At 35.0% G+C, this 72,089-nt stretch overlaps 3 protein-coding genes across 4 annotated transcripts; 1 reads left to right on the top strand and 2 right to left on the bottom strand.

Annotated features, from left to right (window-relative positions):
• The first annotated feature begins 18,127 nt into the window (after window positions 1-18,127).
• LOC139861627 (diphthine--ammonia ligase-like) lies at window positions 18,128-23,285 on the top strand. Of its 2 annotated transcripts, none has more exons than XM_071850076.1 (13): window positions 18,128-18,387; window positions 18,587-18,723; window positions 18,861-18,932; window positions 19,096-19,175; window positions 19,795-20,020; window positions 20,132-20,164; window positions 20,274-20,356; window positions 20,460-20,532; window positions 20,636-20,969; window positions 21,073-21,404; window positions 21,498-21,835; window positions 22,435-22,789; window positions 22,871-23,285. In XM_071850076.1, the coding sequence occupies exons 2-13, from the start codon at window positions 18,646-18,648 to the stop codon at window positions 23,084-23,086; spliced, it is 2,220 nt and encodes a 739-aa protein (XP_071706177.1). In that variant the 5' UTR covers window positions 18,128-18,387; window positions 18,587-18,645; the 3' UTR covers window positions 23,087-23,285. The 2 variants fall into 2 exon arrangements, with proteins under 2 accessions (XP_071706177.1, XP_071706176.1); XM_071850075.1 differs by having other exon boundaries at window positions 18,571-18,723.
• Window positions 23,286-23,501: 216 nt separating this feature from the next.
• On the bottom strand, window positions 23,502-42,134 carry LOC139861535 (uncharacterized). Its single transcript, XM_071849961.1, has 8 exons — window positions 41,962-42,134; window positions 41,321-41,540; window positions 25,952-26,343; window positions 25,269-25,518; window positions 24,985-25,150; window positions 24,781-24,883; window positions 24,580-24,708; window positions 23,502-24,212 (listed from the first exon to the last, which is right to left on the bottom strand). Exons 2-8 carry the CDS (start codon window positions 41,514-41,516, stop codon window positions 23,718-23,720), a joined length of 1,731 nt encoding a protein of 576 aa, XP_071706062.1. The 5' UTR covers window positions 41,517-41,540; window positions 41,962-42,134; the 3' UTR covers window positions 23,502-23,717.
• A 12,813-nt stretch (window positions 42,135-54,947) lies between these two features.
• Window positions 54,948-57,653, bottom strand: LOC139863012 (uncharacterized). Its single transcript, XM_071851665.1, has 6 exons — window positions 57,190-57,653; window positions 56,484-56,618; window positions 56,279-56,360; window positions 56,053-56,147; window positions 55,710-55,877; window positions 54,948-55,137 (listed from the first exon to the last, which is right to left on the bottom strand). The coding sequence occupies exons 1-6, from the start codon at window positions 57,542-57,544 to the stop codon at window positions 54,971-54,973; spliced, it is 1,002 nt and encodes a 333-aa protein (XP_071707766.1). The 5' UTR covers window positions 57,545-57,653; the 3' UTR covers window positions 54,948-54,970.
• Between the last annotated feature and the right edge of the window lie 14,436 nt (window positions 57,654-72,089).

The raw sequence follows: 72,089 nt of genomic DNA, 5'->3' as shown, positions 1-72,089 counted from the left end.
TGATTTTAGCCATATAATTATGTGTTGTACATTGCACATAAATCTTACAGACACTGATGTCGAACGAGGTGTATATAAAATAGTTTATAATTTTAGCAGGAAATACTATTAAATACGATACAATTTTACACAAGATATTTATTTATTTATAGAATGGATATACTTAAACCTTGCTACAACACTTATAGGCAGTGTACCTAATCGTACAGTAGTGTAGTTTTTAGTAAGTCCGGTTCGTTCCACAGGGAAATCTTTAAACAAAGCTCAACGCTATATTAGTTTACTTTTATAAAAATACAAATATATATATATAAGTAATATTATTATTATAAAGGGGGTCTTTACCGTTTAATGACCGGTTTGTCGATTTTAAAACTTTAGTCGCAGTTAAAACCTAATGTAAAATATAAAATACAAGACTTAAATTAAAGCGTAAAGTAAATAACGATAATTAAATTGCGATAAAAGTACGATAAATAAAAGTGCGATAAAATAACAATAAATAAAAGTGCGATAATTAGAAGTGCAATTAAATATAAAATAAAGGAAATTAAATATGAAATAAAAGAATTATGCTTATTTAAACTTCCGTAATCATGATGTTTGACGTGTTGATTTTAGTTTTATGCCCATGGGTTAATTGTCCTTTGTCCTGGATTATTCAATATGTCCGTCTGGTTTTTGTCCATAACAGTCCATCAGTCATAAATATAAATTGCAAGTGTCCTTGTCAAATTATTATTATACCCGAAGATAAATATTCCAACTAATTGGGGATTCGAATTGTAACAAGGTTTTAATACTTTGTTTAATGAATACACCAGGTTATCGACTGCGTGTAAACCAAGGTTTTACTACTTTGTTAACAATTACACCAATTACCCTTGAATGTAATTTCACCCCTGTTTTAATTATTCTAGTGGCTATTAATCCATTCCCGTGTCCGGTTAAATGAACGATTATTCGTACAAATAAATACCCCGCCCATCGTGTCCGATCGAGTGTATATGGTAATTTATAGGGACGCCCAATTGTAAATCTTTATATTAACATTAACAAACTTTCATTTAGTTAAACAAATATAAAGCCCATTAATAGCCCATAGTCTAGTTTCCACAAGTGTCGTTCTTTTGTCCAAACCCCAATTATGGTACAAAGCCCAATTACCCAATTTTAGTAATTAGCCCAACATCATGATTACTTCGTTTTAAACAAGCATAATAATAACTTAGCTACGAGACATTAATATAAAAAGGTTGAACATAACTTACAATGATTAAAAATAGCGTAGCGTTACACGGACAGAATTTCGACTTACACCCTTACAACATTCGCTAACATACCCTTATTATTAGAATTATAATTAAAATTAAAATATAAATTATAAATATAAATATATATTACTCGTATATATTGAGAGAGATTGAGAAAAAAAGATGATAAATTCGATCAGAATTCGGTTGGCTTTATAGCCAGAAGTGAAATTTGGGGCTCCGCGACTCGCGGCAAAATGGCCTTAAAACTCCGCGAGTCGCGGAGAGGTATTTTCATTTCACACCCTTGGAGTTTCTGGCTGCCGACGGTTTTAATAATATATATATATAATATATATATAATTAATATAATTAATTATATATTATATTATATTTATATACATAGTTAACTTGTAATTTTTAGTCCGTTGCGTCGAGCGTTAAGAGTTGACTCTGGTCCCGGTTCCGGTTTTTCGAACGTCCTTGCGTACAATTTAATATCTTGTACTTTGCGTTTTGAATCTTGTACTCTTGTGATTTCGAGACGTTTCTTATCAATAATTGGAACCTTTTTGATTGTCTTTTGTTCTTTTGAGCTTTTTGGTCGTTTGCGTCTTCAAATCGTCGAATCTGTCTTTTGTCTTCACCTTTTATTATTTAAACGAATATCACTTGTAAATAGAACAATTGCAACTAAAAGCTTGTCTTTCTTGAGGAATAATGCTATGAAATATATGTTCGTTTTTAGCATTATCAAATATTCCCACACTTGAGCGTTGCTTGTCCTCAAGCAATATTGTCTTGAAATACTAGAATCACTTCTTTATTCTTCACACTTTGTACATCAGTGATTTCTATACGGCGGTATAAACAATGGTAGTAACGATATGGTTTACAGTCCCACATGACTATAAAAATTTAGATCCATTAAGGAAATTGGATCTTTATGAAAACATTTGATCTTTTGAAAATTAAATCTAGTTTTTTTACCCTAGATAAGTTTTCCGGAATAACCCTTTACCGGTGTTTGCAAAATATTTTTGTGGGTTTGGTGGGTTTCAGATTTGAAAATTTTAGCTCAAAACTTGCGGTTTTGTGTCACCCACTTGCTAACCTTGTATTTGGAAAGCAACACGTCCAGTTTACTTGTTCCGTATATTACCTTTCGGCAAACTACCGTCCGGTTGTAAAGGAAAGCGTTGAACAAGCAACTGTTTAAGGCAATGTCCCGTGACATGCTTTTGATTATGGTTTATAACGTGTCGGACGCAATTACTATCCTTGGTAGGAGCAATAGTAAAACTCACCCTTATAATTTTTCGGTCTGGCACAAGGTCCTGTCTTTGACCATGCTATGCAACCACCGTTCTTACGGTTGACACCCGATTTAGTTCAGGTGACCTAATGAATTCCAGGTGAATTCCTAGGATTTTACGTTCAATGGTAATGAACGTATTGAAAATAGGGTTTTCAGAAAACAAATCGGTTTGTATTTTTGATCAAAATATTTTCTCGTTCAAGCTCGAGTTTAGATATCATCGAATTCCATGAGTTTGAATTCTCAATCTTTAAGGTCAATCTCAAGGATTGAGTGATATCAGTCTTAAAAGCTGATTTTTAATCTTTAAGGAGATTATCCTTTCTGGGGATCTGATTCATTAGTCTTATCCAGCTAATTTGCATGGTGCCTCCCCATTGTACGAGATAAATCCTTCTCATGGTTAGGATAAATCTGACCACTTGGCGACCCTGTTTAATGCTGAGGTCCGTGGATTTCCTGCTGATTTTAGTGATGACTTTTCTAGATTTTTCGTCAACCTACAGCTGGTCTGAACGACAACTTCATGACCTAAATCAAGAAGTGCGTGTCTTTTTCGGAAGACTTTACTTCCTTTTAATGATGGAATTGATTCATCGTGTAGATCCATCTCTTCTTTTCTTTCATTGGGTAAAACAGTTTAGTTTAGTTCAAAGCAAAAGTATTTTCAGTTATTTGTTACAAATATATGTGGCATATGTTTAAAATAACTTGGTAAATTTTCCCACACTTGGCTTTTTATTTTTCTTTTTATCGTCCTCTATTCCATTTTAAATGAATTTTGACGTTTTAGTTTGTTTCTCAATTTATGTCCTTTTTGAGGTAACAATAATTTCGGTGTTAAAACCTAGTTTTATCGTTCATAAATATGTATAAACATGTTTTTGAATTCATTTAATTGAAAATTTTGAAAAATTTTACTAGAATTGGGTAGTCAGTATATAAGACCAGGGCTGTTCTTTATTATCAGAGAGCACTAGATTCTAATACAACTACTGCTTTACTAGTATTTTTAATGGTAACCAAGTGTATAAAGTAAAAAATTTTAAAATCCGAAAGAATTTAATCCCTTCCCACACTTAAGATCTTGCAATGCCCTCATTTGCAAGAAATCAGTAACAATTTAAATTATTGAGGGTGATTTGTGTGAAAATGATTAAATTTTTACCAAAGTTTCCAAATATATTGGCGTTTGTTTGCTGAATGATAAATGGTGCACATCATTTGTTCATTCCGTCTTGTTGTTATTTCACATATATTTTGCATCATTGTCGTCAAAATTACTTGCTTTTGCTGAACTTAATGCCAGTCTTTGAAAATGCGTTGTTTTACCCTGTTGTTTACATAAGATAAACTGCAAACATATATACATATTTTTGAAGTTTGGTATATTACCCCACATTCAAAAATTATTAAAATCTAAGAATAAAAGTTAGATAAATATAAAAATGGTTACAATATTAACAAAAAATATTAAACATATCAATAATTACAAATTACAAAATAAAAATAAAAATAAGTAAACTAAGGATGATATTGGTACCAATAGGGGTTCCACGCATAACCATAAGTGCTATAGAATGCCTCGGCAGGGTCATACGTAGGATATGGTGGCTGCATCTCTATCGACCAAGGAGGGAAGACGGGTTTCGGTGTAGGAATATAGTTTCTACCTATATGTTGGCAATGCGCTATGATCTGGTTCTGATGAACTTGCCAATCTTCAAATGCTCTCTGTCTAGCATTTTCGTATTCCTGAGAAGCTATAAACCTATGCATTTCTTGCCCCCCTCCTACATTACCTTGTTCCTGGTTTCTCTCTACCTGTGGATGTCTACCATTGTATCGTACTGCGGCGTTGTTTCGCCGCTTCAAAACTTTCGCACCATGGTACACATTTAAACCTATAGTGTCGCGGGGTTCCGGCTCTTCTACTAATAATCCCCCCCGACTTATATCCACACCGAGATATTCACCAATCAAAGTAATAAAAATACCACCCCCTATTATGCTATGTGGACGCATCCCTCGAACCATAGCTGATAAATAATAACCCACACAATATGGTATACTTACAGCGCTGTGTGGGTCTCGAATACACATATGGTAAAACAAATCTTGTTCATTTACCTTTTCTTTGTTTTTACCCCTTTGTGTAATCGAGTTAGCTAAAAACCTATGTATTACTCTTAATTCGGCTCTATCTATATCCAAATAAGAGTAGTTTCCCCCTTTAAAACGGTGATGGCTTGTCATTTGACTCCACACACCGTGTGTATCAAAATTTTCATCTATTTTCCTACCGTTTAGTATCAATCCTCTACAATCGGCAGACGCTAATTCCTCAGGCGTATATATACGTAAAGCCTGAGCCATGTCCAGTAAAGACATGTGGCGCATCGAACCGCCTAACAAAAATCTAATAAAAGAACGATCGGTTAAACTGGCTACCCGATCATTCAACTCTATACTACATAACAACTCTTCACACCATACTTTATATACAGGTCTGCGTATGGTGAATAAACATATCCAGTCATTAAAAGAAGAATTACCATACCTCTGTACCAGTAATTCCCTAATTGGCCCGGCCAATTCTACAGCTTCCAAGGGTCCCCATTCTATGACCCTCGGTACCTCAACAACCTTGGAATGAAGAGTATGCAAACCCCGTTGATATTTTGGATAATCTATCCAAAGTCTGTCAAATCGCAGGTTCGGGTGCAACTGTTCCAAGTGCATATCTGAAAAGGTCATGACTGGATGAGGTACATCCTGCTTGTAGTAGTTATCTACCTCCTGTTGTTCCAAGTTCTCAGCAGGAGCATGGCGGGCTTGGGATGAAGATTCACCCCTTTCATTCTGCAAAACACATCAAACACAAATTTTGTGCATCCAAATATGCATTAGTGTCAGCAAAATCATCAATCAAAATAATTACAATGACATTATTAATTTATATCAAACTTAAGCTTATTTTCACATTTTTATCAAATCTACACTTTTTCAAATAATCATATATGAAAATTTTCGCCAAGTTCATAAGCATTCAATTCAAATAACATGTCAAAATAATCATTACTAGCAAATAAACAAGTCTCAAATGGCATTATCTTTCAAAAATCAAGTTCATGAATTTTGGACTTGAAAAAGTCCACTTTAATTCTCAAAATCATGTTTAGGCTCAAAGTTTTGATCATTTAACTACCTAGACATGTTACACTACTCAATTTAGCAACAATTCATGACAAAAATCGGCCATAACCTGTTTATATCAAAAAGCCCCAAATTTGCTCAAGAACACAAACCCTAGATTCTAAAAATTTTGAAGTTTTTGGCTTCAAATCATGTTAACAAGCATCAATCTAGGTTATACATGCATAATATACTAACAATTTAACACTAATTACACTAAAAATTAACAAAATTCAAATTATGAAAATATGCTCAAGAACACACTAAAATTCGGATTTAAAGGTGATTTGGGGTGTAATTGTACCTGTTTTCTTGAGTAATTCTTAGATAAGATCCTCCTCAACATGATTGTAGTGAAAAATTTGAAGATTAACGGTGAAAAATCGAGTTTTTGGGATGATTTTCGTGGGTTTTCTCGGGTTTTTTCGAGCTGTATTTGGGTGTTTATGTGTGTGTGTGAGTTATCTGATCGAGCAGCTAGTTTTATTTTTTTTTCTGTAATTTTGTCCCTCCGCGAGTCGCGGAGGTTTGCACTTAAAACTCCGCGAGTCGCGGAGTTTACCTTTTTTTTTTTTTTTTTTTTTTTTTTTTTTTTTTTATAATCTTTAACTTCTTAAAACAATTAAGAAATTAATTTTAAAATTTTGTTTCCCTTGTTATTTAGGACGAGGTTGTTTCGGATCGATGTCCTAGTCCGTCCCTCGACAAAATTTTAAAATTTGTCTTTTTGTAGCGATTGTTTTAAAAGCTAAGATTTTTGGGTTTTTTTTTAATGTTTTTGGCATACTTTAAATCAATAAGATTAAAAATAATGATAATAAAAGTTCTCGTCCCTTACTCGGGTAAAGCAATTTCGGTTCAAAGACCTAGTCTTCAACTTACGACGAATTTTAAAAATCATATTTTTAACTTAATGAGATAAAGTAAATTTTTGTTTTTAAATTCACACAACATAAATATAAAATTCATAATTAATATTAAAAATTAAAAATTCACACCAAACTTAAAATTTGAAATGCATAAAATTAAAATTTCATATTTTAAAAATTAAAAATTCACACCAAACTTAATTTAAAAATTTATAAATTCATACCAAACTTATATTAATTTTTCAAATATTTACAATTTTAAAAATATTGTTTTTACAAAGTTTACAATATTAATTTAAGATTTAAATATTAATTTTAAAAACATGGTAAAAATAAAATTAAAAATCTTTTTGTCTTTTTATCCCACTTTAATCAATCAAATATTATCAAAAATATGCGCCCCTCTTTTCGGTAAAGTAATTTCGGTTCCAAGACCTAATTTAACTCATGACGAATTTTTGAAATATTTTGGTTTGATTGATTAAAGATATTTATACCTTAAGAATAAACGTTAAATTTCGCAGTGATGTAATAAATTTTTGAACGATATCAATAATTTCGGTCGCCAAACCTAATTTTATTTAATACCAATTTAATACTTTTTAGCGAACAAATTAGCGTTTATTATCAAAAGGTTAAAAATAAAAATAAAAATAAAAACTATACAGACATACCTGTGAAATAGATTTCTTAGTTATATGATCTATTATATTCATAAGATAGTCGGTTTAATTGGTCTTCCATGGCTGCATAGGCGTAACCTCGAGCATTCATTGTCTTTTCTTCTAAACATATGAACGGTCCTTCTCTGCATAAAGTAACAAATTCGGTATTTGAATAGGTTTGATTATTTGAACATTTACCTCCATGTGACCATTTTCCGCATTTGTGACATTTTTCTAGGTGTCGTGCTCTTCTTTTCGCTGCGGATTTTGATTTTCCTTTACCAAATTGTAACTTATTATCTTCGCATCTGGATCCTTTTCTAACTCCGTCCATTCTTTCTCTGATTACTGATACTATTTCACTCGGGAGTATGTCATTATTACGTTTAGTGATCAAAGCGTGTAGCATTAGACCATGGTTTAGTTCACAGGCAGTCTTCATTTCGTAAAAACCTAAAAAAAAATAAAAATTCAGAATGGGGGGAGAAGACTAGTTCTTTAGGGTCTGCTAGGGAAAGACCATACGTGTTCCATTTTCGAGAACTACACGAAAACAGACAATCTAACTTTAACAGAAATACATATTTTTCCTTTAAAGACTTGATTCTCCCCACACTTAGTTAGCTGTGGTGTCGAAATTGTGATTAACTTCGTTGTCGACTTCCATCGGACCATGTATGTAATGTTTAACTCTGTGACCATTAACTTTAAATTCAATCCCATTTGAATTTATCAATTCTATCGTTCCGTATGGGAAAACTCTTTTGACTATGAATGGTCCAGACCATCTTGATTTCAATTTTCCAGGAAATAGCTTGAATCGTGAATTGAAAAGAAGAACTCTATCTCCTTCTTTAAATTCTTTTGAACTTCTGATTCTTTTATCATGCCATTTCTTCGTTCTTTCTTTATAGATTAACGAATTTTCGTATGCTTCATGTCTTAATTCTTCTAATTCGTTTAGTTGACTTAATCGTAGACGTCCAGCTTCATGTAAATCAAGATTACATGTCTTCAAAGCCCAAAATGCTTTGTGTTCAATTTCTACTGGAAGATGACATGCTTTTCCATACACAAGTCTAAAAGGTGTGGTTCCAATTGGAGTTTTGTAGGCTGTTCTAAAAGCCCAGAGTGCATCCTCCAATTTAATGGACCATTCCTTCGAATTTGATCCTACGGTTTTCTCTAGAATACGTTTTAAAGCTCGGTTGGTATTTTCAACTTGTCCACTTGTTTGTGGATGATATGCGGTGGAGATTTTATGAGTTACTCCATATCTTTTAAGAACTTTCTCAAGTTGATTATTACAAAAATGAGTACCCCGATCACTTATTAAAGCTTTCGGTGTTCCAAACCTTGCAAAAAGACGTTTTAAAAAGTTTACTACAACTCGTGCATCGTTAGTTGGGAGAGCTTGTGCTTCCGCCCATTTAGATACATAATCAATGGCTACGAGTATATATAGATTATTATGAGATTTTGGAAATGGACCCATAAAGTCAATACCCCAAATGTCAAATACTTCACATACTTGGATGACATTTTGTGGCATTTCATCACGTTGACTTATTTTTCCGGCCCTTTGACATGCATCACAAGATTTGCAAAGAAGGTGCGCGTCTTTGTAAATTGTAGGCCAATAGAATCCAGCTTCATAAACTTTTCTTGCTGTTAGTTGAGGCCCATAATGCCCTCCTGTTGGTCCTGTGTGACAATGGTTTAATATTTTACTAGCTTCATCTCCAAATACACATCGGCGTATTATTCCATCGGGACAACTTTTGAACAGATGTGGATCTTCCCAGAAATAGTGTTTTATATCACTGAAGAATTTCTTTCGTCTTTGGTACGATAATCCTTTTTCAAGGAATCCACAAACTAAGTAGTTTGCATAGTCTGCAAACCATGGGATTTCTTTATAATCTATCTTCAATAGATATTCATCAGGAAAGTTGTCTTGTATGGCTGATTCATTCAAAACTTCTAATTCGGGATTTTCAAGACGAGAAAGATGATCAGCGGCGAGATTTTCTGCTCCTTTTTTATCTCGGATTTCAATATCAAACTCTTGTAAGAGTAAGATCCAACGGATTAATCTTGGTTTAGCATCTTGTTTTGAAAATAGGTATCTAAGAGCAGAATGGTCGGTATAGACCACCGTTTTTGCTAGAACGAGATATGATCGAAATTTGTCAAAAGCAAAGACAATAGCAAGGAGTTCTTTTTCAGTAGTTGTATAGTTCGTTTGTGCTCCTTGTAATGTCTTACTAGCATAATATATAGGTTGAAATCGTTTTTCAATCCTTTGTCCTAAAACGGCTCCCATTGCAAAATCACTTGCATCGCACATTAGTTCAAATGGTAGATTCCAATTTGGTGTTATCATGATCGGTGCATTAGTGAGTTTTTCTTTAAGAATATTAAAAGATTTGATACATTCATCTGAAAAGATAAATGGCGCATCCTTTTCTAGGAGTTTATTCATAGGAGTGGCAATTTTAGAAAAATCTTTTATGAAACGTCGGTAAAAACCGGCATGCCCTAGAAAACTCCTAACTCCTCTAACATTGGTGGGATGTGGAAGTTTAGCAATTACATCTACTTTAGCTCTATCCACTTCAATTCCTTCTTTTGAAATTTTATGTCCAAGAACGATGCCTTCTTTAACCATGAAATGGCATTTCTCCCAATTAAGTACTAGATTTGATTTTTCGCATCTAATTAGCATTCGTTCCAGATTAACTAGACATGATTTAAATGTATCACCGAAGACTGAAAAGTCATCCATGAATACTTCCATGCATTCTTCTATCATGTCGTGAAAAATCGCCATCATGCACCTTTGAAAGGTTGCAGGGGCGTTGCAAAGTCCAAATGGCATGCGTTTGTAAGCAAAAGTACCATAAGGGCACGTGAATGTGGTTTTCTCTTGGTCCTCGGGTGCTATTGGAATTTGAAAATATCCGGAAAATCCATCTAGAAAACAATAGTAACTATTTCCGGCTAATCTTTCCAACATTTGATCTATGAAAGGTAAGGGAAAGTGATCTTTTCTGGTGGCGTCATTTAATTTTCTATAATCAATACATACACGCCATCCTGTTACAGTCCTAGTAGGAATAAGCTCATTTTTCTCATTTGTGATGACAGTCATGCCACCCTTCTTCGGCACGCATTGAACTGGGCTTACCCATGGGCTATCAGAAATTGGGTAAATTAAACCTGCATCTAGCAGTTTAATAATCTCTTTCTTAACTACATCTTGCATATTAGGATTTAGTCTTCGTTGGCGTTGCACATACGTTTTATGACCTTCTTCCATAAGGATTTTATGTGTGCAATACGAAGGACTTATTCCTTTAATATCATGAATCTTCCATGCAATGGCTGGTTTATGAGCTTTCAACACAGAAATGAGTTGTGATTTCTCATTTTCAGTAAGAGAAGACGATATTATTACAGGTAATTCAGATTCACCATGTAAATAAGCGTATTCCAAATGGTTTGGAAGTGGCTTCAACTCTAATTTCGGAGGTTCTTCTATCGATGATTTATATCGATATCTGTCTTCTTCTTTTAGCATTTGAATTTCTTCTGTTGTTGGTTCATATCCATTAGCTATAAGTGTAGCTAACATTTCAGCTTCATCAATTGGTTCATTACCTTCTCCTAAAGAACATTCTCCTGTTCCTTGTAATTCTGGAAATTCTTCTAATAATTCTGCATGTGCATCTATAGTTTGAATATAATAACATGTATCATCTGCAGATTGTGGTTGTTGCATGGCTCTATCCACTGAAAAGGTAACACTCTCATCCTCTATACTTAGGGTCAGTTTCTTACCGAACACGTCTATCATTGCTTTAGCCGTGTTTAAGAATGGTCTTCCTAATATGAGAGGAACTTGAGAATCTTCTTCCATGTCCAAAACAACAAAGTCTACTGGAAATACTAAAGTACCAACTTTAACTAGCATGTTCTCCATTATCCCTCTAGGATATTTTATTGATCTATCGGCTAGTTGTATGCTTATTCTAGTTGGTTTTAATTCTCCAAGGTCTAGTTTAGCGTATAGTGAATACGGCATTAGATTTATACTAGCACCTAAATCTGCTAATGCTTCTATTGAACTAAGACTACCCAGAAAACATGGAATTGTGAAACTTCCTGGATCAGATAGTTTTTCTGGTATCTTATTCAACAGCACTGCTGAACAATTAGCATTCATAGTAACAGCCGAGAGTTCTTCCATTTTCTTTCTATTTGTGATTAGATCTTTCAAGAATTTAGCATATCTTGGCATTCCTGAAATCACGTCAATGAAAGGAAGATTTACATTTATCTGTTTAAACATATCCAAAAATTTGGATTGCTCGGCTTCAAGTTTTTCTTTCTTCATTTTACTCGGATAAGGAAGAGGTGGTTGGTATGGTTTAACATAAGGTTTATCCTTAACTGTGTTATCTTCATTAACCTTTTCAACTACCGGTTCTTTTTCCTTATCAGGTTGTGGTTCTTGTGGAGTAGGAATAGTTTCATCAGAAGTTACAGGTATTTCAGGTGGTTTAAGTGTTGTACCACTTCTTGTGGTAATAGCTTTAGCTGTTTCATTCCGGGGGTTAGCATTTGTATCACTAGGTAAACTTCCCGGTTTTCTTTCACCTATTAACCTTGCTAGGTTACTCACTTCTTGTTCCAGATTTTGAATAGAAGCTTGTTGATTTCTAAATGCTTGAGCATTTTGTTCATTGGTTTGTTTTTGAGATGTGAAAAACTGCGTTTGAGTTTCAACTAGCTTCGTCATCATTTCTTCTAAATTCGGCTTTTTATCATCGGTTTGTTGTGGTGGTTTGTTTTGAAAATTCGGTCTTTGCTGATTGTAAGTATTATTGGATACTTGTTGATTGCTAGGACCTTGTTGGTTGTTGTATGGAATATTTCGGTTATAATTCTGGTTTTGATTGTAAATCGGTCTTGGCGGTTGATAATTATTCTGATAATTATTTCCAGGCCTTTGGTTTATGTATGAAATATTCTCTCTTTGTTCCATTGTTAATTCAATACTGAGACAATCTTTTGTCAAATGTGGTCCTCCACACTGCTCACAACTAATTCGTATAGCATGAATATCTTTAGTCATCTTTTCCATTCGTCTCTCGAAAGCATCTATCTTTGCGGAAATGGAATCTAAGTCATGGCTAGAATCGGCTCTAGCTGCTTTAGATGATCTAATGATATCTTTTTCTTGGTGCCACTCATGTGAGTGGGAAGCAGTATTATCAATAATTTTGTAAGCATCAGTTTCGGTTTTCTTCATAATAGAACCACCAGCTGCTATATCTATATCTTTCCTTGTAGTGATGTCGCATCCTTGGTAAAATATTTGTACTATTTGACAGGTGTCTAAACCATGTTGCGGACATCCTCTTAATAACTTTCCATATCTTGTCCACGCCTCATATAGAGTTTCATTTGGCTTCTGTGTGAACGTAACAATTTCTGCTTGAAGTCTTACTGCTTTAGATGCAGGAAAAAATTGTTTAAGAAATTTGTCAATTAAAACATCCCATGTATCGATCGCTCCTTCAGGTAACGATTCCAACCAATCTTTGGCTTCTCCCTTTAAAGTCCAGGGAAATAACATGAGATATATCTGTTCATCCTCCACTTCTCGGATTTTAAATAGTGTGCAGATCCTATTAAAGGTACGTAGATGTTCATTTGGATCTTCCTTCGGCGCACCACTAAATTGGCATTGATTAGTCACCATGTGTAGAATTTGTCCTTTGATTTCATAATCTGGCGCATTAATGTCTGGATGAGTAATTGCGTGACCTTGGCCAGTGCGTTTAGCTCTCATTCGGTCTTCCATACTTAAAGGTTCCAGATTCTCCATAATTGAATTTGTTGACTCGGTATCACTAGATGCTTCAGATTTAATGGTTCGTTCCTCAACAATCTCTGTTTGAATGATTGGTGGTTCCGGAGGAAAGTTTAATGGTTCAGGATCTATGAACCGTTCCTGAATATTTTCTGGATTCTCAATTGTGAGGTTTGTTTCAAAAAATGGATTATCGGAAATTTGAACTGAAGTACTTGGTCGACTGGATGACGATTCTAAAGAAAAATCAACGGCGGTTATATTTGTTAAACGATGTCTTGATCGAGTTACAGGTGGTGAACGTACAAAAGGTGATGAACGTCTTGCTCGGTGCATTCACTGAATATCCTATTAGTTTTTAAAAGGAAAGAAAAATTATAATAAGTTATCCAATCAATAGACTTTTCTGATTTTGCCCACGTTTCGAATAGCCAAAAGATGCAGCAGAGGGGCAGGATTCGTTTGGTCTCAATATAATTGAGGACTGTTTGGCTCCAATAACCCGGTCCACGTACAAATCCAACTATTACTACGAACCAGAAAATTTTGATGTCTATCAATTTAACCACTTAAAATAAGTTTTCGTAATTTTTAGAAATTTAGATAAGAAGTAGAAAAAATTCTAAGTCCTAAAACTAGAATAGCGAGAAATAAGAAAGACAAAGAGTTCGTCGCAAAATGTCGAAAAAGAAATGGTTGAAAAATAAAAGGTGACGGAAAAATAAAAGAAACTTATAAAAACTTAAAAATACTTAACTAATTTAACCTTATTACTATAACTAACTTAAAATTATAATCGCAAATTGAAATTACTAATTGGAATGATAATTGATACATAGTAAAAGGTCTAAAAATATTAAAGCTTACAGGAAAAACTAAATCCCAAATGGAAATAACTTAAAAAGAAACTAAAACTTAAAAAGGCGTCGCAAAATTCTAAAGCACCTAAATCTTAGTCTAAAGAAAAAGCACTTAAGGAATTCTACGGCAAAGCCTAAAAATCTAGGAGTAAAAATAACTATAGCTAAAACTAAGTTTAAAATTAAATATGAGCTAAAAATATAAATATTACGCTACAACGATTAAAAAGGTACAAAATATAAAAATATACAAAAAGTTGTAAAAAGTACAATTTTTATAAAAAATATTATTTTTATATTATTCATTTAATAAAAACTACTAATTTTACAATTTTAATAAAACTAATTAAACAAAATACATAAATATAAAGTAAAAAGTAAAAATAAAACTAAAATTAATAATAATAATAATAATAATTAAGTTAAATAATAATAATAATAATTAAAACCCCGTAATCAATGCTTGATTAGGGTTTTGTCCGTGTGTCAGAAACCCTCCGCGAGTCGCGGCAATTAAAGAGGAAAACCCCGCGAGTCGCGGGGTTCAGAAAAACAGTTGACAGGTTTCACTTTTTTACGCGTTTTTCTTTATTTTTTTTTTTTTCTTATTTTCTTTTTTCTGTTTTTAGTTTAAATAAACGATTTTTAATAAAATTTATATTTTTATAAATTAAAATAAAGATAAAGAAACTTATAAAACTTAAATATTTAACAAAATCCTAAAAATACTTATATTTTTGTTTTTCTTTTTATATTTTTGAATAATTAAAACGTAATTTTTACAAAAACGACTTTTAATAAAAGTAGATAAAAATCTTTTTTTTTTCTATATTAGCGTTGCGCTTCCGGCTTTTAAGATAGCTCCCCGGCAGCGGCGCCAAAAATACTTGATGTCGAACGAGGTGTATATAAAATAGTTTATAATTTTAGCAGGAAATACTATTAAATACGATACAATTTTACACAAGATATTTATTTATTTATAGAATGGATATACTTAAACCTTGCTACAACACTTATAGGCAGTGTACCTAATCGTACAGTAGTGTAGTTTTTAGTAAGTCCGGTTCGTTCCACAGGGAAATCTTTAAACAAAGCTCAACGCTATATTAGTTTACTTTTATAAAAATACAAATATATATATATAAGTAATATTATTATTATAAAGGGGGTCTTTACCGTTTAATGACCGGTTTGTCGATTTTAAAACTTTAGTCGCAGTTAAAACCTAATGTAAAATATAAAATACAAGACTTAAATTAAAGCGTAAAGTAAATAACGATAATTAAATTGCGATAAAAGTACGATAAATAAAAGTGCGATAAAATAACAATAAATAAAAGTGCGATAATTAGAAGTGCAATTAAATATAAAATAAAGGAAATTAAATATGAAATAAAAGAATTATGCTTATTTAAACTTCCGTAATCATGATGTTTGACGTGTTGATTTTAGTTTTATGCCCATGGGTTAATTGTCCTTTGTCCTGGATTATTCAATATGTCCGTCTGGTTTTTGTCCATAACAGTCCATCAGTCATAAATATAAATTGCAAGTGTCCTTGTCAAATTATTATTATACCCGAAGATAAATATTCCAACTAATTGGGGATTCGAATTGTAACAAGGTTTTAATACTTTGTTTAATGAATACACCAGGTTATCGACTGCGTGTAAACCAAGGTTTTACTACTTTGTTAACAATTACACCAATTACCCTTGAATGTAATTTCACCCCTGTTTTAATTATTCTAGTGGCTATTAATCCATTCCCGTGTCCGGTTAAATGAACGATTATTCGTACAAATAAATACCCCGCCCATCGTGTCCGATCGAGTGTATATGGTAATTTATAGGGACGCCCAATTGTAAATCTTTATATTAACATTAACAAACTTTCATTTAGTTAAACAAATATAAAGCCCATTAATAGCCCATAGTCTAGTTTCCACAAGTGTCGTTCTTTTGTCCAAACCCCAATTATGGTACAAAGCCCAATTACCCAATTTTAGTAATTAGCCCAACATCATGATTACTTCGTTTTAAACAAGCATAATAATAACTTAGCTACGAGACATTAATATAAAAAGGTTGAACATAACTTACAATGATTAAAAATAGCGTAGCGTTACACGGACAGAATTTCGACTTACACCCTTACAACATTCGCTAACATACCCTTATTATTAGAATTATAATTAAAATTAAAATATAAATTATAAATATAAATATATATTACTCGTATATATTGAGAGAGATTGAGAAAAAAAGATGATAAATTCGATCAGAATTCGGTTGGCTTTATAGCCAGAAGTGAAATTTGGGGCTCCGCGACTCGCGGCAAAATGGCCTTAAAACTCCGCGAGTCGCGGAGAGGTATTTTCATTTCACACCCTTGGAGTTTCTGGCTGCCGACGGTTTTAATAATATATATATATAATATATATATAATTAATATAATTAATTATATATTATATTATATTTATATACATAGTTAACTTGTAATTTTTAGTCCGTTGCGTCGAGCGTTAAGAGTTGACTCTGGTCCCGGTTCCGGTTTTTCGAACGTCCTTGCGTACAATTTAATATCTTGTACTTTGCGTTTTGAATCTTGTACTCTTGTGATTTCGAGACGTTTCTTATCAATAATTGGAACCTTTTTGATTGTCTTTTGTTCTTTTGAGCTTTTTGGTCGTTTGCGTCTTCAAATCGTCGAATCTGTCTTTTGTCTTCACCTTTTATTATTTAAACGAATATCACTTGTAAATAGAACAATTGCAACTAAAAGCTTGTCTTTCTTGAGGAATAATGCTATGAAATATATGTTCGTTTTTAGCATTATCAGACACTCACTGGTACACAACACAACACCATGTAACTGTACAAACAATGATTCAATCAGATTTTGTTGTGGTTCAAAATTGGAAATGTGAACTTGGATATGGATACCAAATTTAGTTTTGTAATGATATTTGTTTCAGTAACTCGTTATTCCTTGAGCTTTATCCAAGATTATATTCAAGTTGTTTAATTCAAGAGCAATGTTACATTAATTTTGTAATTGACAGAGTCTTCTTTTAATTAATGGAATTGAGATCCTCACATTGCTCCTGCCCCAATTAGAATTACAAACGGCTGCATAATTGATTTTTGTCTAGAGCTTTCATGATGTTTAATATTTTGTTGCCAAAGTTGTTTGAATTTTATTGAATGTTTGTTTCGACAAGGGCCCGAATTGGGATGATATGAATTGGTCTAATCATGTAACACCCCAAATTCTATAGCAGCGTGCGCTCCGCGCACTCAAGGCGATAAACTTGGGGTATGTTTTGCCAATTCGAAGTTTTTAGGGGTTCAAATGCAAATTTCGTGAAATAAACCTAAGGAGGAAGTTTGCATATTTATTCCTAACTTATTTTCATTAAATGATAAAAGAAATAAATATATTGATTGTGGAATCAAGAAGAAACTTTAGGGTTTGCACGCGTAAGCATTTGGTCAGATCTCACTCATAGGAGATTCGATTGCGTTAATTAAAAAATATCAGACGTTCGTAATTCAAGGAGTATAATATTTTTTAAGATGGTGTGCGATCTGACGACTAAAATTGTAAAAGCCAATTGTTTCGTACGGAGTAATATTTTATGGGCATCAACCACACGCATGTGGCTATAAAAAGTGGGCTTTAGGCTAAGTTTGAACTGATGGTTGGAATGATGGTTTCAACATAATGGACTGAATTTATATAAGAGGTGGACTAACGATACACCATTAATACTTGTCCAACGAAGGTGTTATTATCGTGTCGAAGGTGAGGTACACTATCAGTTTGTTTATGGGCCGTGATATTTCGAGTCTTCATCTTTTTGATGAAGTTTCTCGAGTTTTTATAAAGTTTAGATTTTTTTGCGAAAGAAGAAAAACAACTTTACAATTAAGACCATTTTCCTTTACCGAGTTTTTTTTGAACGGTGATATCGACATCGGATGTTCTACACATGCGATAGCAGAAAACCAATTTACGACGAGTACCAATGGGAAAAAGAGGTCGTTTACCCAACCCGTAGTTTAAATCGCTGAACTAAAATCTCAAATTAGGGTTCCTCTAGACTTATTCTTTTGCTCTACTTGATTGATCCATTTTCTTATTCTTATTCTTATTCTTAGGGTTTTATCTTAGTGTTGTAAATAATCTGTTTGACTTCTCAATTGAATTCGTACTGTTTCTTCAATTTAACTAAAAGAATTCATAGAAGAGGTACACAACTAGCTTGGAGCGAGCGGGATGACGCAAGCATAAAGGAGCTGTCTTCGAATCTCTCTACTTACAAACAACAACTTCAAGAGGTAATTGATGCAAATTAATTTAATTATCTTTATTCGCATGTCTAAATCTAAATATCATATGGAATATGGATTTAGTTATTTAAATCTTTTGAAGTCAGTGCATCAAACTTTTCAATAAGAATACATATAAATCTATAACACTCCTCATATGGATTTCATTTTTTTTATTTTTTTAAATTGTAGGATTTTATGGTTGCAGGCAGCTGGTTAGCAAATCAAATTTATGTTAGTTTTTAATTGATTAAATTATTAGAAAAGATGAAGGTGGTAGGGTTAGTCAGTGGTGGCAAGGACAGTTGTTTTGCCATGATGAAGTGTCTTCAATATGGCCATGAGGTAAGACTGTTTTACCGAATTCTGTGTACGCGTATTATGTGTCTATTGATAACAGTTAATTAATGATTATGTTTATGTACTTATGCGAAATGAATTGCATCAAGTATATGTGATGTAAGATGATGTTTGTATTATAGGTTGTTGCATTGGCCAACTTATTGCCTGCTAATGATTCTGTGGATGAACTTGATAGCTACATGTATCAAACTGTAAGTATTTCTGTTGTATATTTGCAAATTGAAGTTCTTAAACTGTATGTCAGCATGAATATACAATTCGCATGAGAAATTTAGTTGCATAACAATCTTTTAAATTTAGTATTATGCGCTAAAAGCTTATTGCTTGGTGTTTGCATTGTTTGATATGTTGTAGGTTGGTCATCAGATCGTTGTCAGTTACGCAAATTGCATGGGAGTGCCTTTGTTTAGACGAAGAATACAAGGATCCACCAGGCAAGTTATTTAATTTGAACTTCTTAAGTAGAGATTTTTTGAAAATTTATTTATTATATATGACATTATGAAATATGGTTTTTTAACTGCACTTTATGTCTGGCAAGTGTTAGCATTTGGTGCGTTTGATAAAACCGAATGATTTAGTGTTGAATGGTTCATAATCCGAATTTTGAATGAAAATAATTTGTTTGTTAATCATGTTGAATAAACGATTTGAATTGAGTAAATTACCTTATTAATGCGTTACATTAATAAAAACTTCAATATACTTGTTGGTCAAGTGTTCTGGATATGATTTGAGAGGATATTACAGAAAATTTATTTGCTTAATGTTTAAGAGAGTGTTTCAAATGGTTCATCTATGAATTATATGAATTCTGAACCATTCACCATCATATGTCATTCGGAAGTCAGCAACAAACGTGCTGAATGCTGAATGGTTCATCATTCAGCACTGAACCATTCAATTAAGAGGCAAACAAACGCAACCCAATTCAGTCTGATTAGAGAAGTTTTAAACTTTCTCTCATATAAAAGTTACTTTTCTTATATATTGTGGATTCATTAATTTGACCAAGTGCTTGTAGTCACTTATTTTGTTATTCAATATATATAGGCGTCATGACCTGAGCTACAACACGACTATTGGTGATGAAGTAGAAGACATGTTTATCTTGTTAAAAGAAGTTAAAAAACAGTTACCTTCTATTAACGCAGTCTCATCTGGTGCAATTGCTTCTGACTATCAAAGATTACGAGTAGAAAATGTTTGTTCAAGACTAGGGCTTGTTTCTCTAGCGTATTTATGGAAACTAGATCAATCGTTACTCCTACAACAAATGGTATCCAAATGTTCTGTTGTATTGTAATTATTCAAGCATCTCTTTAAATGTTATTTGACTCTACTAAAACATTTCTTGTGTTCAAATCTTATCTTTTGTGGGCATAATTAGATTGAAAATGGGATTGTCGCTATCACGGTAAAGGTAATAATACTGTGATTTTTCACTCTGATTTTATTATTTTGTTAATTTATATTATTCTTTTTTTAGCGGTTTTAATAACACGAGGTCATTTGCCCTTAAATTATTTTAGGTTGCAGCGATTGGTTTAGATCCTTCAAAGCACTTGGGAAAAGAGATGTCGGAACTATGGCCACACCTTCTTAAGTTAAACGAGTATGTTATTCGCATAAATGAGATTTGTGTTTCCTTATATTATATATCAGTTTTTAAGTTTTTATAATTTTTTTTTATTAATATTAATTCTTTTTTTTGGCAGGTTATATGGAAGTAATGTATGCGGTGAAGGGGGAGAGTATGAGACATTGACTCTTGATTGTCCCCTCTTTAAAGTAAGTATTTCGTGTGAGTAGTGTTAATTTTTTCATGACTTTAAATATTTTATATGTATTAAATTGTTTTAATTTTTTGATGACTTCAAAATATTTATGCTAGTATGCTCGAATTGTTCTAGACGATTTTCAACTTGTACTTCATGATTCAAACTCAATAGCTCCTGTTGGGATTCTTCATCCTGTATCATTTCATTGTGAAGATAAACCAACTTCTCGAAACACAACCAACGGTTTTTATCATGAGAATTTGGGATCCGTAATTGAAGTACAAAACGAATCTCTGGAAATAGTCAAAGAAGACACGTGTCCGTCATCTGATCTTGTCTTCAATTTACCCGAACTCGAAAAGCTTAAACCTTGTATATCAAAAACTCAAAAAGATAACACCTTTACCCTATCTTGTTGGCTGCAGGACCCGAATCAAACTTCAGTAGGTGAGTTATAATTAAAAGTTACCCGGTTTACATGAAAGCCCTAAAATTTATAATATGTTATTACTTTTTTTAAGCCAATCTGTTTGTACTTCTATTGTGACAGATTTGCAGGAGGATATGAAGATAGTTTTACTGAAAATCGAATCGGAGCTTAACGAACATGGTTTTTCATGGGAGAATGTAGTTTACATTCATCTTTACATTTCAGATATGAATATTTTTGCTATTGCAAACGAAACGTACGTGAATTTCATAACTCAAGAGAAATGTCGGTTTGGTGTGCCGTCCCGTAGTACAATCGAACTTCCGTTATCACAAGTTGGTCTTGGGAAGGCTTACGTCGAAGTGCTCGTAGCAAATGATCAAAGTAAGAAAGTTCTTCATGTGCAGAGCATTTCTTCATGGGCCCCTAGTTGTATCGGACCATATAGTCAGGTAAAAAATTTGTTACATAATTAATAATAAATAAAACATCTATCGTTGAGAAATTGTAGTGTAGTCAACTAGTCAAATTTTACTATTTTGTAGGCAACGTTGCATAAAGAGATACTTTACATGGCGGGGCAGTTGGGGCTTGACCCTCCAACCATGTCGTTAATTATTGGGGGGCCCACTGCTGAGCTGGAACAAGCCTTGGTGAATAGTGAAGCTATTGCAAACTCGTTCAATTGTTCGATAAGTACATCTGCCATACTGTTTGTGATATATTGTTCAAAGTCTACCTCGATAGCGGAAAGAATCGGTATGCAAGAAAAGCAGAATATAATCCTTGATCAGATGAAGTTAGTCAACTTAGATAAGAAACGTCTTTCTGGAGTTTTAAATCCTCTTCTCTTGTTTGTGCTTGTCCCTGATCTGCCAAAAAGGTGCACTTTTTTCTGAACTTAAATTTCAAGAACTCAGATGTTGACCAAGTTTGATTTTGACCCTTTTGACCGATTTACTGAGTAACTGAGGTTTGACCGATTTTCCGAGTTTTGACCTTGACCAAGTTTGACAGAGTACTCGCTGAGAATTTCGAGTTCCGCAACACTGCTAAGTGTGTGTTTGGGTGAAACTTGCTGGAGCTGGTAGCCGAAGCTTATTTTTTAAGCTTGAAGCTAAAGCTTATTACTTTTCATAAGTGTGTGGTAAAATAGCTTGAGCTTATAGCTTAGACTAAAAAGGACAACATAATTTATATTAATTAATTATTGAAAGGGTAAAACCGACCCTCTGGCGGCCCCACACCGACCGGTCCCACGGCCAACGTGTGAGGAAAATTGCATAAAATAATTATTTAAAGGGTAGTTATGTAATTTAACATATCATATGCTAGGAGCTTATTTTTTAAGCTCTACTTTTCATAAGCAAAGCTTAAAAACCATAAGCTCTACTTTAATACTTTTTTAAGCTCCTATTTTGGGTCATCCAAACACACCCTAAATAATACTCCTTTATAGTTTATTGCGATTTTATTTTGTAGAGCTTTTGTTGAGGTGAAGCCAGTGCTATTTGTGGATGATGATGATGATACGGAAATTGTGGAAGATGCTAATGATCACGTTATGTCTGATCGAAAACATAGAACGAGTCCATTTGACTTATGTTTTCAATCTGAGAAATGGCACGATGAGTGTGTTCAGGAGTGTTTTGTTCATGGCAGAATATGTGCAGTCATTTTATCCATTACAACTGAAACAGCTAATAAGATCTGTTTTAATGCTGACAATCTTCCGAGTATCACTGTTGAGGAGAAAACGAAAAGAGTAGCAAAGTTTTGTGTATATCGTCTTGATAAAGTCCTTTCAGAAAACCACTTTTCTTGGGATGATTTAATGGTTAGTGTATTTTACTGTCACAACAACTTATATGTATGTTTCATTTTGTATAAATTTCTTATAACATGTCCTGATTTGCAGAATTTGAGAATTTACTATTCAACAAGTCATGACATCTCTCATGAAACATTGTCACTCATTTTCAAAAACGTATTCGATGAATTTTCTGAAACAACCAAAAAGGTGAAGACTTGCAATGAACCCATTTTCAACGTTGTGCCTGTAATTGGGTCGGGGAGTTCTGCTACTTGTATGGATGATTTTATCACCTGTGAGCTAGTTGCTAGAAGAACTTGACATACACCATTGATTTTCTTTTAGTTGTTTAGAAAGTGGATATTTATATTTCTTATGAGGCTATGTATGTGTATGGATTGCGAAAACTTATTATTGCGCTTGAGGTAATGTGTTTATTTTTACAATAGTAAACATATACTAATGAAATTAAAGGATCCCAAGGACCGATAAACTGCAGTTTTGTTTCAATCAATATTATTCGATCATGATAGTGTTTCATCTTCATGTATATAATAACAAGCTTGAGAAATGAAATCTGCGTTAATTTAACTTGAGTGATGTATGCAGCAGCTCAATGCAGTTATAATAACTTGAATTATCAGTTATTTGGTAAATGGGTCATTTATTCGAAACTATTTATGATTACAAATTAGTCCTTACAAATGGACGTGTTATAATGGAGGAGAAGCCATAATTAGCAAAAGTAATAGATAAATTAATAACTTTTGTGCATCTCAACAATTAATCTATGATGGAAACATTTTTAAAGCTATTGTAATGTAACAATACTTTTTATACATTATTATTTGTACACTAGACAAGAAGATATGCAAACACATAGTAACTCGTACTCTTCGTTGTCCAAACTATCTACACTTTCGGAACCATATTCGACATGCTTTTTTCATGTTTACCAAAACCGATCCTTATTAACGCTCAGGTAACCAGCCATTACCTTTCCACCCGTGTTCCTCATTCCGTCAATGAGAAAACACCACGTCGAACCCAAAGCTCCAATGAAGAAGTCAGCTTCGGTAGCCATTAAAAAGTTAACTAACGGATAGTTAGTGCTCGTTTCTCTACCAAGACTCGATTCATATACAGCCATCGTAATGTTTCCCACTTGTCGTCTCACATTCGAGTAGTAAAACTTCCAGTTTGAATATAACTTCGTTTTATCGATTACTTCTTGCATCTCGGTTGATAGCCAAACGCGATTCAAATTAGGGAAATGGTTTCTGATTCTGTTTGCAAGATTCATGTATTCTTTGAACTGAACAACCTTCATTTCACATGCTTTGTCACCCATTCTTACATGAACGCTTAACAACGGTCTTGGAGTCCATGGCTCGTGATTTGACCATACGTATTTTTCAATCGCGGAACCAGAAGCTTTTACGTTTTCCTGAAATACATTGTTACTTATATTTAATAATACTATTTGCATCATTTTCAAACTGTCAACTTAGAAAGCTAGGTGTTGTTTGTTTTTCATTGTGCAAACCTATTAGGTCTTACTGTAGACTGTTTGTTTTTCGGAAGACATATGATAAAATAATCAATAATGTCTTTATGGTCTGCAAGCGTGCAGACTTAGAAATATGCTAGACACAAAAACAAGCAGTCTTTGATGTTCATATTTAGACACATCTTCTCTACAAATGTGGTTTATGGATCTCAGACCATAACATCTTAAAAAACAAACAACGCCTTAGAATTTGAACGAAAAATTACATCACTTATAACAAAAACATGTAGCAAGTTAAACGAACCTCGACATATTGTGCACCACTCGTTGCATGGACTAACTCTGCAGCTTCCCATCCAAACGCGGAGTGCCGTGCTACGTTTAGCAAACCACATGTGTACTCTGTTTGGAACCTCATAAGGTAACGCAAAGCCTATTAATCGAAAATATTTCATAATTATTATACACATTTCAGCAAATTCTAAGTAAAAATCTCATGATCTACCTGTGCTCGCCACCATCTCCAGTCCATTCTCCGATGATAGCCAATTAATGTCCCGTTTATTTCCGTTGTTGGCTGTATGTAACTCCAAGGATTACCCCATACCCTGTAATAAACTTTACTGAATCAATGGTGATTTAGATGATAGAAACAACTGAAATTTTCCTTTTCGTATGTATAAATTCATCATTTCGTTAGAGCATTTACCGAGGGATTTTGCCAGTCCATATTTGCTTTGTTGTGTAGTTTTCTTTTACTGTAATAGTTCCATTTTCCAATGCTCGTTTATCGTTCATGAGTTCAAATGCTCGTTCCCTACACTCTTGTGATGTCTCGGGGAAAAAGTAGCATGACCAACTAGACCTTGATGTACCTAAAGTGAATATTAAATGGAAGTGTAAGTAGGTGAGTTGGGTAGCAAAATGGGCGGGTCAGACCTTATAAATGAAGAAATTGTGTACGAATTATGTGCTTTTTATAACTTTATGTACCTTTACATTCATCATGATCAGCCCGATTATAATAGTTTGTAACAAGTACACGTTTTTCGTTAATAGCAATCGCAAGAAGACCACACATCCCTGCAAACTGAGCTCCCATACCAAATCCAGGTATTCTCTCCCAATCTGCAACTAAAAACCGCACATTTGGATCGTTACAATTTACTGGATGCTGATGCACCCATATATCATGTTGTACTTTTCTTGTTAATGGATAATTGTCCTCATCCGACCCTTTAATCTGCAGAAACCGTTAATAGATACATCACATAAGTAACTTTACCATACAATAGTTAGTTCGTGCCACAAAAATTTTGTAAAAAGGAAAATATATAGTCAAAGATATAAGGTTTCCCCTGTTCGGTTTACCGGGGAGAGTAATCTGACCCTATACTCTATATACGCGGCCCAACCGGATTACTCGGTTGCCATTTTCAATCCATCCTGGTCACTACAAGATTTGAACCTGAGACCTCTTGTAAGGATATCAGGCCCTAACCATTTAACCACTGAGCTATCTTCTGATGGTTAATAAAATATATATATATACCAAATTAACCATCATACATACTAAAAGGGACAGGTAGCAATTCTTGCCCATATAAACTACAGACACCAAATGTAGCCTTATGCTCGTGCCAAAAGTTACAAAAATCGTTATTATAAACACGTACCCATGGAGGGTAAGCACCTTGAGAGATAACATGATGACTATTATACCCTTGTTTCTCGTCTTTGGTCGATAAAGGGTAGTTATTCAAGAAACCTTTCCACATTGTCCATGGTGGTAATTTCCCATCTTTTGTACGCTTATCAAGAAGCTGATTCGCTTCGTTTGTCAACTTACAGTTCTCTAAATGAGAAGGTGTATGCACCTTTGTATCGTCACTTTCTACATTTCGCGAGAACAAACCTTCACCTGTGCTTGACTTGTTTAACATTGTGCTCCAAGTCGTGTAAATGTCCTTGACCGGGTCGTTGACTTGGACCTCGATAATATTTTGTGATATCATCCTTTTTTCTACTACTTGCTCTTTAGATTCACAGTCCCTTCCTGCAAAAGCATCTAGAAAACAAACCCGCTAAAAAGGTTATGTTAATCATAATACATAAAGACTATTTTAGGTACAATTTCACAAAATACAACTAGAGTAGCACAAAGCAATTACCAAATCCCACGAACCAAACACCCCCTAAGCAGTGACGACTCTAGAATCAAAACTCAAAACTCAAAGTAGTCATATACAATGTAGTGGCACTTTGTAATTTTTTTCTAAAGAATGATTGTTTATTTTAGGGATGAGATCGGTTCCGGACGGTACCGAACCGTACCGGAACCGGTTAGTACCGGTACCGAAATTGGGTAAAATGGAGAACCGAAACCGTACCGAAATTTTAATACGGTACCGGTTTCGGTACCAGTACGGTACCGGGATTTTTCGGTTTTTTACCCACTTGGTACCGCAATTTTTTGACAAGGGTGTAGATAATACGAGTGACGTGGTATGATTCATTTGCATGTTTATTATTTACCTGTTTGGTAAAAATGATGAAAATGTAACACTTAATGTACTTGTATCAATTGCATTAGTGTGATTCTTTTGAAAGTTTGATGACGATCATGAGTCTGAAAGTTGATTATTTACGTGTTTGGTACCAAACAATGTAGATTTATTCGATTGGGAATGGATGATTTATTTGCATAATTAATTCATGCATATTAGCTTACATGGAGTATATATATATGTGTGTGTGTGTGTGTGTATATATATATATATATATATATATATATATATATATATATATATATAGTGGTAGGATCAAGAGGGAAGTAACCAATCGGGGGGAAGCGGGGGGAAGCAATTTTTTTTTTTTTTTTTTTTTTTACGTTTTTTGAAAAAACTTTGTTCACGAACATTATAGATGGGATGAAAATATGAACATTTAGTAGAGACACTTTGTGATAAATGTTTTTATTTTGGCGGGAAAACGCTCGAAGAAGTAATATATAACAATTATCGTGTTTTTCGAGCGTATGTTGAGGTTTTAGCTACTGGGGTTTAGATATTAGGGTTTAGATATTAGGGTTTATAGGGTTTAGATATTAGGGTTTAGAAATTTAGGGTTTAGAAATTTAGGGTTTAGATTTAGGATTTAGATTGAGTTTTTAACACGAACGGTTTAGAGTTTAGGATTTAGGGTTTGATGTTTTGGGTTTATATAAACCCAAAACACCAAACCCTAAACCCTAAACCCTAAACTCTAAATCGGGCTAAATTTTACTTCACAAAATATGAAGAAAAAAAAAAACGTTCATATTCTTCACGAACAATATTATCTTGAATGTTATTTTTGTAGATCGTTTTCCCGCCTAAATAATAACATTTATCACGAAGTGTCTCTTCTAAATGTTCATATTTTCGTGTGATCATGATGCCAGAAAAAAAGAATTCCAAAAAAACGAAATTTTTTTTTTCTTCCCCCCGCTTCCCCCCGATTGGTTACTATATATATATATATATATATATATATATATATATATATATATATATATATATATATATATATATTAGTTGTTGTAAAGTTTGAAAACAGTGAATATTTGGTTTGTTTATGTAAAAAGATTTCGAAATATGGAGGGTGACATAGTGTGTTTAGCAAAATGCAAATCAAGATTATAAAAAAAAACTAGAAAATAATGTCAATACTTACAAACATCACTATATGTAGCCACATTAGCATACTTCTTATCAAATTAAATGCATACATTTTAATTTATAAAAAAAAAAAATTCAGCTAAAATTCATGTAAACATATATAGGAGTTTATCGCGTGGATTAAAGACACCCGTATTGTTTATAATTCTAGTTAGATTAAAGGTCAAAGCTTAATTGGTAACTAGATATTTAAGGAGTATATAAGTTATATGAGATGGACCCTATTACAAAGAATAAAATCTGGAATGTTAAACTTCGGTGCCAAATACCGATTTCCCGAAAAAAATACCGGAACCGTACCGTACCGTACCGTACCGAAACCGAAAACCTCCGATTCCTGGAACCAAAACCGATACCGAATCCCTTTCGGTTCCGTTTTAGGTACTGGTATCGGTTCGGTACCAGTTCGATTTCGGTATTTCGGTTTATTTGCTCATGCCTAGTTTATTTCTTAAAACTATTAGTTTTAAAAACATATGAGGTCATATCTTTTAAATTTAGTGGTGTCTTATACTCCATCCGTCCCATAATAAGTGTCCTCTATTGACTTTTCAAAGTCAATTCTTTTCAACTTTGACCTTGAATATCTTTATTTGTGTTATACTAATAAAAAGTACATTTAAAACTCAATTCACTCATATAATTTTTATCAAATTTTATATTATACAAATAAATATATTTAAAGTCAAAGTTGCGAAATATTGACTTTGAAAAGTCAAAACTGTTGGTTTGTTTTTTGATAGAAAAATTGATATGGTTACTTTGTGAAGGATGCTATCCCACATCGGTGGTAGGAAAAAGTTGGAGGTGGGTGACTTGGTTATAAAAGGAGGGCTAAGTCTTCATTTCAACTTGCACCAATCAATACACTTTAAGGCCCCGTTTGGCTCGCGGAATTCCAAAAGAATTTGATGGAATTGGAATTGAATTCCTTAGACCACCCCGTTTGGTTGACATAATTTGGAAGGAATTATATTCCTTGGAATCTTGAGATTCCTTCATCTATGGAATGTTCATTCCTTCAAGATGTTGATGGATTTGAATTCCTTTCAACAATGAATTTTTCGGGTCGCGACTCTAGAGCGCATTTTAAGCGCTCATTTTCGAGGCACGTTTTCAGGGAGCTATTCGGCGCGCGGTTTCGGGGCGCGTTTTCAGGGAGCGTTTTCGACGGACATTTTTGGGTCGCGTTTTCGGTCCGCGTTTTCGGGTCGCGTTTTTATGCCGAGTTTCGTGGCGCGTTTCGAGTCGGGTTTTTGAGACGTTTTTTCGCGGATCCGGTCACTTTTTTGCTCCGCGTTTTCGTGTCGCGTTTTCAAAGCGTGTTTACGGGGCGCGTTTTCGGCTCAAGTTTTCGTGAAGAGTTTTCGCAGGGCGCTCGGAAAAGCGCGCTTTCGCAGGGGGCCCGAAAACGCGCGCTTTCGCTGGGCGCCGGGAAACGCGCGCTTTCGCTGGGCGCCGGGAAACGCGCGATTTCGCGGGCGCCCGGAAACGCGCGATTTTGCGGGCGCCCGGAAACGCGCGTTTTCGCGGGCGCCCGGAAACGCGCGTTTTCGGGGGCGCCCGGACGCGCGTTTTCGCGGCCGCCCGGAAACGCGCGTTTTCGGGGGCCGTCCGGAAACGCGCGCTTTCGCGGGCGTCCAGACACGCGCGTTTTCGCGGGCCGTCCGGACACGCGCGTTTTCGCAGCCGCCCGGAAACGCGCGTTTTCGAGCTCCTCAGGAAACGCGCGTTTTCGCAGCGCGCCCGAAAACGCGCGTTTCTGGATCCCTTGCTGAAACGCGCTTTTTCGCAGGGCGTCTAGAAATGCGGATTTTCGGATCCCCTGCAAAAACGCGCGTTTTCGCAGCGCGTCCGGAAAAACGCATTTTCGCAGCGCATACGAAACATGCGATCTCGCAGCGCGTCCGAAAACGCTCGATCTTGCAACCCGCCCGAAAACGCTTTTTTTCACAGCAGAAAATGCGCGTTTTCGACGCGTTCTCAAATCGCGAATCTATTTTTTTTTTTTTTTTTTTTTTTTTTGAAAAAGTGAGTCTGGAAATGAACACAAAATTTAGAAACGTAATTCTTTTTATAACTTTTTAATTATTTTATAAAATGAAATTCAATTCCATTCCATGTAAAATAGAACACATTTTTCACATTCCATGGAATTTATCAATTCGAATTCCTTCGGATTCCAATTCTTTTGACACATTCCATTCCATCCAAAAAAATTCCACCAGCCAAACGGGGCCTAAGTATTTGATTATTTCTTTATTTTTTACCCTTGTTTGAGAGTTGTATTAGTTAAATACTTTGGAGAATGTGGTTGGCTTAAGAGAGTCGTCTATGTCATTGTAACAATTTGTGATATAATGAATTTCTCTCTTTGGGAGCCCGTGATTTTTCTCCTGTTTTGGAGTTTCCACGTTAAATTCTTATGTTGTGGATTGTTCTTATTTCTTTACTGTTATTGTTGGGCTGAGTGGTGAGAATTAGTGAGACCGTAATTTCCTAACAAAAACATGACATTTATTATTGGACGAAGGGAGTATAATTTAGTGATATTTTATAAATAAAAAAAACCACTCCTCTGTACATCATCCCCTGCCCCTAAGTATTAGATATCGAAAATACAGGATTCCCAATGTTAGTCTGGAACGATCAGACTATCCATATTTTATTTGATAGTATAAAACCGATCGACAAGTCTAGAATTACTTCATACCTCTTCCACAACTTTCCCGAACACTGGTGTTCAACGGACTTATGGGATGTTTTCAAAAAATATGGCAATATCCACGAGGTTTACATCCCCAGGAAGACCTTAAAAAACGGAAGGAAGTTTGGTTTTGTTAGATTCTTAGACGTTCCAGATTACCACAAAGATTCTCTTGCGAGGAGACTAAGTCTCATTGTTGCGGGTGACAATTTACTCAAAGTATACAAGGCCCGTGATCCCGAAGGAAAGAAACAAGCTCCACAGCCTAACAATGCAAAATCGGGTTCTAGGAACAATGTTAAGGTTGCATTTAACTCACCTGTAGACGAAAGGAATTTCAAAGAAGTGGTCCTAAACAAGCAGGCTACAAACTACGGCATCCCCTCGATTAAGGTAAATTCTAATGATGATCTTATCCAAATACTTGGTCAAGCGGTTATTGCCAAAGTTAAAGATCTTGAATTCCTTGAATATTTTAATGAAATATGTGAAAGTGAAAACCTTGGTGGGTTTACTATCAAATACCTGGGCGGGCATGATCTAATGCTTATATTTGAGGAACCCAACCCGGCCCTAGACTTGATTAACAATTCGGAACACCCATTATGGAAATGGCTTGAAGATATAAACCCATGGGATCCCGAAATTTACAAAACCTCTGGTAGACTTGTTTATGTTAACATATCCGGGGTACCTATTACTTGTTGGTTAGAATCCACATTCATTGACATAGCAAAAAATTGGGGCGAGGTAATTGAAACGTTTAATTGCTCTATAACCAATGAGAACAACCAAGATTTATCGCATGGCTCGGTAATTATCAAAACAAACAATTTCTCACCGATAAACGGCCAAGTTATTATCAACCCCGGTGACGTCAATCAATCTAAGGCTTACATCATCGAAGTTCAAAACTTTTCTATGTTTAACACTTATGGTGATATCGATAATTCGTCGAATTGGGATGATGAAATTCTTTCGGACGAGCACATTTCTGACGAAGAGTCCCACTTGGATTGTGAAAATCGAGTTGAAGGAAACGCTGAAAAGACCACCCGTAACAACAACCACGATCCCACGCCTCCTCACCAAACCTCCTCTAATTCCTCTAAACGAATGGATACTCGTCCCTTTAATAATAATGCCGATAACCAATCTCTCCAATCTCCTAGCATATCGAAACCCATCAACCACTTTGACACCACAAACCCTCACACCCATAATCCTTCCAATCCCGAAACTGTTTTAAATAATACTAGCTCTACAAAAGAAACTAGCCCATCGAATGAAACTGATCCAATTGAACCACCTCCTATTCCTGATTTTAATACAGCAAGGCCATATAATACCACCTCATATCAACCAAAACCAAAAACCATCCCTTTGGAGTCCACTGTAATCACGCAGCCCATTACCACCAATACCCCCCCAAGCCCACCAAGAGAGGATACCCTTGCAATCCCGCAGCCCAACACTGTTATTAACGGCCCATCGAATCATGTAAATGATACCCCTGTTACACCTAGCCACATCTCGGGTAAATCTAATATGGACAGCTCACCTCAACACATTCTAACAAATGATTTATGCTCACCAATAGTGACACAAGAACATGCAGATTCTGTTCCCGAAACCCTCCCTCACCATACCACAAACGACACCCCCTGTACTACCCCTTTAAACCCTCAATCCAACTCTCCATTAAATTTTATGCCTGCCCCTAACGCTACACAACAAACAAATTCCGATCCTTTCAACCTCGAACCTTTACTTTATACGGGTAAAGAAATTTCTAAAAAGAGAAAAATTTCTAGCACCATCGCCAAACCTATCATTAAGTCAAAAAACACCTCTCAAAAACCAGATGTTAAAAGACCTAGATCCAATATGCTTTACATCAAACATCTAGCTAGAAGTGGCCAAAAGCTTAGAATCTCTCAACTGGCTAAACGTTGTAAGTCCTCGTCTAACGGTGGTGGTAGCACATCCTACTTCTCGAAGGGATCTCATATGGACATGGTACATAACAAAAAGACTAAAAAGACAGGTTCTACCTCTAGCAAAAGCTTGGATACGTTCGAATTCGGGAAAAGCATCGGGATTCGTCGCAACAACCCATGAATCCACCTCCGTCACATCGATTCTGTAAGTTTTTTCTCATGTGTACGATTTCTCTTAATATTCGGGGTATTGGACAAACGGGTAAAATAAGCTGGCTTAAACGTATTTGCTATAAAGAAAAACCATCAATTCTAGGCCTCCAGGAAACCAAATGCGGCCAAACACGTGACAACACCATTGAATCTTTCTGGGGTAATTCTGATTTTAAATTCGTCCAAAAGGATTCGGATGGTGCTTCCGGTGGTATCCTAACTATTTGGGATACTAATATCTTTTCGTTCAACTATGCTATTGAGGGTGAATTCTTTCTTGCAATTTGTGGCACGTGGGCGGGTCATGACTCTGAAATTGCCTTCATTAATGTTTATGGCCCCCATTCCCTTTCAAAAAAACTTAGACTTTGGAGCGAACTCTCATCCCTTACTAACTCCCTTAATATCCCACACATTGTTTTTGGTGACTTCAACGAAGTAAGAAACAAAACAGAACGCATGAACACAGAGTATAATCAAAATTGGACAGATAATTTTAATAACTTTATAAATAACTCTGGATTAATTGATCTTCCTTTAGGCGGTAAAAGGTTCACAAGGATTTGTGAAAAAACAATGAAGTTTAGTAAACTTGACCGATTCCTCATTTCCGATGGCATCTTCACTATCTGGCCCAACACATCCTCCAAAACTCTTGATCGGGACCTTTCTGACCACTGTCCCATTATCCTAAGAAATAACCTCCTCGATTCTGGCCCTAAGCCAATACGTGTCTTTGACACATGGCTAGATTTAAAAGATGCCGACACCATCATAGAAAAGGCTTGGTTGATCCCAATTAGTGGGAATAGGCCTGACTGCATTTTCCGTAACAAACTAAAAAACGTTAAATTAGAACTTAAAAAACATAGTAATCAACTTGATAACTTAGACTCCCAAATACGTGACCATCTTACTGAATGTAATAATTGGGAACAAACCGCCGAAACTAGACCTTTATCCGAAACTGAAAAAAAAAAATGGATCGATGAAAAAATGCATCACATCGTCAAAGAAAAAAAGAAAACAAACATGCTTAAACAAAAATCTAGAATCAAATGGGCGCTTGAGGGTGATGAAAATTCGAAATACTTTCATAACTATATCAAAAGAAGAAAAAGTAAAAACAACATCCACGGGCTTTCAATTAATGGTACATGGACTGAAGATCCTAATCTAATAAAACAAGAAGCATATTCCTATTTTAACAACATCTTCCGATCCAAACACTTACGTGACGAATGCCCTTTCGATCATGTTTCACATCTTGAATACATTTCTTCCTTGGACAATCAACTCCTAGAAGCTAAATTTAACGAAAAAGAAATATGGGAAGCCATATGTAATTGCGATAGCTCAAAAGCTCCTGGGCCGGACGGTTTCAACATGAGATTCTTTAAAAAACATTGGGAACTGATTAAAACCGACCTCATTAAATCTCTAGATTGGTTCTGGGAAAACTCAGAAATCTCCAAAGGATGTAATGCATCTTTCTTCACATTAGTCCCGAAAAAACCCAACCCAATCGGATTAAATGAATATCGCCCAATCTGTCTAATAGGTAGCTACTATAAAATTCTCACCAAAATACTCTCCAATCGCCTTGCCATGGTCATTCATAAAATCATTGGTAGTGAACAAACAGCTTTCCTCAAAGGTCGAAATATCCTAGATAGTGTCCTAATTGCAAATGAAATAATTGATGAATTAAAACGTAAAAAACAAAAAGGTTTAATCTTTAAAGTTGACTTCGAAAAGGCATTTGACTGCATTGAGTGGGACTTTCTATTTAAAACCATGCACTTCATGGGTTTTGGTCCAAAATGGATTGGTTTCATTCGGGCATGCCTTTGGTCATCATCTATTTCTGTACTAATCAATGGCTCTCCCACCAAAGAATTTTTCCCTGAAAGGGGAATTCGACAAGGTGACCCCATTTCGCCATTCCTGTTCATCATTGTTGCTGAAGGTCTTAACATACTTGTCAAAAGAGCATTAGCCAATGGTCATTTGCAAGGATTAAAGATCGGACATGACAATCTCAATATTACACACCTCCAATATGCTGATGATACAATCTTCTTCGGCGAATGGAATAAAAGAAACGCCAAATATATCTCCAAACTACTAAAATGTTTTGAAAATATTTCAGGCCTCAAAGTTAACTTCCGTAAAAGCAAACTTTACGGTATAGGTACATCTACGACCGAAACCGAACAAATGGCTTGCTACATGAACTGCTCTGCGGGTCATACCCCGTTCTCCTATCTTGGACTTCCTATTGGTGTACCCACATCTCACGCCTCCTCGTGGCAGCCGATCGTTGAGAAATTCGACAAAAGGCTTTCAGATTGGGCTGCTAAATCTATTTCTTTCGGAGGTCGACTTACGACCATCAAATCAATTCTTAGTAGTATCCCATTATACTACTTCTCCTTATTTCATGCACCATCCGCTATCCTTAAGGTACTTGAATCTAAAAGACGGAAATTCTTCTGGGGAGGATCTTCAAACGATAATAAAATTAATTGGATCAAATGGGACCAAATAATTTTGCCATACGATTGTGGGGGTTTAAACGTGGGGTCCCTCTTTGCTAAAAACATATCATTACTTTGTAAATGGTGGTGGCGTTTTAAAAACGAAGATAATGCATTATGGGTAAAAATAATCAAAAGCATTTATGGGCCGGGGGGAGGGTTGGATACTAACTTTTTATGCAGGAACATTTCAGGTCGCACCATTTGGAAAGAGATTATTAAAGCTGGAAAAGTTGCTGACAATATAGGCACAACCTTCACATCCTCGATTTCAAAGCGCATAGGAAATGGCACATCTATAAGCTTCTGGCATGATATATGGATCGGATCTGAGTGCTTAAAAGATACATTTCATAGACTATTCATGTTGGAATCCCGCAAAGAAGCAACTGTTGCTGATAGAATAATGAACGTTAACTCTACCTCGATCGGTAACTGGGATTGGTCCCGCCCTCCTAGTGGTCGTGCAAAGGATTATCTCACGGAGCTCAACAACCTAATAACATCTGTTATTATTTCAGATCGCCCCGACTCATGGAAATGTTCCCTTGACACATCCGGCATCTACACTTCAGCAGCACTGTCAAATCTGATCAATAAGCTTAAATACGGCACAAACTCTAGAAACCTTTCACTACCTCAAAACAAATTCGTTCCACAAAAGATATTCATTTTCTCATGGAGGGCCGTTCAACAAAAAATCCCGGTTAGAAGCGAACTCGATAAAAAAGGAATTGACCTTCACACCATCTTATGTCCCTTATGTGAGCACCAAATTGAAACCATTGATCACGCGTTGTTAAATTGTCAAAAAGTATCTTCAATATGGATACAATTTCTCGATTGGTGGAATCAAAACAACATAAGTATCTCTAACATCAATGATGCCATCATCTCGGATCAAGGCATATCACATAATTCCATTGGTTCTTCAATATGGCAAGCTGCTAAATGGATTGCGTGCTACATTATTTGGAAACATAGGAACTTAAAGATTTTTTCCGGAAAAATATGGAACCCCGCTGTGATAATCTCCGAGATCCAATCTCAAAGCTTTAGCTGGATCTCAAATCGTTCACGGAAGAAAACACCTATCGATTGGCATCAATGGCTACTCAACCCGTCATTTTACGTGTCACCTCCTTCAAACCGCATAGGCGTCAGTTAACATAACTTAATTCAAATCGGGATGGTTTCGTTATTCTATATAGCCTATGTGGGTTAGATTAAATGGGTTGGTTGTGTGTCAACTTTGTAGTCGCTTGATCGGCACGGTTGTCCCCTCCTTCCCCGCTTGTTGTTCTTTTACGCAAGTTCGTCCCTCGTAGTGTTATCTAGTCTACGTCTCCCCCGATCATAAGTTCAGATAATTATTCCATATTTTCTCAGCTGATCCGTTTCGTTTATAGCATTGTATAAAAGCATATAGGGACTTGTATTGTAATATTCCATATAATAATAATAATATTTTTGCTTTTCAAAAAAAAAAAAAAAAAAAAAAAAAATAAATAATGTAGGTTTGCTAGCTTATTGAGGTTTTTTAGTGCGGCCACTAACACACTAAACACCTATTATTTCACCTTGATGTCATCGACATTGTCAATAGTTGGTTCCACTTAACGTATTTTCTTGTTTTTGCTTAAAATTTAGTTGAGGGTTCTAACTTATGGAAGTTCAAAAGATGAAGGTTTGTTTTGTAAAAACTACTCTTTAGTCTTTTCCTAATGTGGCCTAAACCTTGAGACCTTTCTAGTCGCCCTCTCTTGTTTTGACGAGGAACATGGCCTGTCCATTTTCCAGAGTCGACCTTTTTTATATCCAAATCTAAATTCTTTGAAGACTTGTACACCACTTTCTAGAACTTGTACGTTGTATTGAATTAGTTGTTCATGCTAAAAAATAAGATAACAGGTGAAGTGTCTTTATCAAGAAGACATGTACTGTACTACTTTGAAGTATATGCTTGTACATAATACATAAAGTATCATAAAAAAAGGTCGCAAATTGAGTCTAGCTCACAAGTACAAACCCCAGAGTAATAAATTAAAATTAAAATTATAACTAAAATTAAATTATATTTGTTTTACAGACTGTGCAATATAAATAAATTAATGTAATTAATTAATAATTAATTAATAATTCATTTTTCTTTCCTAAAGGCAATAATATTATAAATAAAATAGGACTAGCAAGAAGCTAGTTACAACGCTAAACGATAACTCGACAAACACGACCAACACAACCTCGAAAAAGTACAAGACTGCAATCTAACAATCAAATAATCTACTCTATATCCAAATCAACAATTCACAAAACCACGTTAAGGGCAAACACTCGGTAGAAAGCATGAAAATGGGGAGAAACAAACCACCTCACGAACAACCAACATCAAACCAAATAGTCTCGATCACACAGACTAACCAAGTGGTGGAATCGTGAATGTAGAAATGTAAAAAGAGAGATCATAACCGTTAAATCACAACCAACATCTACGTTTTATACCCTCGAAATACTAAGAAACCACGAACGAGAAACCATCTCACGAAACAAACAATGAAATAACCCGAAACAACCTATCTAATTTCACAAACATAGATCTCCAAACACCACCCCTAACACCACGATCTAGAAATCACCCGAAACAACCCGAAAATACCAACACGAACCACCATTAATCACCCGAAACAACTAATCAGTTTCACCCGTTACAACTGATCAGTTTCACATCAACGATATGTAATTTACGACATTCAAGTAGTATGCATAAAAATTAAAGAAAGAAATCTAGATATAAAACGAGCCAGGAGCAATCCATGCTCCCGATGGCCAACACACGAACCACCAGACCCACGGTATTCCGTTATCCTCCTCAGATCATAAACACAACCCGATACAACACGAAAACAACCCCGAAACCGCCCGAAATCACTCGACTAATACATACGAAATCTGAAAGAAAGCACCGTATACCAACTCGAATTCGAAAGGAGCTACTCGTTCTTTCTTTTATTTTTTGTAGCATACATACCTGAAAATCGAGTCATGAAAAGAACCCAACTTCCGGTAGATGAGAAGATTCCGATCTGCCTGAATACCAGCTTGATCTGAAGCGACCCGAAAACAACTCGAAAACAACCGACTCACGAAAAGCAAGCAACACGAATACATCATCAATAGAAGAGCCACGACTTGAAAAAACAACAATGAAAGGGGCGAAGACAGAGACCCGACTTGCAAAACGAAAAATAGGGGCAAAAACCGACCGGCAATGAAAGGAAGAGCAACCCACCACACTACAAACCTTTTACGTCATCAGAATCCGGTGAGATCCAACCGGATTTGTCTCCTGAAAAACGACAAGGGTTGTTGAAAGGAGCCGTATTCTTATGCCAAATCGGGCAACGAAGGTAGGAAATGAGAACATGAAGAAAAAAAAGGAAGCATAAGAGGAAAATAGGAAACTCCCGACCACCGGCGAGGATGCCGGTGGCCGGAACTCACGGCGGTAGAAGGAGTTACCTTTAATTTGAATTATTGGGAGGTGTGAAGGAGAGGTTTTTAAATAATAATTAATTATAATTCATAATTAATAATTAATAATTACAGTATATTTTTTGGACAGAAAGTTATTAGGCTATAAGCTAGTACCAACTTTACTTTGCTTCAATTCCACGTACACCCTTGCAACGTACTCATTTACTCATTTTTTACTAATAAAGTTCATATATGTTTGAGCTTTTAATTATTATGATCCACAAATGTCATAATCCACCTTAACAAATACTCCAACATTTCTTTCATTTTTTATAAAAATTACTGATTACTGGTTTGAAGTGTTAAAACAGATAAATATGTAGTAGCACATAGACAATTATCATTAATATAAGTTAGGTAATTAACCTTTATTTCCTGTTTACACTATTTTGAGACGACGAAATTTTTTATTTAAATGCGGCCTAACCTTTTTATTCCATAAACGTTTTTTTGACCATTTCCTGATCATCTCAAAATATTTCGTTATTAAGATTTTAACCTAATATAAGATTATTTGTAAGGATATTAAGACCCAATCACGAAACTATTTTTGTTAAATATAAGTTAGTAAAAATAGAAAAGGTAAATTAAATCTTGAAAGTGCATTTACTAGATAACCAGAACAGAACTACTGCAGAACCAAATCTTTATAAAAAAAAACATGCCCGACCTAACAACCAACATCTCGGTATACATCCATTCGGTAGCTTGCTAGTTTATCGACTATATACATATACTCACATGCATTCAATTGACATGTACATGTGTTATGTGTATTGGGAATCATTCCAAATCGCATCTTTTCGGCATCGGTGTTCTTGATAGCGAGGTAATTTCTTTTGCTAATGCTACAGGTTCTAGAGTTGGTACGTTTCCGACGAATTATCTTGGGATTCCTATTGGTTTAAATATGAAATTAAAATCTAGTTGGGATTCGTTGGTCGATAAGTTCCGCTGTAGATTATCTTCTTGGAAAGCAAGTCTCATTTCTGTAGGTGGTCGTCTGACTTTAGTGAAATCAGTTTTGGGTAGCATCGCCATTTTCTATATGTCTTTATTCAAATGTCCAGAAACGATTTTAAAAAAGATTGAATCTATTCGAGCAAATTTTTTTTGGGGTGGTAACGGTGACTCTAAGAAACTATCTTGGATTAAGTGGGATAAAGTCCTAGCTCCATTTGACAAAGGTGGTCTCAATGTTGGAAGTTTAAAAGTTTTTAATTTAGCTTTGATTAACAAATGGAGGTGGCGTTTTATTTCCAATTCGGATGATTTGTGGAGTAAGGTAATTATTTCTATTTATGGTAATAATGTTCTAAGTCCCACGTCTAATTGCTCTAGTACGTGGGGAAATATCATCTTAGCTTGTTCCAAAGCAACGAGGGACAGTTTGTTACCTTCAGATATTTTTAAGATGGATATTGGTAATGGTCGCAACACTAATTTTTGGCACGATGTGTGGTGTGGTAATACAACTTTAGCCAATCAATTTAATCGTATTTATCATTTGGATTTGGGTAAAGATGATAGCATTGCTGATAAATACAATAATGGCGATTGGCAATTCATTTGGTCTAGAGAATCGATTGGAAGCCGAAATATCGATTTCGTCAATGATCTTCGTAGTAGTTTGAATGATTTTATTCTTACGGACCGCGATGATCGTTGGTTGTGTACTTTGAGTAATGATGGTTTTTACACGGTTAAAATGGCGAGAGATTTTATAGATCGATGCAAGCTCCCAGGTTCTGGCGTTTCTACTACATGGTTCAATTTCTTGCCTAGGAAAGTTAACGTTTTTTTGTGGCGTTTTAGACTTGATGCTCTAGCCGTTCGTTGGAACCTATCCGCGAAAGGTATAGACATTAATTCTATTGTGTGTCCTTTATGTTCTAATGGGGTCGAAACACGGGATCATTTATTTTTTGGTTGTTCGGTGGCGAGAAATCTTTGGCGCAAAATCAGGGTTTGGTTAGATTGTAACATGCCTTGTTTTACTTCATGGGATTCTTTTTTAGATTGGATACAGGGGGTTCATTTTTCTACTTCATGTCAAAGTCGGATCGTGGCTATCATGTGTTCTTCGTTATGGGCTTTATGGCGATTTCGTAACGGTGTTGTTTTTAACGAACCATTTTGTAATCTTAGTAGTTTGTTTGATGTTATTAGATTACTTACTTTTCATTAGATTAAACATAGGAGTCATTTAGTTTCAAATTGGAACTTATCTATGCCGTTGTAATCATCCTTAGCCTCTTGCTAGGGATCGTTTGTTGGTTTTTTTTATATAATATTCTTGGCCGTTAAAAAAAAATATATATTTATTTGTAAAACAATAACAAATAAAATAATAAAAAAATACCAAAAACAAAAGAATAAAAAAAAAACTTACTGAGGAAATAGGTGGAGGTAGACTTGGGAGAAAATTCAAAAGAGGCAAAAGAAGTTAGGAGAGCAAGAAAGAGTGAAGTAAGACAAACTCCACATAAAAATCCAATAACACATATTTGGCATGAAAATGAATTTCCCATTTGTAGAGCCTTTAATGACACTTTCCTTTCTAATGATTTTCCTCCATTATCTTCCATTTTTCTAGCTACTTGATCATCGATCTGCAAAATAAATTAAAACTACTTTTTATTATTATTATTATTATAATAAGTAAATAAATAAGGGTTGTTTTTTGCATATGAGTGGATATTTGGAATTAAAAGAGTAACATGTGATGAAAATTACCAGATGAAGAAAAAAAATATTGTTATTGTTGGAGTTATATATGATTCCTTTCTCTCATACAAGTAACTCTACCCAAAGCTAAATAGTATAACTAGAAATTAACTAGAGCTTAATTACAAATCAATAAAAATATAAAAAATATGAATTATGAATTATTTAATTTCAGAAATACAAATGTAAATATGGGAGATCATAAAAATAAGATGGGAAGAATTATAGTGTATAGTTAAACACACACAAACACATGCATATATTATGTATGTATATATAGGAATATATAGGATGATCATGACTTACCACATACAAACTCAAAATTCACTCAAGTTGGACATATATCTTCCTCTGGATTGAAGCATATCATCCGCCTCTTGCTTGTCTCTCTGTGTGTCTTATCTATCTATATGTATATGTACATATATGTATGTGCATATATTATATATATATATATATATATATATATATATATATATATATATATATATATATCTTCTCTCACACTATAACAAGTGAGGTAGAAAAAGATTAGGTGGTGTCATGTGTAGGTAAGGGAATAGGTTCTTCAATTGCAAAGTGGGACCCAACTTTTTTCTTTACACTCTAAAATCACATTCACAACTCTTTTTTCTTGTTTTCCTTTACAACCTAAAAGGAAAGGAAATGATGCAAGTGGTAGAAATACTAGTAGTAATAATATTATCATTTAGAAAAAAAAGTATTTATATCTATTATATTATATACATATATCTATACCGGTATATGGAACTATATGAATTTCATTCAAGCGAACTAAATAGATATTGTTTTTCCTTTTTCAAAAAATAAAATAAATTAAAGCTGTTAAGGATAACCAAAAAAGTAAAAGAATCAGCCATGCATAAGCATGAGCTTCTTTAAGAGAGTGTGCATTTAGTATTTATTTCTTACATATAGTTATGACTATGACTTATTCAATATTCATATGCTATATTGTTGCTTTGAAAAGATCAAAATTCGATAGTTATGCATTAAGAGTTGCTTTTTAGATTTGAAGGTAGATGTTAATTGTATATAAGAACCGCAATCTATGTAAAAAAACATTATTACTTGGATCTCATGTACATCATGTTTTGAATGCTTCATATAATGATATAGGTTTTTGTTTATATTATAACCACAATACATAGAATGCAATAAATTTAAAATAAACGGACCTGATCGAGTAATTGTCATACTAATCAATAGTTAACGTAATCAAATTTATAATGCGGACACGAAAGTCCAAGATGGATATAATGTAACATCGCCATCGTTAAATTAAAATGAAATTATTATATCGAGTATACTACTATGTAAAAACAATTGTCACAAATTAAATAGACTGATCCTAGGTGGTAGTACCTAGGACAATAAAGATTGGTGAATAAAAATGAAAGAAACCTTATTTTGATGTCGACTTAGCAATTTTAACGTGACATGTTTGTGTGCATGATTTGGTGAATGAGCCACTAGGCTGATTGCCACGTGTGCGCTAGACGTACACGTGTTAATCAGGTACTTGTTCAGTCACAGTAAAGGTCACCACCCTCTCGTGAACCAAATTGAATAAGTATCTTCATATAACAAATTCATATTTCATATAATAAGTTATGAAAGTGTTGTTGTGAACCAAATTTAATATCATATGTTTGTTAACGTGTCGTTGTAAAACCTTAACCATGTAACGTTTTTTATTTTGGTGGTTGAGGTCATCGTATGTTTATGAAATGGCTATAATCTAAGAATTTGAAGTTTAGAAAACTTTAATCTGTTTATCAATCCATTTATCATTATCATACTAAACCAAAATAGATATCAATACTCCATATCGTCACTAAACTATTCATACTCTTAACCTTCTACATTAGCGCCACATCAACACCCAAATCCTATAACTAATCTATGAAATACTATAACTAAACACTACCTATAATGGCTAAAACTTATTCCTCTTAACTGACACGTCATTAATTAATTTCTTTTATATTTATTTTAACTAACACAAAAATAATTATTATTATTTTTTTTTAAAAAACAACGCTTATTTATAAAAATAAAGTGTTGTATTTAAAAAAGACGCATTCTTGTACGATATGAATAAATGCTTGTACAATGTCTATCTAAAAAGGGTTGTAAAATATGCATTAAAAGTTTGTACATTTGGTGAAAGGAGTATTTTTTACAAAAAGGTAATAGCATGTGGTTGAGTGGGCCTCTTTTTTCCAATAACCATCCGTTAAATCTATGGAGAAACACATATAACTAATACCTATAATGAATCCGTGCCTATAGCATTATGCGGGTAACTAACGGGTAATGACGGGTGGCTACGGGTAATGCTCCCAGGGAGTGGTCTTAGGCCACTCCCTATCGTAACTAAACTATTCATCCTCTTAACATTCCACATCAGCGCTACATCAACACCAATATCATTTAACTAACTCATAATTAAACACTCTCTATAATGGCTAAAACAATACTCCTCTTAATATACAACGTACAAACAATAAAGCATCAAGTCCAACAATAAAAAGCCACTGGACCCACAATTCCTATAACTAAACTTAAAACTTCCGTTAAATTGATGGTGGATGCGGGTAACTAAAGCGGGTAACTAGCTCGTGCCTATGGTTAGTTACGGGCAATGAACGGGTAATGAACTATAGGGAGTGGTCTTAGGCCACTCCCTATCGTAACTAAACTATTCATCCTCTTAACCTTCCACATCAGCGCCACCTCAACATCAATATCCTTTAACTAACTCATAACTAAACACTCCCTATCATGGCTAAAACAATACTCCTATTAATATACAACGTACAAGCAATAAGGCATCAAGTCCAACAATAAAAAGCCACTGGGACCTACAATTCCTATAACTCTTCCGTTAAATCTATGGTGAAAGCGGATAACTAAAGCGGGTAATTAATTGGTGCCTATGGTTAGTTACGGGTGGCTACGGGTAAAGTGTGGGTAATGAACGGATAATGAACCATAGGGTGTGGTCTTAGGCCACTCCCTATCGTAACTAAACTATTCATCCTCTTAACCTTTCACATCAGCTCCACATCAACACTAATATCCTATAACTAACTCATAACTAAACACTCCATATCGTGGCTAAAACAATACTCCTCTTAATATACAACGTACAAACAATAAAGCATCAAGTCCAACAATAAAAAGTCACTGGAACTCACAATTCCTATAACTAACCAAAACTCTTCCATTAAATTCATGGTGAGTGCGGGTAACTAAGCCGTGTCTATGGTTCATTATGGATAACTACGAGTAATGAGCTGGTAGTGAGGAGTGAGGCTCTAAAGCGTTGCATTTTAGATAAAAAGTGTACAACTTAAGATCACATCATTTTACTGAATGTAAGGTGCGAAAACCCCAAAATAACCTACAAAATAAGAGGCTTGATGTGACAACACAAAACTAAATGACAAACATTGATAGGTGACACAAACCAAATTTCAAATGATGAATGAGACATCAAACAATTAAGATTAACATAAAGTTTTTAAATTAAATAACGTACAAGCCAGCGAATGACTGTATTTAATTAACCACTTATTAATGAATTTTTTATTTCATGTATTCGCAAGCAATGGATTGTTGAAATATATTTTATGAACTTAATCAAATCCAAATTAACAAGGAAGGTGTAACTTTAGTTGATGATTAAATCGCATTTTTTGTTTTTTAGTTAAATGATCACTCGATTTGCAAAGGGTTTTCACTGATGTCGCACGTGACCTGAAAATTTAATTTTGAAAATCCAATCACGAATCTTTATCAATATACGAGCTCAATCAATTACACGAAAGAGTGAACACGATGAATTAAAATTTAATCAATATTATTATATAAATGTCGAGATTACAAGATATGATTACACAAGGAAACATCGATTGTACGAACTGTATTTATAGGCATACACTAGTCATTCACCCTAATGGCCTCATTTATACGAATGGGCCTATGGTCATTCTCACGAATAGCCCAACAATTACGAATGCTCATGTAACTGATCAATTTCACGCTTTTATTACTTATAGGTGTACAACATAATAATAAACAATCCTAACCTATTTGCCCAGCAGCGGGCACACAAAATATGCATCAACATATATTATTAACGAAATACATCTAAGTGTCGTTGGATCTGCATAAAGAGTCATTGCTGTAGCGGTAGTTTTCAATTCCTTTAGAAATGTATGTATTAACGGTGATCATGTAGCATTAGAGCTCCAGGAGTCGAAGCTTTTTTCGGTGTTAAACATATTTAATGGTGGGGACGGTGGGAATCCCCACTCTGGCCAGCCGTTAATTCGCCGTTAAACTCCGGCATCGGGTGTCACCGTTAGCCAGGCGACGGTGGTTATAGCATCAATGTTAATTTTTTTTTTCTTTTTTTTTCGTTCGTCTTATTCTTCTTCTTCTTCATTTTTTCCTTTTATTTTCTTTCCTTATTTTTTATTTTGGTTCTTGTTTTTGCAGGTGGAAGCGTGCAGCATGTCAAATGAAGAAGATGATAAAATAAGAGTATTTTAGGTTAAAACATGGGCTAAAAAGTGTGGTCAAGTTTTTTTAAAAATGAGCCGATTTATTTAAACAAGTTGGGTTAAAATTTTGGTTTATATATTTTTGTTAAACTAACATAATTATTGTTTTATTTATTTTATACATTTTATATGTTAGTTAGTTACATAAATTAAAAATAAATAATTTTTTTTTTAAAAATTAATTAATAATAACTAAACTAAATAATCAATAAGAAAAAAGAAAAAATAAATAAATAATTGATTTAACACTGAAATTTAACACTGAACCATTTCTCCTGTTTTGAACTCAGTGTTAAATTTAACACTGAGATTTAATACTGAACGACTCTTGTCAGTGCAATACCAACGTTCCTAAAAATCTAGTCTATTTGTCATGTGAACGACAACATATATATCAGTGTATATTATGTCCCTGCTAAAGTTGAGATGATGTGTCTAGAACTCTAACTTTATTCCTTTATATTTATATGAAAAAATAAAAAATTAAACTAAAAGTAAAAAATAGAAAATAAAAACTATGCATTTATACATTTGTGGATTGGTCTCTCACGGATTTAATACGGCTTCTTTTCCCAATTTGACCCAATTAAGAAGCCCGATTATAAGGACCACGAAGCCCATAAACGGATGACTTATTTTATCCCATCTGTTTATCTGCTAAAACTAAAGTCATATGAGTAAATCATTAATGGATGGATGGCAATGTTAAAAAACCCGTGAGTTGTGGAATTTCTTGTCTACAATAGGGGGTAAATTTTTAAAAAATCATTCACGGGTCGGGTCAGGCCGGGTAAAAATTTGGTGCCTGTTAAAGGTTGACGGGTATAGATAAAATTCAATGCGTAAATTTGTGATATCCGTTTGAGCAATCCGCGGGTATACATATTAATTGGCATAGATATATTTGATTACACATTAATAAACTCGTATATTATATATTCAATGTAAATCCATAAATATTCGCGAGTTTAGCCGTTGTTTGTGAGTATCCGCATTGAATTAGTTAATATGTATGTATATATTTTTGAGAAAATTGTGTGGATAGTCCCCCGTGGTTTGTGCCAAATTGCACGCTTAGTCAAAATATCGTTTTTGAGTGTGGATAATCTCTGTGGTTTGCAAGAGGAGCAAAGATAATCCAAATGCATAACGTCCGTTAACTTTTCTATTAAATTTGGTCATGTGCAAAGCATGCGAGGGTATTTTCGTCCTTTAACATTTAAATTATTATCATCTTCCATATTTCTCTTTAATCTTCATAAATTCATATTCTCTTTTCCCAATCATGAATATAAAATCCTCGAAATGTCATTCATTTTCATCTACAAAATCATCAGAGACCGGATCAGACACATAAAATCCTCAAAAACGCATCTTCATTTTCATATACAAAATGGAAAAAACTCTTACGTTAACAATGGAAAAAACTCTTATGTAAAAAAGTTGAATTTACAAATTCAGGTTAAACTTCACAATAATTAGTTTAGCTTCTGTCATATACACTGATATTGGAAACATGGTTGCTTTCGAACGGGTCAAATTTGAGAGATACAAGTAAATCAGTTTAGCTTTTATCATATACACTGATAATCAAAAAGGGTTGCTCTGGTGCTTTGGAATGGGTCAAAACAGGTGCATTTTCCCTGGTCCAGACCTGTATATACATTTGCAGTTTTGATTTTTTATGATTGATTTGTTAAAGAAAGTAAAGTAACTTAGGAGGTTTTGTGGAATTGAAAACATTTTGGATACTTTAAAGGGAGTAAACGGGTCGGAAATGCACACCTGAGTTAAGTGAAATTACATGGGTTTTTAATCAATCATGTCATCTTTTTGTAGAACAAAGCATCAAGTTATCACTCTTCTCCCTGTAAGAGAAAGTTGGAGAGAGCATTTGAGAAGACTGCTGCTTAAGTTAACTCGTATGCTGTGTGTGTCTGGGCCGCTTCAAAAGTACAGTCAGACTTAAAAATTAATAAATAGGATGATAGTGTTTTTATCCCCACTCATTATTCCTTTTTTTATGCCTGTGAATACTAAAAGCTGGTTTATGTGTATTACTCATTAATTTATTTCATTTTGCTTCTTCGAGATTATATATAAAGCATTGGTCATTGATGATACATAATCTTGTTATCTGCCAATATCTATCTACATAAGGGCAACTTTATTCCATATCCAACGGACAGAAGATAATACAGAGAAGAAGTATGATACTGATAAAATGCTGTTGAGGTAAATATCAGTAGTCTCCTGATCCTCATCAGTTCACCAACTTAATAAAATTATACTCGATATGCAGTTTTCAAATAACAATCTTATCAAACAACATATGCTAGTTAGTAAATGAATACGGCTTCACCAATGTTTGGAGTAATTTAAAGGCTATAATTGATTACATGATACTTTGGCATAATAAGTTGTGGTTGAAACATTTACTCATCACATAGTGCAGTAGTTTTTGTTGGTTGTGTGATAATCAATGAAGATATGATATAGTTATTACTTTGTGTATCAATAGTTTGGTGGCAAATTGTGACCTTCTCTACATCAATACTTGCAACCGATAAAACCATGGATGATGCTTCAATAGTTCAATGGGTTGGACCTTTTACCTGTGGTGCCATAATATACTCCACCATACAGCTGTGAGCAATACAATCTGATAGTTTGGTTATAATTTGTCACAGGATTCACAGTGTTTCTAATTACTTTTAGACGAGTTGTAACGGTGGCTCCACAACGGCGTTGGAGCCGAGCTGGCAGGAAAGCAACGCGAAGCAGCAGAAGTATCGCTGCGTTGGCCACCCGCATTGCGGTGGTTTTGTTGCAATCCAACGGAGAAAGCAACGGCCGTTGCGGACAGGTGGCGAAAAATGAGTGGTTGGTTTGATTTTATTGATGTATTGAAAGAAAACTAGAAATATTTTGGGTCTTGATTATATTGAGGTATTGAAAGAAATTGGGGGGAGCAGTTCGACGAAGAAGATGACTCCCTCAGATATATTATGAGATTTTCAATTAATAACTCCAAAGTAACATACACTTAACATATTACCCCCTTAAGTTTTATAAATGCATTCTAGCTTATTATTAATGTAGAAATGGAATATTTTTAAGTTAACATTATATTTGACATTTTTATATTTAAGTTTTTATTACATATAAATTAAATAAAAAAATACAAAATTAAACGCCACATCAGCATTCCACTACCACAACACGAACTCACAACACCACCACTACTCCACTTAATAACTCAACACGTCTTGGTCATCAAAAAAGTGCAAAAAGTGCACAACACGAACTCACAACACGAGTTACCATTACAAATGGTCTTAAGGTCAATGAATGAAACTGATGGGTATCAGGATTAAATGATTGGTCGAAAATCTGATTTCTAAACTGCTATTATGGTTAGGTAGTTAACCATTAGTGAATCATCTTATAAAGACAAAATCTCTTTAAGCATTATGTTTGAACAATTAAGTACTATTGCTTAAAACTTAAAAGAAACCTTTTCCTTGCACAACATATTCACAATGTATCATTACAATGTAGATTCACCCAACAAAGTCAAAAAACGACAAACACTTTCTACAGATTTGGGCACCATTCTCAAAAGTCAAGTTCATATGAAACTAGTAGCAAATGGTAATAAAAGGTCATATAAACAAATTTTCATCTGGAGTCATGTGTACAATACACATTACTTGTTAGTACTTAGTTACTTACAGAGTATATATCTTCAGATGACTAAGAGAAGGGTCAGAAACGGTCGCGGAATACACAGATAGACAGCATACATCTCAGTACCGGGCCTAAACATGCAAAACCTTATTCATTTATCCGTCTATTCGTTTTACATTACTTGTTAGTTGTTATCTTTCTTTCGTCTTGACAAATAACATCAAATTAACACACTACAATTATGAGAAAAATCATCAACATTAATACGGAGTATTTGCTAAAAAAAATTAAGCTTTCAATCAACAAAAATCACAATTATAACCTTCAATGACCAAAGGCAAACACAACCAAAAGACTAATACTAATTTCTATCACAGTTAAATAGATACATGCAACTTGTTAGCTGCAAAAACACTCCAATTATTAGTGCAACTGTAAGCAGCTAAAATTAACCAATTTTATTTACCAAAATTTGATTGATTCTACATATTGTAACAAAATTCAACAGCAGATAGTACACATAGAATTATAATATTCCAGAAACAAAATATTTTGTTTTTTGATTAATCTCACTCTAAACCAATCAGATCAGGTACAGAACTTACTCACCTCAAAAAAAATATGAAAAAAAAAAAAATCATCACTATATCATAACAGATCTTGATTGATATAATCAGAATCATTCACTACCGATGATCTTAACTGATCGTTCCGATCGTCGTTTAGGAGTCAATGGTTGAAGAACAGAGTCTCTATACTTACCAGGCATTGTAATATTAACTCTTCTTTGCCTCTGTCTTTTAGGTTTAGGTTTCGATATCGATTTCGATGCGGAATCGATGATGAGATTGTTGAATTGGATCGGCCGTTTTCTTCTGGTAATGATTCGACGTTGAATGTACGGAACGCCGATGATGGATCCAGCTGTAACTTGATAGATTGCTTTAACGAGTAGATTAAGACCTGAACAGCGAGAAGGTGAAGATGATTGGAAGTAATTTGGTGATGAATCTGTTGATGATGCAATGAGTGAATGGAGTGTGATTGATGAATGAGATGGTGAATTTGGGGATGAAGATGAAGATGAAGATGAAGATGATGAGTGAGATGTTTGCATTGTGAACTGAGAAATTTGGGGAATTTTGGGGGAGATTGAAATCAGGGTTTGTGTGTCTCTGGATTGGTGTTGGTGGCAGAGACTGTGTGTTTGTGTGTGTTGACGATGCTGTACGTATATATTCACTCCTATACGGCTATACTACCTACAGGGTCACAGATCGGATCCTACTATTTTTTAGTGTTTATTTACTAATTTCATATTTCATTGTCTCTAATTTATAGTCTAGTATTTTATTTATATCGAGATGAGATGTTCAAAATTTATTCTTCCGTAAATAAAAAAATAAGAAGTTTAATTCTATTATGTCCTTAATATATGTAAATAGGATTAAAGGAGAAAAAAAGGTAAGGGTAAAACTGAAAATAAACAGAAAGTACAATACTTTTATGACATTTTTTTTAATTGTGTGTTTTTTGTTCGAGGACAGTTAATATGGGACGGAGGAAGTATCGATTATGGTTTTTTTTATATCAAAAATAACTATAACATTAAAACAAAGTCTTTTCATCAGTAGATGAAAAAGACAAACAAATATATATTTTTTTTTTTGCAAGGCAAAAGACAAACAAATATACAAATGAATCAAAAGGATTTCAAGGCTCGGAAGCAGTAAACGAACAATATCACTAAACAAAGAAACACGCTAACTAAATTCGAGCCTTGAACACCCAGAACGCTGAAACGGACTCAGAGCACAAGCAAATGCAAGACCAACAGAAAAATTCAAATCTAACCAAAAGATTACATACTCCACAAAGACAACACAACCGCACAAAAACAACCAGATAGTCGCGTTACCTTTTCGAGCCTTTAAGATCGGCGTAACAACTACGACGTCAACTTTCAAACGATTTAAATTTTTCCTACCAGATTTTCAATTAAATATGAAGAGACCTTTGCCGAGAGGTACCAATCCTAATACCTGGCACGGGCGTATGGAGCAAGCCTTCCTTCTCGCAACCTTCAAAAAAAGCCAATGTTTCGATCTACATCAAGGATTCCGGGACCGTTGTTGTCAGAATCACCAAAACCATCTTCATCCCTTAACACGAACTCATTTATAAATTCCTTACTTTTAATTTTCTTTAACACGATTTTAGGCTTAGAAATGAACAACGCATTATTGGGGTCGAAAAAAGCAACATGTACCTTCTTTCTTAACAAAAAACAAGCTAGTGGAGGGCAACCTGTTCAAACATATGATCAACAGGAAGTTCAATACCAAGCCCTTGCCCCTTCAAACAAAGATTGAGCCCAACCGAATGCTACTAACAAGAGAAACACTCCCTTCTGCAATTGACCGTTTCTTCATCGAAGCATCAACCTTCTCCTTAGTCGATTAATAATTATCATACACCGAAGCGATCGGGGGCACGATGTGTGATGGGAACAGCACCCCGTAGAAAGATCAACAAGCGGTCATGAGAGTCACCATTAACAACATCCACATTCACTATATCCAAATAAGAGAACGAAGAAATCACTCAAAAATGAACCATTTTTTTAGACTCCACCTTCGCGAAACTACTAAAGGGAAGGCTAACAGCCTTTAGCGCGGCTTAGAACAATTAGCACAAACAATCAAACCTTTATCGAACTCCTCATATAAGACGCGATCCAAACATGCCAAATCAGATAATTCCGAAATCCAAACATTTATTGTCGACTCCTTCTCATCATCAAGATCCACAGCCACCAAATCGTGCACATGTTTAGCGTTAGAAGTTTTAACAAAAACGAATATGGACACCAGATTAGCGAGAGTATCCGATGCATTTAAGACTATCAACACCTCTCCAAACATTGCAGCCACAGATTGAGCACTATCAGCAGAGAAACAGTTGTTTGAGATTCTTTTGATTTCGAGCCAAACAAATTTACAAAAACTCGAGCATAATCCGAAAAGGGACAAATATAACACAAACTCACCGGCAGAAGCTTCAGCTAACCTGTTTGCATAAATCAAAGTACTCACACACGCAGACGCAACCAATTTGAATTAATTTTAGTTATTTTTAATTTTATTTATAGAATTGATCAATCAATTTGAAACTTTGTTAATTTTTTGTAGGTGTGCTAAACGAAACTAGTTTATAGCTTAGAAGAGCATTCCAAATCATGACGCCCCTCTTCAAATTAACACACTAACACATGAGCGTCACATCATCATTTTCCTTTCTATCACTAACCCATCGCATTTCACTTTCAACCATTACACACTTTTTTAATAATTAATAAACACATCAACGGACGTGCTCACCCTCCACACGCACGTTAGAAGCGTTACGCGCCGACTGTAGCATACACGTCAGTGAGGCAAACGTACGCGAGTAACCATACAGTGAGACTTGAAAAGATTCTTACGAGCGAGTGACCATAATTGATTAACAAACACGCGATCGATTTCTGTTATTGATTGATAAGCGCGCGATCAAAATACTCACGCGCGCGTTTGATTTTCAAATTTAGGAATGGATTTGAATTGAGGAAGGATACTGTTAGTGGAAGGGATTAACACGTATGCAAGTTGTAGCAGGTGGTTAACTAGTTTCGGGCCCATCAATATGAACTCACTTATTTTCTAGATCAAAGCCCAACACTATTATCTCACTATCTTGGTTCTTGGCCCAATTTTAATTAATTACTAGGTTAATAAACCAACTAGCTACTTTAGCCCAATTCATTTAACGTTGAAGTTTGAATTTTAGCCATTTAAATTGATTAAAATCCATTGGAAACATAGGAAAATTGTTCAAAATACACTTTTTTTTTTTTAAGGCTTCAAACAAAATAAACTTTTTTTAAAAAAATTGTCTTTTTACACCATTCGGTAGACGGGATTTCCGTCTACCACCTTTATCTGTCGTCTACTACTATTTTTACAAAGTAGTAGACGGTGAGATAAAGGTGGTAGACAGAATTTACAAAGTAGTCGACTGTCTACTGCCTTGTTGTTGCTGTCTACTGCCTTGTAGACACTAACAAGGCAGTAGACAGCAACAACAAGGCAGTAGACAGTAACAACAAGGCAGTAGACAGTCGACTACTTTGTAAATGTCTGTCTACTACTTTGTTCTCACTGTCTACTAACCCTGCCAGTAGACGGGAATTCTGTCTACCACCTTTATCTCACCGTCTACTACTTTGTAAAAATGGTAGTAGACGACAGATAAAGGTGGTAGACGGAAATCCCGTCTACCGAATGGTGTAAAAAGACAATTTTTTTTAAAAAAAGTGTATTTTGTTTGAAGTCTTAAAAAAAGTGTATTTTGATCAATTTCCCGGAAACAAATACCAAGACTCGAATAGTTCAGGCCCACATTTCACACAAGTCTATACAATAGCAAAATACCATAATACGGAGGAACATACAGTAACTAAGTAGCTAACGTTACTCATCGAGTCATCATAATAAACAATGTACAAAAAGTAAAATATTAATCAAATATAAATAATTTGAAGCATATAGACACCCACATAGTTCTCTTTCATCCACCATGTACATGGGAAAGCTCGCCATGAGTATTGCACCATGACTACGGTGAACCATGGCAAGAACCCGCAGGGACGGGTCTAGTCAAATAATTCACCCATTAAATTTCCATCAATAACATATATTTAAAAATCAAAATGCAAAACAAGATGTTCTAATGCAAAATTGCATCCAATACAAAAAAAGGGAAGAAACCAATACCATGTAACTCCATCCCCAGTGTAGATCAGATCTGGTTATCATATTTTATTGTATGCCTACTACCTAAATATGAAATGTCAACGGCCCATCTCTTAGAACTGAACTGCAGTGCAATACATTTCATGCTATGAATTCACGCGTAGAAGATATGTGAATAACTTCATACTTCTTGCCAGTTATAAACAGTTAGGTTTTCCAACTTTTAACTTCTATGCACTAACTTTGAGCCTTTATCCTTGAAGATTCCCCAACTGCACTCTCCATTCTAGAGTACCATTCACCAATTCTAGTATGCTCAACCATATCTTTACCTGACCTTAAATAACGAATTGGTCTCAACACCCCAAAGACAGCCAGATCCGCCAAATTAGGCTTAGAGCCACCTGATAAAGTAAAACATTCTAAATCAAATTGGGAACTAAAAGTTATGCTGTCCACAAATAATGTCCAAAAACCAGCAATCATTGGCCCATGGGCCAAACTACACAGGGGCAGAGGGGGGCACCTGCTCCAGTGGATTTGAAATTTTCAGGGTTAAAATTTTGGATTTTTTTTATTTTGCCCCTAGTGGATTTGAAATTTTCAGGCTTAAAATTTGATTTTGCCCACAAAATCCTCCAGATTTTGCCCCCAACCCAAAAGCCCATGACCCAAAAGGTGAAAATTTTTCGCCCCCGGTTAAAAAAAATTTCGCCCCCCGGTGAAAAAAAAATTCTGGTGGTTCCGCCAATTGGCCCCATTCGGATGTGAAATTACTGTTATGAGTTAAACTGGAGTATATAAAGCAAATTAGAACGAAACCTAGACACAGAATCGAAAGTGTATAATAGAAGACAAACTGTGTTGTTACGTTTGACATGTGTATATGTTTCCATTAGAAATGCGATGAGCAACTAACATGAAAATAACAAGACGACTTCAAGTATTACAAAATAGGATAGAGCATAAAACTGACCTAGAAAGTCTCTGCCATCAAGTGCGTCAACCCATGTTTCTGCAGCATCATACAAGGCTGCTCTTTCATCTGTAATGTTATACTTTTTCTTCAGTTTCTTGGATACAAAATACATAGCAGCAGCCCCAGCATATTTCACTGTATATTTCTCAGTGACACTGAAATTACCTGAAATTACAGAAGAAGATGAACCCTGCATTCAGTTTTTTATCAAATAAAATTCAGTACCGAATTTAGTAAAACTAAATGCTACTTATACTCCCTTCATATATGTATATATACATAACCGTTTCCTACTCACTGACAAGAAAACATATTAAAAATGTAACATCATATAGCTTACCATGGTTAGCTATATAGTCGAAAGACTCCAAAGTCTCGGAAGTGTTCCGGTATATGTTTGGTGATAGCATATGCACCAAATGATCATCAACCCACCTACATGATCCCAATATTTGTTAACTTAAAGATTTAGCTATAATCATGTTCACTTATAGCAAAATACAGACTAATTATAGTTGGATTACAACTATATTATTTAGCCTCTATAAAGAGAAAAGAGTACAAACCGGCGCCACTTCTTCTCTTCATCATCATTAGCTGACAAAGCATTCACAGTATTAAACTTGTTGCCCATCTGATCAATAATCGCTGCAAGAAAGACTCATCATGTCTTTAAACGACATATCAATCATCTTACTAAATACTATAAAAATACGCTCATATTAAAAACATGACCACATCTTCACTTTAAAATTACTTAACATGAAATACCTGATGAATCAACCAGTGGTTCACCATCCACAACCAATATCGGCACCTTCTTATACTCGGACCATTTTATTTCCTTCTTACTAAATGGATTCACCTCCACAACTTTGTACGGTACATCATAGTAATCCAAAAAGGCTGAAAAGATACCAAACTTTCATGTCTTAAATTTATCCAAACTTCCTTTCACATCAATTTTGGTCGTCACTATCACCGGAATAGTTAATTACATGATCATATTGTTTCGACATAAATGCACATTAACAACCTCACAACGTAATTACTTATCATTACTACATAGTATTTACTATCCAGTATCCACTTTATAATATTGTTGACAATGTAGATCTTAAACCTTCGTGACATATAGCACTAATCTATCTGGAGTGTAAATACATTATACTTAAAACTCCTAATCATCATATCATAATAACAAAGACAAACTTAATCAAGCTGAAATATTCTCTAATACTCACACAAAATGATAATAGGTCACATAACCTAAACGCAATACAAAACATGAACATAAAACTTAGCATAATTTTGTGCATATATCCACGTAATATATCATAACATGAAACATAAATCTAATTAAGTCAATAAAGTTGCACAAATATAACAATTAATATTAGGTCATACTCACAGAACTAAAACCAATACAAATCAATACGTACGCAATTCTCGATTTAGAAAATTAGGTCACAAATACCTTTAACCTTATTACAGAAAGGACACGCTTCATACTGATATAACACAACATCCTTAGGCATTAAATCAGGCTTAATCATTTCTTTCGCATACGCCGCTTCTTCAAACAATAACGACGAGATAGCAACGGCAACGGAAGCAGCAGCGATGCCGCCTAATGAAATGATAAACTTAGTAGAACCTGAATAACGGCCGGATTTGGATCCACCGGACGTTGAAATCCATCGGCGTGAATAACCGGCGGTGAATGAGGTAGCCTGAAAGAGATTGTGGTATTGTTGTTGTTGTTGCTCAGATGATGATAGAAGGAATCTGGATATAGATGAGGTGAGTGAGATAGTAGAAGCTCGTCTCATTTTTTGATCGGAATTTTGGATTTGCGTGACGAAACCTACGACGGAGAGGGTTTTAGAGGGTATAGTAGTGATTCTGGCTACGTTCCGCGATCAAGGACCGTGTGATTCGTTGAAATTTACAGTTAAGTCCCTTCAACTTTTAACTTTTCTCGAAATGACCTTTAGTTTTTAGGTTACTAACATCCACTATTTAAAAACCCCGATTCTCCGTTCTAATTTTTCAAAATCCGTTTAATTAATCAGTCAATTGATGAGTCAAAATTGAATTTGTTAATCAAATTTAGTCAAAGTAAAAAATGTTCAACATTTTAACATAAACTTATACTAGATATTTAGAGTTTTTGAACAAAATGAATTATTTTAGAGAATTATATTAATGTTTATGTTTATGGTTTTCTTCTATATTTACAGATATAATTTTAGAAATTTAATATACATATGTATAAAGTACAATTCGATTAATTCTCGAATTGCCGCTTACTCATTTCAAAGTCCCGACCGATTAATCCCTCAATAGTGAATTTTGCAACCTTGCTAACATCTAATCATCTATGGGTAAGGAGAATTATTTTAATGAAAAGTTGTTACTAACACCTTAAAAGTTCAACTTACTTAGTAAACGATCTGAAATTCAATTGAGTTAGACATGGTGTCAAGCTTATATCTAATTCGGATATCTGATTCGAATATGATACCTAATTTAATTTGAGTTATGTTTTTGTCTTTTTAAAAAAAATAATCAAATATATATATATATATATATATATATATATATATATATATATATATATATATATATATATATATATATATATAAAAGAGAAAAGTGTACATACATCCATATCAAGCAGCAAGCATGCAACGAAGGTCAACCTATACAACTTGTATATCTAAGACTAAACTTATACATTGAGCTTAGTTAGAAAGGAATATACAGCAACAGTGCAACACATAGACATCTAAACAGTCCAGCAAATTACATATTAAGGTAAGATGGAGGACACAGTAGCCATTGTTGCTAATCAAGCTTGAATTTCTGAACTCGACTAGCAATCCACTAAAAGATTTTGATTTGTATTTCGTTTAGAAACTAGCTTAGTGCCCGCGAATTCGCGGGTCTACTTTATTGGAAACAGCAGGTATTGGTTTTACGTGAGTAAATGTGAATAATTTTTTTTATTTTGCATGTATTGTAGCAACCTCGACATTCAGATAATATTTTTATATAGTTATTGAGCAAAGTAGAACCAAAAAACACATATCAGCAATTTGATAATTTTCAAAAGTATTATTATTATTATTATTATTATTATTATTATTATTATTATATTATTATTATTATTATTATTATTATTATTATTATTATTATTATTATTATTAAGTAAATAATAAGAAACAACTTTATTAAGTTTCAAGAATAGGTTGCGTTTGCATGAACAAAAAACATGTCTTTTAAAAAAAAAAAACATTAGCCCGTGCTATTTTAGGTCAACCCAACCCATTTTGGTACAAATACGATAACGAATACAATAAAATAGTTTACTATTTTGGGTCAACCCAACCCATTTTGGTACACCAAAAGACATCTTTTTCATTATTGATTTTGGATCTACCGAACCCAATTTGATACATATAAGATATATTTTTTCCTTATTGGTTTGAGGCAACCCAACCCAATTTAGGACACTAAAATGATGATTAGCATTGAATGCTAAAGACTAAATCGTACTCATTTTTAAGAAATGTGACATAAAATCTGGTGAAGGTATCTTACTTTGAACGTTTAAGCTACGCTTAAATTAGAACCATCACTTGTAGAGGCTTCGCATTGTCATATCTCAACCTTTTATGCACCTGCATCATCATACTTTGTTTAAATGACGTATTACAATAAACAAATTTGATAAGTAGCTAAAAGACTACCATCAAAACTTATTTCAAATATCACCACCACGTGTTTATAAGTTCTAGCTATCCATTTTGAATTTCATCATATAATTCATATACGCATATAAAAAAACAAACTTGCTTACATATATTTATAAATAGGTCAATTTTATAGTAAAGAATTATAACTTACTTTAAAAACTTAGATTCGGATGAAATTTAAGACACCAAACAACTTAATCAAATGGATAGTTTTAAATGAAAGACTCTTTATAAGCTTCCACTTCTATATACAAGCTCACAATTCTTTCCTGGGTATCAAAATATGTCACTATCTGAATATGCTACCTGAACAATCAATTTCACTACATCCTATTTTATAATCCTCTTTATTGAAAACAAAGTTATTCATTTAAACCTCCTATTACAAAATCCAATGTACCGTTATTTGCTATAATATATATGTATGGTCAATTTTACACTTCCTGATATCTTACCTGATTTCAGTGTTACCCAACCCGCCCATGACGCCACCTAGCAATCAAATATTGTTCATCAACATAAATCATATATTGAACAAAAAAATAGCATAATAAAACATCTGAAAATGAGTAATTGTTAGTATAATAGATGTAAAATGGATACCCACCCGACTAAATTAGTATCATGAATCTGCCAGCAAAATCAGGCCTATCTGAATTAGCAAGTATTAGTAGCAGCCAATAATACCCACCCGACTCAACATCAGACATTGACACGTGATTAAAAACGTGGAGCTTCATGGTATTTTTGATCCTTGGAACTTTTGCCAATCTGAAATAGCAAATATAAAATATAGATTTATTAGAGCAAAATGTAAGTGCTTATGAATTCTGGTAACTTGTGAAGGGTAAAAATGGCTAAACTAAATTGCATAGAGGAAATGTAACGACCCAACCCGTTATCCAACCGAAAATACTCGTTAATTTTTTTTTCTGGTTCAGTGAATCTGGACGGCGTCCAATTATCTGGACGGCGTCCAGTTGTGAAAGACAGGACGGCGTCCAAATGCACCGTAAAATTCTGTTTCCAAGTTCCAACTTACGCACACGAAAAACTCGCTTCCCGACACTTTTAAACTAAACGGTTTTCACAACATGTTATAATAATTAAAACTAAGAGTTTTCCACGATAAAACCAAGTTTTACGACACCGGGCCCACATCGGCCGTTTTACGACTTTCGTACAAAATTACAAGTTTTCGACCACGTGAGTTTTAACTTAAACTAAAAACCGAGCATGGTGATTGGGGATACGCTACCCAATCCTAATCAAATCCAAAAGCACGTCTTCTAAGCAACTACGCAAGTCCACTAGTTCCCACGCTTACCCGATGTGACGATCGCTCCAAATCCATATGGACGAACACGTCATTCATCGATTTCATTGCGAGGTATTTGACCTCTATATGATACGTTTTGTAAACATTGCATTCTTTTGAAAAGGCACATCATAATTGAATATTTAAATCAAAGGTTTTCGACATCTGATGATTTCTACATATAGACAATCACTGTAAATAATAGTTTACAACAGTACTTCCGTTGACAATGCAGTAAAAATAAGATACATGGTGATGATTCGGTGAATGCAACGTTTTCTTGAAAAATATGCCATGTAAGACTCCATGCACATAGCTTGTCTAACATATAAGCAAACAGCGGAAGACTTCTAGGAAACCTGAGAATAAACATGCTAACAAGTGTCAACACAAAGGTTGGTGAGTTCATAGTTTTAGTGTTTCGCATAATCTGTATATAAAAGTGGATCACAAGATTTCAGTTGTTTCATCCAGAAACGTTTATCAATAGATTCTACATAACATAGCACCCTGGTAACTAAGCTTTAATGTCTCTATAATAAGTACCCATGTGTTTAACATGCAACCAACATGTACAATACACTCAAATATCATACGTCTGTTTTATAGTTCAGGCTAGAGTTTCTATACCTGGAACAGACGGGGATGTCAAGCCCTATGGATCCATATACTACTACTCGCGCCCACCAGTTCTTATAACTGGCAGTTAACAGTTACCAAAGCTAAGGGATTTTCGGTTCAAACTCAGTGTAGAATTTAGTATGTACTTGTATCCATTGCGTTTAAAATAAAGTGCATGTATTCTCAGCCCAAAAATATATATTGCAAAAGCAATTAAAAAGGGATCAATGAAACTCACCTTAGCAGCACATAAAGTTGTTCATCGTAATGTGACCGAAACTCGAAATATCAAATAATCGTAGATCTCAACCTAGAGAACATATGTTGGTCAATAAATGTCTATCAAGCTAGGTCAGGTCATAGTGTATCACAATCCTAATGCTCGATATCGACATACAAAAGTTATCCAATGTTGTTTCAAAAAGTCAATTTTGACAATAGTTCAACAAACGAGACGTACCTTATATAAGGATTCATTTACTCGGTTGGTAATATTTAAAAGTTTACTTTATCAATCTCGTAAACAAGTTGTTTAAATCTTAATTGCAGATTCAAAAGCAATTTCAATTAATTTCAATCATAATTCAGTTGATCATATCTTTTAATCCGTTCATCGAAACTATTCGATATCTAAATGAAAAGTTATTGATTTTTCGCCAGCTTTCCAAAAATATGTATATCATATACCTTTTACCAGTAATATATGTATTTAATTCGTGATTCATTATAAACTGTTTAACGACGAAATTTAGCATACAAGCATATATAAATATATATACTCGAGCACTAGACATGGATACACAATTAATATATAAAAGATAAAATATGTGTGCTTACGTATCAATATTGAGATTCAATATTGCAGGAAAGTATGTAGACGCAACAGAGATAATAAACACTAGGTTTGACTTGCGAACAATACCCTTGAACATTACCCATAACCTCCATAGCTATAACCCATAATTTCCTTAGCTCTAGCTTGCTCGAAAACTTGTTTTGAAATCATTTGGACATAACCTCGTCGTAGTATTTTATGTATAATACTAATAATAATACAAATACTACTAATAATAATAAGATTAATAATAATATTAATCTTAATCTTAATAATAATAATAATAATAATAATAATAATAATAATAATAATAATAATAATAAATAATAATAAAATAAATACGGAGTACAAATGAATTGGAGAAACAGACTGGAACCAGCTCACCTTTTATAGTATGTGACTTGAAACAGTACCCCATGCGATCGCATGAGTTTTCAGTATTTTTGCCATGCGATCGCATGACCGCCTTATCCGTTTTTGTTTGCTAGTTCGCCGACATCAAATAGTGTTTACTGTAGCAAATAGTGTTTACTGTAGCAAATAGTGTTTACTGTAGCAAATAGTGTGTTACTGTAGCAAATAGTGTTTTACTGTAGCAAAGTCGTTTCACTGTAGCATTGTAGCAAAATACGGTTTCACTGTAGCAAATAGTGTTTTACTGTGGCAAATAGTATTTTACCGTAGCAAAGTCATTTTTACTGTAGCAAATAGTGTTTTAATGTAGCAAAGTCATTTTTACTTGTACATATATATATATATATATATATATATATATATATATATATATATATATATATATATATATATATATATATATATATATATATATATATACATACATATAATTGTTCATGAATCGTCGAGAACAATCGAAATGTAATTGAATAGTTCAAGAATTTTGAGATTCAACTTTACAGACTTTGCTTATCGTGTCGGAAACGTTAAATCATTTAAAGATAAAGTTTAAATTTGGTCAAAAATTTCCGGGTTGTCACAGTACCTACCCGTTAAAGAAATTTCGTCCCGAAATTTGAGTGGGGTCATCATGGCTGACAATAAAAATGTTTTCATGACGAATATGAGTTGGTAAATAGAATTTTATCACCATTGAATAATACGGATAAAACAATCCGATTACTCGAAGCGTATGAGAGAAGTTATCGTAATAGAGTGAAATGGAGAATAGAGATTCGTCTTATCTCTTGATGTAGTAATGATTGATTTTCGGATTTTAAGGAATAGAAAATCTTCATAATTTAAATAAGATTTGATTCTTCGGAATTTAAGGAAATTAGGATTTCCTTTGATTAAATGCGTAATCTGCCTCGATTGCTATGTCTGATATTTTGCTATAAATTAAACTCTTCCGTTCATTTATTTTCACCACTCCTATAATCTTCTTTCTTATTTCATACTTACAAAAGATTTGTGAAAATGCTTCATCCAGTTCTTATTCTTGATATTTTCTTGGCTATCATATCATTCATTCTTCTTTTTCATCTGCCACCAGAGAAGGTTATTTTCTTCTACTATTACCTTGGAGTTATATTGTTTTTCATTCTCCCGTGTCTTTATATTGCTATACGCATTGATATACACGGTTTGTAATTTCGGGGTTGTTTTTGGGCTTTATATTTTCCATTATATTTCAGAGTTTCATGCTTTCGTTTTCTCTTCCCGATTTTAAGTCAAGCGAATAATGGTCCAGAATTCGTTGGTATGAATTTCGAAATGAACATAATTAATGTTCTAAGAAAGAAACGGTAATGGCACAATCTGACTTGTCAAATTACCAGAATACCTGGAAAAGACCGAATCATCAAGAAAAGTATTTTCTTGATATATTTAGAGATTAAATAGAATGAAAGAGTTATGTAACATGGTTCATGATGAGGGTGGGATCTGTGAACCTTTATCACATTCCATTAGAAACTCAGCATGACTTACTGTAATATAATTACGTTGATCAAGTGTCATTATATTATACTAATTCATGCTTCAGTTCCCAACACTACTTCAAAACATTCATATTTTAAACTTGAAGGTTTCAGAATTTAGAAACTAAAATAGTGTGATGCCCCGTACAAAACCATCGTGTACGAATCATCAACAACATGAATTAGTACTTGTGATGTCTAAATCAACATCGAATGTTTTACAATCCAAAAGCATGCTTCACTAAGTAGAAGCAAATAATAAGTGTATGTGACCACAATGGTCGTTACAAGTCATAATTCAAAAGTACTAAAGTTTGAATGCAAGGTAAAGTAGTTCATGCGATGACAACTCTAAGCAGCAGGTGTCTACAGCACGACTAGTACACAGCGGAAGCTAACCTCAAGCACCTGAGAAAAACATGCTTAAAACCGTCAACACAAAGGTTGGTGAGCTATAGCTTAAGTATAACAGTAAGTAAGGTAGGGCACGAGATTTCAGTGCTACAAAGAGCGTTTCAAAATAGTATGATAAAGTATATGTTAACCGTGGGCACTTGGTAACTAACTTAACGTTTATACCCCCTGAAAGTACACTTGGCAAGTGCGTATGTTTACGAAGTATTAAACACTCGTTAAATGCTAGCGCTACTAGCCCAAGTGGGGATGTCAAACCCTATGGATCCATATCTAAGATTCGCGTTCACGGTTCAAAAACCAATGATTAAACGTTACCGAGCTAAAAGGAATGTTTATGCCGTTGTATAACCCACACATATATAAGTTTAAGTACTCGTGCCTAGTATGTAAAACGTAAAATGCGCATGTATTCTCAGTTCCCAAAATAGTTAAAGTAAAAAAAGGGAATGCTATAACTCACAATGATAATGTAGTCGTAAAGTCGGTTCGAAAAAGGTGTGCAAGTAATCGATCCGAAGGTCCTCAACCTAAGGCAAATAGTACTAAGTCAGTAAATCATCTTAATAGGTTTAAAAGTATGTAAATAAGGTCTTAAAGGTCATCATCATTCATCATTTAACAAAAGGTGTAAAGTAGGTTTCATTCATGAAAGTAATTTACAACAAAGGCTGACTTCAGTCAGTCACCACGGCCTCTACCCTTACTGAATTAAGGTGATACCAGTGGCCATGGCTCCGTATATGAGTCATTTAGTTGTGGTAAAATTTACAGAAGCAAACTCGTCTTTGTTTGACCGTGGCGATGGTCTAAGTGCGAGTAGGTCAGAAATTTCTGCACAACGTTAAAGGACATAGTGACGATCGGAGGGCCATAAATCCTAAACCGTAACTCGGATTAAGACGAGTCCTATATGAAAAGTTATCTAATCGAAAAGATATATTTGAAAATCAAGGTCTCAGTAGCCCAGGTCTACTGGTATGTTACAGAAACAGCAGGTCAGTAGGGTTTGGACAGAAACAGTAAGTTTAAGTGAGTTCCGGTGGTCTTGGTGCTTGATGTTCATCATGGTTCTCATCCTTGATGCATATAGCTTCAAGTGTACAACTCGTTGATGTGTTTGCATCATCATGACCAAGATTTGACCATCATAACCCTAGTGCAAGTCTAAGACATAAAGCACAACTCACTTAAGAGTTGCATGTAGTTTGATGAACCAAAGTTACATCAAAGTCTTAGGTTTGACACTTACATGAACTATAATAGAAATATTGAACTCTAAACTTGAAAATAAACTAACTAATCAAGATCTTAAAATGTAGAACATAGTTCTTAGTTAGATCTTGAAGATCCAAGACTCAAAAGTCTAGATCAAGCATAAGTATACAAAGTTATATTTAAAGAAAACTCATTTACATGTTCTTGAACTTTTAAGTTAACTTTAAGTTCCAAGAGATATGAGATCAAGACTAACTTGTAGTACTTGAACAACAACAACCAAAATCATAAAATTAAAGTGCAAGTAAAACAAAATAATCAAGTAAATAAGTTCATGAGTTTCATACTTTAAAGATTTAGAAAGTAAACATTAAGTTCACTTCATGTACTTCAAGTTTGAGTTACAACACAAGAACTTTAAATCTTTTGACATAATGTATGTAGAACATAACTAGGTAGTTTGTTCTTGTATGTTCTTGAAAATACAAGATATTATGAATAATCAAATAGTAAGTTTGATTCTTGAAAGCTAGTAATTAAGTAACAAGTAACTACAAAGTAAGTAATTAATAATAACTAGTAAGTAACTAACAAGACAAGTATCAAACAACAACAAATGATGATGATGATTAAGAGTGCTTTAGGTTTGGTTTTGTAAAGAAAAGAAGAAGAGAAAAGAACTTCATGATACTTACAAGTATGAAGAGAAAAGAGAGAAAGTAAAGAGAGAAAATAAGATGCAAGTAATGTGTGTGTTTGAGAATGAGAGAGATGTGAGGTAACTAGTGAGTATGTAGTGTAAAAAAAAAATTAAAACACCACCATATGGTCACCATGGCTTCGGCATTCAGCAGAAAAAAAGGGAAGGAAAGGTTTGATCCAAGAGGTTCTTGCATGGTAAAGGTATTAAAGTTGGATAATAAGTGTTAGTTCATTGGGATTATGGACAAACTAGATTCTCATGTGACAAAACTAACTAGTTACATTTACAAGTACTACTTACATGACTAAGTGGGCTAGTTAACCCTCTTAAAAGGTAGGGTGGGCTTATAAGCCCAAGTTCAAGAGTCCACAACATTAATCAAAGCCCAAGTTCAATAAATTAACAAATAAGTCCAATAAAAGCCCATGTAATTAACTAACAACTTTAGTTAATTAAAATGATTAATAAACTTAATCTTGAATGTAAATAATACTTGAAAATATTATTCGTGTAAGTCTCGGGTGTCATAAAGACGTTTCGGGCGATCAAAGTCAAGTTCGGGCAATCAAAGCAACATGCAAATGTAATGACATACATTCGTTTAATCACATGTATAAATAATAATAATTATTAATAAATAAACGTTGGAAATTCCAGGGTCGTTACATTACCCACCTGTTAAAGAAAATTTCGTCTCGAAATTTAAGCTGAGGTAGATGGAGGAGTTGGGAAAAGGTGAGGATACTTCCGCATCATTTGATCCTCTCGCTCCCAAGTAAACTCAGGTCCTCGTTTGGCATTCCATCGTACTCGGACGATCGGAATCTTGTTGCGTTTCAAAGTTTTGATCTCACGATCCATAATTTCAACAGGTTCTTCCACAAAGTGGAGTTTGTCGTCAATTGTAAGTTCTTCCAGTGGTATGATAAGTTCCGGTGCCGCAAGGCACTTCTTCAAGTTTGACACGTGGAAGGTAGGATGAACTGAGCTCAATTGTGCTGGTAGATTCAAACGGTATGCAACGGGTCCAACACGTTCCAAGATTTCAAAAGGACCAATGTATCGTGGGTTCAACTTTCCACGTTTTCCAAAACGAATCACACCTTTCCAAGGTGCAACTTTCAACATAACACGATCACCAACGTTGAATTCAAAGTCTTTACGTTTAAGATCGGCGTAACTCTTTTGGCGATCACGGGCAGTCTTAAATCTAGCTTGAATCTGAGCAATCTTCTCCGTCTTTTCATGGACTACCTCGGGTCCGGTGATTTTCTTTTCGCCTACTTCGGCCCAAAAAATAGGAGATCGACACTTGCGGCCATACAATGCTTCAAAAGGTGCAGCATTAATGCTAGAGTGATAACTGTTGTTGTACGAGAATTCGGCGAGTGGCAAATGCCTTTCCCAGGCCTTTCCGAAATCAATGACACATGCACGCAACATGTCTTCCAAGGTCTGAATCGTTCGTTCACTTTGCCCGTCAGTCTGAGGATGATAAGCAGTACTCATGTCAAGACGAGTTCCCATGGCTTCTTGCAAAGAATGCCAAAATCTAGAGGCAAAACGGGGATCACGATCTGAGATGATCGATAAAGGTACACCGTGACGAGATACAACCTCCTTAATGTAAAGTTGAGCAAGCCTCCCTATTGTATCGGTTTCTTTCATCGCTAAGAAGTGTGCAGATTTAGTAAGGCGGTCAACAATAACCCAAATAGTATCGTATCCGCCCACCGTCTTCGGCAGGTTGGTGATAAAATCCATCGTTATCCGTTCCCACTTCCATTGTGGGATTTCTGGTTGTTGAAGTAAACCAGAAGGTCTCTGATGCTCGGCTTTAACCTTCGAGCAAGTCAAACACTTCCCAACATAAGTCGCAACGTCCTTCTTAAGATTTGGCCACCAATACTGTTCTTTAAGGTCGTGGTACATCTTGCCCACTCCGGGGTGAATCGAATATCTTGATTTGTGTGCTTCATCAAGTATCAGGTTTCGTAGATCTCCATAATAAGGTACCCAAATTCTTCCGGCATAGCATCGGAGTCCAGACTCCCTAACCTCGAATCGAGAGACAAGTATGTTCAAATGTTCATGAGATATATTCTCCTTCTTGAGAGCCTCATCTTGGGCTACTCTGATCTGGCTGTTGAGGTTCGAATGGATGGTGATGTTCAGAGCCCTAACACGAAGAGGTGCCGTCCTCTCCTTTCGGCTTAAAGCGTCAGCTACAACATTGGCCTTACCAGGGTGATAGCGAAGTTCACAGTCGTAGTCGTTGAGCATCTCGATCCATCGATGCTGTCTCATATTCAGTTGCTTCTGATCAAAGATGTGCTGGAGGCTCTTGTGATCGGTGAAGATAGTGCTCTTAGTTCCATACAAATAGTGTCTCCACAATTTGAGCGCAAAGACAACGGCTCCAAGTTCAAGATCGTGAGTAGTGTAGTTCCGCTCGTGAATCTTCAGTTGGCGGGAGGCATAGGCGATAACCTTTGATCGTTGCATCAGTACACAACCAAAACCACTCTTCGATGCATCACAATAAACAACAAAGTCGTCACTGCCCTCTGGTAGTGATAGGATAGGTGCGGAGGTTAACTTCTTCTTCAAAGTTTGGAATGCTGATTCGTGTGCGGGTTCCCAAATGAACTTCTTCCCTTTGTGAGTCAGCGCGGTCAAAGGACGCGCAATCAGAGAAAATCCTTCGATAAACCTTCGGTAATAACCGGCGAGACCTAGGAATTGGCGAATATGCGTCGGAGTAGTGGGGGTCTCCCACTTGCTGATGGCTTCAATCTTGGCGGGATCAACTTTGATACCCTGGTCGCTCACAACATGACCCAGAAATTGAACTTCCTTCAACCAAAATTCACACTTGGAGAATTTGGCGTAAAGTTGCTCTTGTCTCAAGAGTTCAAGTACTAGTCGGAGGCGTTGCTCATGTTCTTCTTCGCTCTTAGAGTAGATGAGGATATCATCTATGAAGACGATAACAAACTTATCCAAGTACAGCTTGCAGACACGATTCATGAGGTCCATGAACACGGCATGTGCATTGGTCAAACCGAATGGCATCACGAGAAACTCATAATGACCATAACGAGTTCTGAACGCAATTTTCATCACGTCACTTTCCTTCACCCTCAATTGGTGATAACCGGATCGCAAATCGATCTTTGAGTTGACACTCGATCCTTGTAGTTGATCAAAAAGATCGTCAATTCGTGGAAGAGGATACCGATTCTTGATAGTCAATTTGTTGAGTTCACGGTAGTCAATATACATACGGAAGGATCCATCCTTCTTCTTCACAAACAACACAGGTGCGCCCCAAGGCGAGAAACTTGGTTGGATAAATCCTCGATCAAGCAGTTCTTGTAGTTGACTCTGTAATTCTTGCATCTCAGAAGGTGCGAGTCTATAAGGTGCGCGAGCTACAGGTGCAGCTCCTGGCACTAAATCAATCTGAAACTCTACTGCTCTCTGCGGCGGCAATCCAGGCAATTCCTCTGGGAAGACATCGGAAAATTCGTTCACAATTCGAACGTCGTTCACGCTCTTCACCTCAGTTTCTACCGCTTTCACATGTGCTAGGACAGCAAAACGTCCATTCTTCATAATCTTTTGCGCTTTCACGCAACTAATGAGGTTCAACTTCGAGGTACATCTCTCTCCATAGATAACCAGTGGTTCGCCATCTCCTTGTGGTATGCGAAGTGCTTTATCTCCACAGATAATATCGGCCTTTATCTTGCTCAACCAATCCATACCAACGATCACGTCAAAACTTTCCAGTTTGATTGGTATCAAATCAATTTCGAAATCTGCACCAGCTATGTTGATAATAGCTCCACGACTAATATGGTCAACTTTATCAAGTTTTCCATTGGCGACCTCGACAAGCATACTCTCTTTTAACGGGACTAATGACCAATTAATCTTATCGCAAAAATGTCTACATACATAACTTCTATCCGCACCAGTATCAAACAAGACAGAAGCTAAAAGATTGTTGATTGTGAATATACCTGTCACCAAGTCGGGGTTATCGCGTGCATCCCTTGCATTAACATTAAAAGCTCTACCAGGGGGTGGCCCGCCATATTTTCGCTTGTTTGGGCACGCATTTCTGAAATGGCCCGTCTGTCCGCATTCGTAGCACTTCTTAGGTCCATTGGTATTCGGCTTCCCATTCAAAGTGGTGACCTTGTAGTCTTTTCCGATATGCCCAGCCCGTTGACACTTCTCGCAGACAACATTGCAATACCCAGTGTGGTGTTTGTAACACCTCTTGCATTGTGGTAAGGTTCCCTTGTAGTTCGGGTTGGTGTTGGTGTTGTTGTTGGAATTAGGGTTTCCACCATTGTTGTGCCTCTTGGCGGGGGTTTGATCGTAGTTTCTCCCCCTGTTGTTGTTGTTGTTGTGGTTGTTGTGGTTGTTGTCCCATTTCCTCTTTTCGCTACTACCAGCCTTAAACTTAGCCTTCTCCGGCTCATCAATAATGATTTGGTTCATGAGAGTATGCGCCATGCGCATTGCTTCGGGAACATTCGGTGGTTTGGACGATGTGACGTTTCCTTTGATGGACTTAGGGAGTCCCCAGAAGTATCTCTCCATACGCTTGAATTCCGGTGTGACCATTGTCGGGCACATAAGAGCTAACTAAAGAAACCTCCTGTTATAACCATCAAGGTCGTTCCCAATGGCCTTTAACTGCATAAATTCGATTTCCATCTTCTGGATTTCGGTTCTCGGACAATACTCATCAATCATAGCCGCTTTGAATTCCTCCCATGGCGTAGCATACGCCTCATCGATACCTTTCGCTTGAGCTAACGTGTTCCACCACGTTAGCGCGCTGTCAGATAGCGTGCACGAAGCAAACTTGGTCTTGTTGTCCTCCGAACAGTTGCTAACTCGGAATACTGATTCAAGTTTCTCGAACCATCTGGTGAGACCAACCGGTCCCTCGGTTCCACTGAAGTTATGCGGTTTGCAGCTCTGGAATTCCTTGTAAGTACACCCATTTCGAACGGGTGGGATAACTGGTGGTGGTGGCGGTGGAGCTTGGAGATTTCTTTCTGCTAGTGCTGCAGCGACCCGTTCGTCGATCATGTCCTCAATCTGGGCTGTGGTAGGTGTGGTTCTTCCGTTGGCCATGGTATTCTAAACAAAAGTTTTGACTCAAGTCAAAATCCAGTATGCAAGTAGTAATAATACAGTATATAGTGACCAACATGGAATCAAAACGTCACATGTTATTAAATAACGCATCTAGGTACAAATACCACAGAATCATCGTACAGTAATGTAAATAGAACATCGTGCAAGAATTAAATAACGCAAAGTTCCATTAATAATAATAAGTTCCATACATCCGAATAAGTCCGTACAATACATGAGTAATACAATAAACTACAACTAGATTACATAACGAAATCTAAATATAAAAGTCCTACGGTGAAGGTGGGTGTAGGATGTCTAAAACCTGAGCCAACTGCTCCTCGAGCTCAGTAACCCGAGCTCGGAGGATTCCCACCTCCCTTGTCAATTCCTCGACAGTGAGAGTT

The sequence above is a fragment of the Rutidosis leptorrhynchoides genome, chromosome 8 (genome assembly GCF_046630445.1).
Source record: "Rutidosis leptorrhynchoides isolate AG116_Rl617_1_P2 chromosome 8, CSIRO_AGI_Rlap_v1, whole genome shotgun sequence".
Classification (NCBI taxonomy): Eukaryota; Viridiplantae; Streptophyta; class Magnoliopsida; order Asterales; family Asteraceae; genus Rutidosis; species Rutidosis leptorrhynchoides.
The sequence above is the reverse complement of the archived record's forward strand: the minus strand, read 5'-3'. Positions and strand labels throughout refer to the sequence as shown.

What these genes read in the sequence shown, in the direction of transcription:
- LOC139861535 (XM_071849961.1), bottom strand. Translation starts at nt 41,516, where the DNA reads ATGGAAGATAATGGAGGAAAATCATTAGAAAGGAAAGTGTCATTAAAG. An exon ending in TACCTCCACCTATTTCCTCA is followed by an intron (nt 26,344 to 41,320) that starts GTAAGTTTTTTT and finishes TTTGTTTTCTAG; the next exon opens with ATGCTTTTGCAGGAAGGGAC. An exon ending in TGGACTGGCAAAATCCCTCG is followed by an intron (nt 24,884 to 24,984) that starts GTAAATGCTCTA and finishes AGTTTATTACAG; the next exon opens with GGTATGGGGTAATCCTTGGA.
- LOC139863012 (XM_071851665.1), bottom strand. Translation starts at nt 57,544, where the DNA reads ATGAGACGAGCTTCTACTATCTCACTCACCTCATCTATATCCAGATTC. An exon ending in CGACTATATAGCTAACCATG is followed by an intron (nt 55,878 to 56,052) that starts GTAAGCTATATG and finishes CTGTAATTTCAG; the next exon opens with GTAATTTCAGTGTCACTGAG. An exon ending in TGATGGCAGAGACTTTCTAG is followed by an intron (nt 55,138 to 55,709) that starts GTCAGTTTTATG and finishes TTACTTTATCAG; the next exon opens with GTGGCTCTAAGCCTAATTTG.
- LOC139861627 (XM_071850076.1), top strand. Translation starts at nt 18,646, where the DNA reads ATGAAGGTGGTAGGGTTAGTCAGTGGTGGCAAGGACAGTTGTTTTGCC. An exon ending in AGAATACAAGGATCCACCAG is followed by an intron (nt 19,176 to 19,794) that starts GCAAGTTATTTA and finishes CAATATATATAG; the next exon opens with GCGTCATGACCTGAGCTACA. An exon ending in GTATCGGACCATATAGTCAG is followed by an intron (nt 21,405 to 21,497) that starts GTAAAAAATTTG and finishes ACTATTTTGTAG; the next exon opens with GCAACGTTGCATAAAGAGAT.